This window comes from Mobula birostris, chromosome 19 (assembly GCF_030028105.1).
Source record: "Mobula birostris isolate sMobBir1 chromosome 19, sMobBir1.hap1, whole genome shotgun sequence".
Taxonomy (NCBI): Eukaryota; Metazoa; Chordata; class Chondrichthyes; order Myliobatiformes; family Myliobatidae; genus Mobula; species Mobula birostris.
The window spans coordinates 3,202,688-3,274,776 of record NC_092388.1 but is presented as its reverse complement, the minus strand read 5'-3'; positions in this window follow the sequence as shown (position 1 = coordinate 3,274,776).

The following is a 72,089-nucleotide window of genomic DNA, read 5'->3' as shown; positions in this document are numbered from 1 at the left end:
CTAGGGTAGAAGGAGATGAGTTATACAACTCATTACATGCACATGTAGTTCAGCTTTTTGAGTGATTATGCAGAAAGTTTGAAGTCAATAACTCATCTCCGTCTACCGTAGGCCACAAACTTATCAATCACCCCTGCAGTAGGCACTTTCAGAAGGTCCAAGAACCGTATGCTCCACGATCGCTTCTACCTTAGGCCACGAACTTATCAATTACCCCTCGTAAAAGCAAGAAGGTAATGCTAAGGCTTTAGAAGGGATTGGTCAGACCACATTTGGAGTATTGTGAGCAGTTCAGGCATTGGAGAGGGTCCAGGGGAGATTCATGAGAATGATCCCAGGAATGAAAGGATTCACACATGAGGAGTGTCTGATGGCTCACGACTGACTGATTTTTGTAATCCCAAGGACATTGCCTGGAAGACGAATGTGCATTTGAGGTTCTAATGTTTCGTGGCCCTGTGGACGAGCTGATTCTAAGATGGTGCTACAGACTGAAACGTCGCAGGTGAAAACAGAACATTGGGAACAGCAGATCAGCTATTGGAGGCTCTGTACTCTGCAACTCACCTGCTTTCACTCTCTCTCTCTCTCATTGGCAGGGGCGATTCTCTGGTCAGAGAACTTAGGGAAAAGTGGTGCAACAGTCTTTTAACACCATATGTCAGTGAGTTGTTTTGCTATGTCTTCCCTCTGGCTGTGAAAGGGGACACCCTTTTTTCCCTTTATTAGCGAGAGAGAGAGCCTGTGATACGTCAAATTGTCAGGTGAACGATCTGCTTTTGTTGTACTGCAGGTCATGGTCTTTACTGGGGGGCTTTGCTATTGCTGATGCTTTTTTGTGGAAGTGGTGGGGTGGGGTGGGGCGGGTCCTTGCTTTGTGTGTGGGAGGGGGGAGTGGGGGGGCTTTGAGGTTCTAACATTCTGTCACTCATTCTTTGGGACACTCTTCTGATCTCACGGATGTCTGTGAAGAACAAGAATTTCAGGATGTAATCCATATTGCATACATTTCTCTGGTATTAAACAGAGCTATTGAACTAATGAAACCTGTCAAATATTGAAAGGCCAAGACAGAGTGGATGTGGAAAGGATGTTTCCAATAATGGAGGAGTCTAGGACCAGAGAGCACAGCCTCAGAACACAATGGCATCCCTTTATAACAGAAATAGGGCAGTGAATCTGTGGAATTCATCACCACAGATGGCTGCGGAGGCCAAATCATTGGGTATATTTAAAGCAGAGATTGATAGGTTCCTGATTAGTCATGATGTCAAAGGTTACAGGGAGAAGCAGGAGAATGGGTTTGAAACTGATAATAAATCAGCCATAATGGAATAGTGGACCAGACTTGATGGGCCAAATGGCCTGATCCTGCTCATTTGTCTTAAGGTCTTATGGATAGTAATTGTGAAGTGAACAGGTGACGATTTCTCCGGTAATGTAATGAGGGGTTGCCTATTAAAACATGAATGCTAAGTCTGGCTCTGCAAATCCAGGCCAGAGACCTGAAGCTGGAGGTCTGGTGTCTGGTAGCCGGAAGACTGGAAGACTGAAAGAGGGTTAGCGGCCTGGCTGTGTGTGTGAGTGGGTGGGTGTGAGGGAATGAAGGTGGGAAAGGGGATTGTTTTGCTGTTCTGTTGTGTGTTCTGCTGAACATTGTGGACACGCTAAGTTGGTATCGGAATTTGTGGCAACACTTGCGGGCTGCCCCCAGCACAATCTTGTGTGTGCTGATTGTTAATGCAAAGACGCATTTCACTGTATGTTTACCTGTGATAAATAAATATAAATCAAAATCTGAGTGGATCTTTACCAGGCAGAGTTAGTACTGCTCTCTGAAGCTACATTTCAGCACTTCAGAAGTGATTTAAGAGCCTGTTGAAAAGGCCATTCTTTCCAATAGAAGAACAGAAACAGCCAAACGTTTTGGTGAGGAGCCCTTGAGGGTGTGGTTCACACTTACAAACACGGCCAGTTTGTTCTATTAGTCAAAGCCTCATCAGCTTTCATGCCATGATGGTGTAAGATCCCATGATACCTCGGGGCAGCGTGGTTGCGTAAAGCCACTACAGCCCCAGCGACCTGGGTTCAAATCCTGCTACTGTCTGTAAGGAGTTTGTATGTTCTCCCTGCGATTGCATAGGTTTCCTCCGGGTGTTCCGGTTTCCTCCCACAGTCCAAAGACATGCCGGTTAGTAGGTTAATTGGTCACATCGGTGTAATTGTGCAGCACGGGCTCGTTGGGCCGTTGGGGCCTGTTAAAATGCTGTATCTCAAAACAAATAAAAATAATCTGAAGAAAAGCTGGGGGGGGGGTCTCCATCGAGGTCCATCACTCAGCACTACCAGCATGGGTTAATTGATGATCGCATTGATGTTTCTCAGTGCCTACTGGGTACAAACAGACTGCCACATTTACTCCACTACAACACTGACTCACACCCCAACAAGCCTGTGAAACTGTTACAGTGGTTGTAAACTACGGCATCTTGATGGTGGGGGGGGTGGATATTTCTTCCTGTGGGAAAGTCTAGAATTATTTCATTGAAGATAGCTCTTTGGCCTGTGGAGATGACGCTGGTTCACAAGCAATCCTATGAATCACAGCCTCACCAGCATGCAGGACACCTTCAAGCAGAAATGCCTCAAAAAGGTGGCATCCATCATTAAGGACCCCCCACCCCACCTCCATCACCCAGGACATGACCTCTTTTATTGCTACCATCCGGGAGGGACTACAGGAGCCTAAAGGCACACACTCAACAATTCAGGAACAGCTTCTTCCCCTCCGACATCAGACTTCTGAATAAACAACGAACCCATGAAAACGACCTCACTATCTTTGTTTTCCTTTTTACTGCTTATTTAATTCAATTTTTAAATATATATATATATCTTCCTGTAATTTACAGTTTTATTATTATCTATTGCATTGTACTGCTGCTGCAAAGACAACAAATTTCACAACATAAGCCAGTGGTATTAAAATGATTCTGATTCTGAAATTGACAGCAATTGTAATTGCTGCATTATTTAATTTACTTCTACTTGATCTTAATCTGATTGTGGTCACACTGGGCGATGCAGCGCAGATACAGACACAGGTCCTTTGGATTACTGAGCCCATGCCCATCACATTGGCCAGCTAGCCAGTACCAAGTTCCTGCGTTCGGTACGTATCTCTCGAGGCCCATCCCTGAGGGATGCAAGTACCTATTGGAATAACATTTGTTATCACTGGTGTACACGGTGTTGTTCTGTGGCAGCAGCAATGTGCAAAGGCATAAGGTTGCTATAAATTACAAAATACATAAACAGTTAAAAAGGAAATAGTGGGGGAGCACTTGTGGATTTATAGGCAGTTCAGAAATCAGATGGCCGAGGAAAAGAAGCTGTTTCTAAATCGTTGAGTGTGAGTCTTCAGACTTCTTCCTGTTGGTAGTATTGAGAAAAGGGGATGCCCATTATGATGGATGCCAACTACTTGAGGAACTGCCTTTTGACAATGTCCTCAATGGTGGGGTGGGTGTAGCCTGCGCTGGAGCTGGACATGCCTACAGCCCTCTACAGCCCCTGTGATCCTGTGCACTGGAGCCTTTGTACCTGCTGGTCATGCAACCAGGCAGGATGCTCTTCATGAGACACTTGTAGGAATTTACAAAGTCTTTGCCAAATCTCCACAAACTCCTAATGAAGTAGAGCTGCTGGCAAGTCTTCTTCATGATTGCATCAATATGTTGGGCCCGGAACAGATTCTCCATGATGCTGACCCAGGAACTTAGAGCTTCTCAAATGATATTGATGTTGGGAGTCCAATTTACATTGGAAACAGAAACCTTAACCTGAAAAAGCAGAGTTAATTCATTTACAGGTCTTGCTTTAACTTCTTAATGAGGGATGCATCTTGTTGTATGTGACGCTATGAATTCATTTCTATAAACAGTTGTTAGCATGTTATATTAGAGTTAACAAGTGAAATGGTTATTTACAATGAGAGCAGATGAATGAAGACTGTTTCTAGCAATGCATTTCTTTGATTGATATTCACAGAAACATAATTAATTTTAACATGGCGCTCACTCCTTCAATAATCCTACACGTGTGCGGCAGATGGTTTTAAACCTGGATCCCAACCGCCTACTGTTCTAATTCGGAAAGACGTGCTGCCTTCAGGTGGTGGGTTTGAAACCGTCTCTCAGGAAGACTGGTGTTCATTGTTTACTCTGCGTAGATGTTAACAGTAACAGACTGGGGAGCAGCAGTGCTGGCCATCCCTCGGAGACCTTACATAATAAAGCAGGTCAGCGAGGATCTGAGAGAATTAATTCTGAAGGCAAATTAACTAAAGAGACCTTGAACAGGCAGCTCCAATCCAGTGAATATTAGACCAGTAAAACTTTTAAAAACCGTCTGTGTGATCAAAGTAAATCTAGATACCACTGACCAACACAAATCTGTTTTAAGTTACTACACATTTTCATCTACCCTATCAAAATAAGTGTTGGGCACATGGCCAAGTGGTTAAGGCATTCGTCTAGTGATCTGAAGGTCGCTGGTTCGAGCCTCAGCTGTGGCATGTGTTTGTGTCCTTGAGCAAGGCACTTAATCACACATTGCTGTAGCCTGTGCGAGGACTGGCGCCCCACACAGACTTCCAATCTGTGCCTTGTAAGGCATGAAAATGCCCGACGCAGGCCTCTCATGGTCTGAGTCGACGTTCCCTCCCCCCTCCCCTCCCCTATCAAAATTCACTCTCCCCACCCCCCTTCACTCAGAGGGCAGCGAGAAGGTTGGATGAGCTGCCAGTAGGAGTGGTGGATATGGAGTTAATTTCAACCCTGAAGAAAAATGAGGGTAGGTACATGGATGGGTGGTGTGTGAAGGGTTATGCTCCTGGTGTGGGTCAATGGCACTAGGCCGATTAATAGTTCTGTATAGACCAGATGGGCCAAAGAGCATCTTCCTGTGCTGAAGTTGTTCTACCACTCTATAATTGGGATGTGGAATGTTTGGAGAGGGTGCAGAAGAGCTTTACCAGGATGCTGCCTGGATTAGAGAGCATGTTTTATGAGGGAAAGGTGAGTGAGTTTGGGATTTTTTCTTTCTAATGAAGGAGGATGAGAGGTGACTTGATAAGGTGTACAAGATGATAAGAGACAGAGATAGAGTGGACACCTAGGTCATTTTTTTTTCCAGGGCAGAAATGGCTAATTTGAGGAAGCATAATTTTAAGGTGATTGGATGAAAATGTAGGGGGAATGTCAGAGGTAGGCATGTTACACAGAGAATGTTGGATGCAGGGAACATACCAGTGGTGGTGGTAGAGGCAGATGCTTTAGGGACATTTAAGAGACTCTCAGATAGGCACCTGGATGATAGAACAATGGCGGGCTATGTGGGAAGAAAGTGTTGGATTGATCTTGGAGTAGGTTATAAATCAGCATAACATTATGGGCCAAAGGGTCTGTACAGAGCTGTAATGTTGATGTTCCATGTTAAAATCAAAGCATTTTGAAAGGCTCATCTCATCTTAGAGTCACAGAGAAGTACAGCACAGAAACAGGCCCGACAGCCCATCTAGTCTGTGCAGGCCATATCTAGTCCATGCCAAGCTATCTTGACACGTAGCCTGTCCTCTTATCAATCACTAGAGCTGAAAATATTGAAAAATAGATTAGGAGTAGGTTAAAAGGTTGACACAACATAGTGGGATGAAGGGCCTGTAACATGCTGTAATGTGTTCTACGTTCTATCCTGTATGTTCTTAAAAAGACAGAATTAAGCATTCTTTATCTGAAAACTGATAACACACAGAGAAAAATGAAATGATATAATCTGCTTTTCGTTCTGGTTGCAAGGTGATAAAGTCTGGGAAATGAATATTTTAATGATATTTGACATTTCAGTAGGGTGCACAAAAAGGAAAAGAAGCTATTATCTCTATTAAAGATCGATGACATCAGTACAATGGTGAAAAATAACTTCATCTCAGGACTCAACATCAGGAATCAATTGGGTGGAAATCAGGCAGGATGTACCGTAGCATTAGGACAAGAACTGTTAGGATGGGAAACAGCTTTCTCCCCAGACCATGAGAGTACTGAAGTCCCTGCCACCACCCAGGTCTCACCCCATATGAAGAGCCAGCAGTGTTATCCTGTTAACTTGTTAACTTGTGTTATGAATGCACCTTACACTAAACGTCAATTTTCTGGAATATGTTTGATTATTTGTTAATTTATTTGTGGTAATATTACTTTGTGTGTTGCGTGTGAGTTATATGTTCTGTGTTTGCACCTTGGTCCGGAGGAACGTTGTTTTGTTTGATGGTATACGTGTGTACGGTTGCGTGTGAGTTATATGTACCGTGTTGTGTAGCTTGGTCCGGAGGAACATTGTTTTGTTTGATGGTATACGTGTGTACGGTTGCGTGTGAGTTATATGTACCGTGTTGTGCACCTTGGTCCGGAGCAACATTGTTTTGTTTGGTGGTATACGTATGTACGATTGTGTGTGAGTTATATGTACCGTGATGTGCACCTTGGTCCGGAGGAACGTTGTTTTGTTTGGTGGTGTACGTGTGTACGGTTGAGTGTGAGTTATATGTACCGTGTTGTGCACCTTGGTCCGGAGGAACGTTGTTTTGTTTGATGGTGTACGTGTGGACGGTTGTGTGTGAGTTATATGTACCGTGTTGTGCACCTTGGTCCGGAGGAACGTTGTTTTGTTTGGTGGTGTACGTGTGGACGGTTGTGTGTGAGTTATATGTACCGTGATGTGCACCTTGGTCCGGAGGAACGTTGTTTTGTTTGGTGGTGTACGTGTGTACGGTTGAGTGTGAGTTATATGTACCGTGTTGTGCACCATGGTCCGGAGGAACGTTGTTTTGTTTGATGGTGTACGTGTGTACGGTTGTGTGTGAGTTATATGTACCGTGTTGTGTACCATGGTCCGGAGGAACGTTGTTTTGTTTGATGGTATACGTGTGTACGGTTGTGTGTGAGTTATATGTACCGTGTTGTGCACCTTGGTCCGGAGGAACGTTGTTTTGTTTGGTGGTGTACGTGTGTACGGTTGTGTGTGAGTAAATGTACCGTGTTGTGCACCTTGGACCACAGGAACAATGTTTTGTTTGGTGGTGTACGTGTGGACGTGTGGAGGTGTGGAGGTGTGGACGTGTGGACGTGTGGAGGTGTGGAGGTGTGGACGTGTGGAGGTGTGGAGGTGTGGACGTGTGGAGGTGTGGACGTGTGGACGTGTGGACGTGTGGAGGTGTGGAGGTGTGGACGTGTGGACGTGTGGACGTGTGGAGGTGTGGACGTGTGGACGTGTGGACGTGTGTACGTGTGGACGTGTGGACGTGTGTAGGTGTGGACGTGTGGACGCGTACACGTGTGGAGGCGTGGACGTGTGGACGCGTGGACGCGTGGAGGCGTGGACGCGTGGGCGCGTGGACGTGTGTGCGCGTGGACGCGTGGAGGTGTGGACGCGTGGACGCGTGTACGTGTGGACGTGTGGACGTGTGGGTGCGTGTACGTGTGGACGCGTGGATGTGTGGTCGTGTGGACGCGCGGAGGTGCGGACGTGTGGAGGTGTGGACGTGTGGATGTGTGGACGTGTGGACGTCTGGAGGCGTGGACACGCGGACGTGTGGACGCGTGGACGTGTGGAGGTGTGGGCGTGTGGACATGTGGGCGTGTGGACGTGTGGGTGCGTGTACGTGTGGACGCGTGGACGTGTGGACGCGTGGAGGCGTGGACGCGTGGACGCGTGGTCGTGTGGACGCGCGGAGGTGTGGACGCGTGGACGTGCGGAGGTGTGGACGTGTGGGCGTGTGGACGTGTGGAGGTGTGGAGGTGTGGACGTGTGGACGTGTGGAGGTGTGGAGGCGTGGACGTGTGGACGTCTGGATGCGTGGACGAGTGGAGGTGTGGACGCGTGGGCGGGTGGGCGCGTGGAGGTGTGGGCGTGTGTAGGTGTGGACGTGTGGACGCGTGGACGCGTGGAGGCGTGGACGCGTGGACGTGTGGAGGCGTGGACGTGTGGACGTGTGGACGTGTGGACGTGTGGACGTGTGTACAGTTGTGGACGTGTGGAGGTGTGGACGTGTGGACGTGTGGAGGTGTGGACGTGTGGACGTGTATACGGTTGTGGACGTGTGTACGGTTGTGGACGTGTGGAGGTGTGGACGTGTGGACGTGTGTACGGTTGTGGACGTGTGGAGGTGTGGACGTGTGGACGTGTGTACGGTTGTGGACGCGTGGACGTGTGGACGTGCGGACGCGTGGATGTGTGGACGCTCGGACGCGCGGACGCGCCTGCGTGTGGTCGCGCGGATGTGTGGACGCGTGTACGTGTGGACGTGTGGAGGTGTGGGCGTGTGGACGTGTGGGCGTGTGGACGTGTGGGCGCGTGTAAGTGTGGACGCGTGGACGTGTGGACGCATGGACGCGTGTAAGTGTGGACGCGTGGACGCGTGGACGCATGGACGCGTGGTCGCGTGGACGCGCGGAGTTGTGGGGGTGCGGACGCGTGGACGTGCGGATGCGCGGACGCGTGGACGTGTGGGCGTGTGTACGGTTGTGGACGTGTGTACGGTTGTGGACGTGTGGAGGTGTGGACGTGTGGACGTGTGTACGGTTGTGGACGTGTGGACGAGTGGACGTGTGGACGCGTGGACGCGTGGACGCGTGGTCGCGTGGACGCGTGGAGGTGTGGACGCGTGGACGCGTGGACGTGTAGACGCGTGGAGGTGTGGACGCGTGGACGTGTGGTCGTGTGGACGCGTGGAGGTGTGGAGGTGCGGACGCGTGGACGTGTGGACGTGTGGACGTGTGGAGGTGTGGACGTGTGGACGTGTGGGTGTGTGGACGTGTGGACGTGTGGACGTGTGGAGGTGTGGACATGCGGACGCGTGGAGGTGCGGACGCGTGGACGTGTGGACGTGTGGACGTGTGGGCGTGTGGACGTGTGGAGGTGTGGACGTGTGGAGGTGTGGACGTGTGGACGTGTGGAGGTGTGGACGTGTGGAGGTGTGGACGTGTGGACGTGTGGAGGTGTGGACGTGTGGAGGTGTGGACTTGTGGACTTGTGGACATGTGGAGGTGTGGACGTGTGGAGGTGTGGAGGTGTGGACGTGTGTACGGTTGTGGACGTGTGGAGGTGTGGACGCGTGGACGCGTGGACGTGTGGACGCGTGGACGCGTGGTCGCGTGGACGCGTGGACGCGTGGTCGCGTGGACGCGTGGACGCGTGGACGCGTGGAGGTGTGGACGCGTGGACGTGTGGTCGTGTGTACGTGTGGAGGTGTGGAGGTGCGGACGCGTGGACGTGCGGACGTGTGGAGGTGTGGACGTGTGGAGGTGTGGACGTGTGGACGTGTGGAGGTGTGGACGTGTGGACATGTGGACGTGTGGACGTGCGGCGGTGTGCACGTGCGGAGGTGTGGACGTGTGGAGGTGTGGAGGTGTGGAGGTGTGGAGGTGTGGACGTGTGGACGTGTGGACGTGTGGAGGTGTGGAGGTGTGGACGTGTGGAGGTGTGGAGGTGTGGTCGTGTGGAGGTGTGGACGTGTGGACGTGTGGAGGTGTGGTCGTGTGGAGGTGTGGACGTGTGGACGTGTGGAGGTGTGGACGTGTGGACGTGTGGAGGTGTGGACGTGTGGACGTGTGGACGTGTGGAGGTGTGGACGTGTGGACGTGTGGAGGTGTGGACGTGTGGAGGTGTGGATGTGTGGACGTGTGGAGGTGTGGACAGGTGCTGGAATAACAATAAAGTTGAACTTGACCGGAAATAGCAAGGAAGAGAGGTCATTTCTGGGAGTAATTCTAATTTTAATTTCTCACTTTTTAAAACACTTTTTCTCAGCACCGTCGTACCTCCTTCTTTTGCAGACCTCCATAAAACCTATTTGGTTTCTGTCGGATAATGGAGGTTCAAATTTCTACTTATTGCTATCATCAGATATTGTTGTGAGGAATGGAAAAGACATTCATCATCATTATGTGATCTGTCGTATGAAAGAAGTGGCAGATAGAATATAGTGCAGGAAGAGTATAGTCATGCACTTTAGTGGAAGGAATAAAGCCATAGTTTATTTTATAACCAGCGAGAAAATTCAAGTATCAGAGGTAAAAAGGGTCTTGGGAATCTTTGTGAGGATGCCCTGAAGGTTAAGCTGCAGGCTGGGTTGGTGTTGATCACTGTCATTATGCGCTGTGTTGTATGACGTGGGCGATCACGGCCTTTCCATAACCATGATTGCTCTTGGCAAATTTTTCTACAGAAGTGGTTTGCCATTGTCTTCTTCTGGGCAGTGTCTTTACAAAACGGGTGACCCCAGCTATTACCAATGCTCTTCAGAGATTGTCTGCCTGGTGTCAATGGTCGCATAACCAGGACTTGTAATATGCACCAGCTGCTCATATGGCTATCCACCACCTGTTCCCATGGGTTCACATGACCTGGATTGGGGGGCTAAGCGGGTGCTACACCTTGCCCAAGGGTGACCTGCAGGCTAGCGGAGGGAAGGAGTGCCTCACACCTCCTTTGGTAGAGATGTATCTCCACCCTGCCACCAGAAATATTGAATCTACCTAATCAGAAGGGATTCTGCAGATGCTGGAATCTGAAAGGGCTCACCCCAAATGCCAACTCTTTATTCCTCTTCATCGGTGCTGCCTGGCCTGCTGAGCTCCTCCAGCAATTTGTGTGTTTGTTGCTTTAAATCGACTGCAGTGGAGAAGGGCTTATAATGGAGTGCCTTAGCTTCAGAGAGAGGGGTGGAGTAGCAATGAGGGGAGTCTGGTGAGACTTTCAGCCAATGAACTGCGGAACAGCGCCTCTCACAGCTTGAAACCTATTTTGTTTTCACTACATGTTGCCTTGATATTAATGTTTTGTTGACCCATAATTCTTTGCTTTAACGGAGATGAAAAGGGAAGCAGATTGACCTTATTCTCCATTTAAAATCACACAGCCCTGGCAAATGAACTTTTTAAAATGGTGCAGAGTGCATGGGGAGACTTTCTTACGCTCAGCATGGATTCTCAGAGAACTCCCCTCTCCTTGTTAAGACCACTATCAAAGTAAACAAAAGTCTTCACAGAATAATACAAAGTCTCTCTGCTGAGACGAAAGAAACTATTGTGAAGTGTGCGATGTATTTTCACCATTATTTTCAGCCTCCTGTATTGTCCCTACTGGTGAAATCACTTAAAAGTGACTGCTTTCATTCAGATCATTTGGATCAGAGACATTGCAAATCCAACTGAAGAAAAAAAATGAATGAGTACTATATTTCTCCAGTCACCAATGCTTACTTTGTTTTGATTTCTCAAGTCTGAATTCAGATCACTATCCCCTTTCTTCCTTTGCACTCTGTCCTTTCTAACCTTGTCAAATATGTTAATTCCTCACTCCATTCCCATACCAACATATTGTTCTATGGCCTCCTCTTTTGCCATGGTGAGGTTGGAGGAGCAACACCTTATATTCTGTCTGGATAGCATTCAACCTGATGGCATGGAACATGAACTTCCTCCTTCCTCCTTCCCTTTTTCCCATGATCCACTCCCCTCTCCTATCAGATTCTTTCTTCTTCAGCCCTTTACTTTTTCCACCTATCACCTCCCAGCTTCTTACTTCATTCCCCTTCTGCCAACCACGCTGGCTTCACCTCTCGCATTCAGCTTGACCTCTTTTCCCTCCCCCATGTTCTTATTCTAGCATTTTCCCCCTTCCTTACCAGTTCTGATGAAGGGGCTCGGTCCAAAACTTCGACTGTTTATTCATCTCCATAGATGCTGCCTGACCTGCTGAGTTCCTCCAGCATTTTGTGTGTGTTGCACTATTTTACGACTTTTGCAATAATACACAAGTTATTAAGAATACATAAAATGGAAACAGTCTGGGGTTTTTTTCTCTTAATTACTCAGGGAAACATTGATGGAGAGATGGTAACTTCAACCTTGGCTAGAATGAACTCCAGTCTGAGTGAGGATCTGGATCCTCTGCAGTTTGTCTACTGCCACAACAGGTCTTCAGTGGAGGCAAACTCACTGGCTCTTCATTCAACCTTGATCCATCTGGACAGCGGCAACACTTACATCAGGTTGCTCTTTGTTGACTACAGCTCAGTATTCAAACAATCATATCCTCAGTACTAATCAACAAGCTCCAAAACCTGGGCCTCTGTACCTCCTTCTGCAACTGGATCCTTGACTTCCTCATCGGGAGACCAAATCAGAAATAACACCAATTCCACCCTGACGATCAGCACAGGTGCATCTCAAAGGTGTGTGCTGTCTCTACACCCAGGACTGTGTGGCTAGACACAACTCAAATCACCTATAAATTCACAGATGATATAACTATTGTTGGCAGAATCTCAGATAAGGATGAGTAAGTGTACAGGAGTGAGATAGTTCGGCTGATTGAATCGTGTTACAACAACAACCTTGCACTCAACTACTTTTAATCTACTCTAAGATCAATCTAGCCCTTCCTTCCCAGATAACCCTGTATTTTTCTTTCATCCACATGCCGGTCAAAGAATTTCTTAAGACGTCCCTAATGCATCTGCCTCTACACCACCTCTTGAAGTGATTTCCATCGGCCCACCACTCTCTGTATCAAAAGATTATCTCTGACATCCCCCCCTAAACTTTCTTCCAATCACCTCAAAGCTATGTCCTCTCATGTTAGCCATTTCCACCCTGGGAGCTCAATCCCCTAATGAAGGCAAACACACCATACACCTTCTTAACCATCCTATCAACTTGCACGGTAACTTTGACAAATCTGTGGACGCGGACCCCAAGCTCCCTTTGTTCCTCCACACTGCTATGAATTCTGCCATTCATCCTGTTACCTGCCTTCGTTTGACTTTCCAAAGTGAATCATTTCAGACCCTTTAGGGTTGAACTCCATCTCAAGTTCAAGTTTATTGTCATTTAACTGTACATTGAGATAACGTTCCTCTGGACCGAGCTGCCGAGCACACTACACATAACTCACACACAGCAAATAAAGTAATGTTACCACAAATAAAAAGGTGCATTTATGACACATCTCAATTGAGCTCTGCTTCCTGTAACATGCGACCGCCTTCTCCACTATCCACAGCAGCACCAAAGTTTGTATCATCTGCTTCATTCTATTCCAAATAGTTTATCCTCCACCATTATTAATTGTTGTCTATTTGAAGTTTTCCTTGGCTTGTTCATTTTCTGTCCACAAAAGCTTTGGCATTTTCACAGCCCAAGGTGTATTTGCAAGTGAAAAGCCAACGTTCCCACAGAGCCTGCTCTTTAGCACTGTATTAAGTGCTGTGTACATAGTGGAGAAGCATTATTTGAATGCACTGCACTCACAAAGCAACTTGTCTTCCAAGTGTATTTCCTGTGACTTCTTTCAACAGCTTTGAAACATCTCAGATTGGAGTTATTTGATCTGACCGTAAGTGCAACATAGTGCTTGGAATTGTCTTACATGGCATGTGTTTTTGACTGAAATCTCAGAGGATTAACTGTTGTTTTAAACTGAAAACCATCTGCAATTTATCTGCACTGCTTTCTCCTCTCATTTCCCAAAGGAGCTCCTCTGTGCTAATATGAACAATTCAAAACTGGTTATTTGCACTCATAAGCTTTGTCACATTTTAACGTCACTGAGAAGGGGTATGGTATTTAAAAGATGATTAGAGAACTGATTTCAAAATATATAAAGGTATTTTTAAAGCAGTCTCATATATCTTTGTCATCTTTGTTATTGTAATATTTGATAAATATTTAAAAATTGACTATTATTTTAACACTTGGCAGATATTTCTGGATGATATTACACATTAAGTATTGGAATCAGAATCCGGTTATTTATCAGTAGTATAGGTTGTGAAATTTGTTGTTTTGGAGTGGCAGTACATTGCAATACACAAAAAACTATAAGTTGCAATAAAAAATATAAATTATAAATAAAGTAGTGCATCAAGTGAGCAACTTAGTGCGGTAGTACTTGTGGGTTCATGGGCCATCTGGAAATCTGATGGAGGAGATAAGGAGCTGTTTCTAAAACACTGCAAGTGTGTCTTCAGGCACAAACACCTCCTGCCTGATGGTAGGGATGACAAGGGAACATATCCTGCATGTACAGGATGTACTCGAGGTGGCCCGCCAATAACAAACACTAAACTGTCTTGAATACGTTTTTTGATTTTGTGCTTTATATTCTATGTTTTCATTCATTTTTCTGTTGCCGCTTGTGCGATTTGTTTTAGTTTTTTTTGCTGTTTTTGTTGTTTTTTCTTTGGATGGCTTCCACGGTCCTTCTTTGTTTCGTGGTTGTCTGAGGGGAAGATGAATTTCAGGGTTTTAATATGCATACATAGTTTGATAATAAAGGTACTTTAAATCCTTTGAATCTTTTAATGATCAATGCTCCAATTATCTCCCAGAGTCCAAAGACATTCCAGTGTAAGGCTCAGCCATATTGGCTGGTATGTATCCAGGGGAAACCCCGTCCGCCGCCCACCTGGTCTCCCGGTTATGTCGGTTGCTGTACAACTGCCACCTGATTCAGCTTCAAACATCAATCATCAGCCAGCACACACTGTACACTTTACCAATTACACTTTATAGATATTACTAAATCTATGAGATTAATAGAAGTTCAATACAAAAAAAGGAATGGAAAAGAAGCCAGACTTATCAAAGTTCAGTTTCTTCGTGCACACGTTGGAGCTCGGGGACCTCTTCGGGACCACTCTGACCCCATCGGCTCGCAGCTCGGGATCACCCGGAGTGATCAACCTGAGCTTTCCCACACGCCCGTTGTCCTCACGGTCTCTCCTCCGACTCCCCGCCAAAAGCCCCTGCTTCCCAGCCATATGAGACAGCATATCACCCCAAGAAACACCCATTGGCTCATTTACTCTATTATCTGTTATAACCCAAGCAAAGTGCTAGCTAGAGATTTCTCAGCATTTAACATAACATAGAAGCCATGTTAATTCACATACGCAATAACATAAAAGATTAACATAACAAAGAAGCCATTTTAATTTTAACAACAAAGAAGAAACCCCTTACACCAGTTAGTAGGTTAATTGGTCATTGAAAATTGTCCTGTGATTAGGCCACGGTTGAATTGGTAGGTTGCTGAGTGATACGGCTCATTGGGCCAGAAGGATACATACATTGTATGTATTTATCAATCAATCAATCAATCAATAAATAAATAAACAAACAAATAAAATTTTGACCCCACAGTAACTACATAACTAACTTTCTTTACTATCTATAACTGCCTTACTCACATCTCCCACATTTCTATCTGAGTCACAACATAGAGCGAAATTAACTTGCAAGCTTTCCGAATCCCATTGGAATCAGCCTACAACATCTGCTGGTCATTACCTTGAGAAGCCACAACCTTGACACCTCGAGCTGCAGCTTTCTGACCAGTTAATCACAAACCTTGCCAGAATTCATGAAGACTGTGTCAAACCATATGACCGTAAAACATGAGAACAGAAAACCTGGTTCTGATATGGGTCTCTGTTGTGGACTGAGAGTGGGAAGGGGGCAGGGAGAGGGGAATGATGGTTGGGAAAAGGGGAAGGGAGAGGGGAGGGAGCAAGAAGCACCAGAGAGACATTCTGTAATGATCAATAAACCAATTGTTCGGAATAGAATGACCTTGCCTGGTGTCTCAGGGCCGGGTGTGTCTGCACCCGCCCTCCCCTGCCCCAGCCCCTCCCACAGCGTTCCACCCTCACCTTTCCCAACGTCCTTCTCTCCCACCAGATTTACAAACTCGCTCTCTGCTCCATGTTGACAAAATCACGGGCACGCTAGCTACATACAATACATGTGCCAAAGACTTTTGCAGAGTGCAGTACTGCATTGAGATTGATTTTTTGCTGGCATTCTCAGTGTAGTGTATGATGGCACATACATTTGAGAGTCTCAAATGAATCGTGGTGTAGTATATGGTGAGAAATATGTACTTTAATAACAAATGTATTTTGAACTTAGATAGTTCGATCCTCTGCTTTGCTCATAATGACTTGAAATAAATTCCTTTCGGTCAGATGATGCTGACTTCAAATACCAAGCCCTTTAGTATTTCCTTTCTGTCTTCTTGTTTCAAGGTTCTCACACCCTGTAGTGTAATAGCTCTTTTCCTTTTCTTCAATCAGCTAATCTGTTGTCTCTCCCCTTGGCTGTAATTGCTTCCTTCAGAAATATTCCACGACCTCCCCTTGAATGGAGAGCATTTCTTCTGACAATACGTTGAACAAGTTGGGATTTTTCTCTTTGGAGTGAAGGAGGATGGGAGTTGACATGCTAGTGGTAAGAGGCATAGATCGAGTGGACTGCCAGAGACATCTTCCAAGGGCAGAAATAGTTAATACGAGGGGCATAATTTTAATATGATAATTTTGGTGCTGATCTCCAGTGTTTGTTCAGTGGGAGACAAGTTGGACCGCATTCGGCTGTGCTGCACTGGGTGATATGAGGAACTGCTGCAGACCATTTTTACGGAAACCTGGCTCCAGGACAACATCCATGCACCATCAATCTACAGGCCAAGACACCTGGGGACTTGGGTTATAATATCAATTATTTATATATTATTATTTTTTTTGTAACTGCCTGTTTTTCTCAGCAATCGTAGTTATATGTGCTTTGTCCAGTGTGTGATTGTTGGTTTTGTGTTTTGCCCCAGAAGAAGGCTGTTATGTTTAACTGTGTTCATGTGTATGGTTGAATGACAATTAAACTTAAACTTTAACTTAAAAGTATAGTGGGCCTTTCAGAGGTACGGTCTTTACACGGAGAGTGGTGAGTGCGTGGAACGCCCTGCCAGAGGTGGTGGTGGAAGCAGATACATCTGAAGCATTTAAGAAACTCTAGATAGTCACATGGATGACTGAAAAATGGTGAGTTTTGTGGAAGGGAAGGGTTAGATTGACCTCAGAGTAGGTTAAAAGGTCAGCACAGCATCATAGACCAAAGGGCCTGTACTGAGCTGTAATGTGCTAGGTCCTGTGTTCATTGTTCATTGAGGTGAGGTATCATATTGGAAGATGATAAACTCTAATGGAGTGAAGCACTTCATTTTCACTCGATGAACTGTTTTGAAAGACACTGGGGAATAATTCTGGTGCATTTTTCATCTGCTTGTATCATCTGTAATTTAATCAGCTAAAGATGTATTCTGGTTGTGATGTGAGGCATTGGAGAGATCAGTTAATAAACCCAAGAAGATTTTCCAAAATAATATCACACAATCTTCAACGACCACGTTAAATGCCTTTGTGCTATTTTTCAATTTGGGTGCCACAGTATTCTGAGCTGATTTTTTTTCATTGTAATTACATCTGGCCAGTTATTAAAAACATTTAAATTGTTGAAATTAACTGTTAATTACTAGATAATAATTGTCAACATATGTGGTTTTAAATTAGTAATTACTGCTTTATTAATTTGATAACAGATGTAACTGTTAATGTAAATACTTATCAAATTTGAATCAAATAAGCACACAATTAATTTCAAGCTTAGGCTTTTGATCATTTTTCTTATTAAAGCCAACTAATAATTATGTTTATTATTTAGGAGTATTTGATAGATATAATCCAGATTTTCAATGTGTAACTCAGATCGCTTTCAGTGTATTTTATTTAGCTAGTGCAGTATTTATACAGAATACCTGAAGGATTTGTGAGAAAATATAATATTATACATATATATATATATATATAATATAATAGCCCCTACATATCAGCAGCTCTCAATTTGACATCAGTTCCAAAGTGGATCTCAACCTAACGTCGTTTCTCAATCTTGCACTTCTGACATCGTGTCCTGCAACGTGAGGCCCCACCACCATCCCCTGTGGGACTGGAAAGGATATTTCACTAGTCATAGCAACGAACACGAAACAACGAACACAGGTCAGGAAACATCTATGGAGAGGAATCAGAGCCACATTCAGGTTTAATATCACTGGCAGTTGTTGTTTTGCTGCAGCAGTACATTGCCATACGTAATAAAAACTATAAATTACAGTAAGAAATATGTATATGTATAATATATAAATAAATAGTGTGGGCATGTGGCCAAGTGGTTAAGGTATTGGACTAGCGACCTGAAGGTTGTGAGTTCGAGCCCCAGCCGAGGGAACGTGTTGTGTCCTTGAGCAAGGCACTTAATCACACATTGCTCTGCGACCACACTGGTGCCAAGCTGTATGGGTCCTAATGCCCTTCCCTTGGACAACATCGGTGGCGTGGAGAGGGGAGACTTGCAGCATGGGCAACTGCTGGTCTTCCATACAACTTTGCCCAGGCCTGCGCCTTGGAGAGTGAAAACTTTCCAGGCGCAGATCCATGGTCTCGCAAGACTAACGGATGCCTTAAATAAATAGTGCTAAACGAGAGCAAACAAAAAGAGTGTGTGGTGTTTGTGGGCTCACTTCCATTCATAAATCTGATTGCAGAGAGGAAGAAGCTGTTTCTGAAACATTGGGTGTGGTTCCTCAGGCTCCTGTTCCTCCTCCTTGGCAGTAGAAATGAGAAGAGGGCATGATGTCCTGGGTGCTGGGGGTCCTTCATGATGGGTCCTCTTTTGAGGCATCACCTTTTGAAGATGTCCTCGATGCTGGGCGGCCTGGTGCCCATGATGGAGTTGGCTGAGCTTGCAACTCTCTGCAGATTTTTATGAACCTGTGCAGTGGCCTCTCCACACCAGATAGTGATACAACCAGTTAAAATGTTTTCTATGGTACATCTGTATAAATTTTCCAGAGTGTTTGGTGACATAGCAGAACTGCTCAAACTCCTAATGAAATATAGCCACAGTGGTGCCTTCTTTGTAATTGCATAAATATGTTGGGCCCAGGACAGATCCTCAGAGATGTAGACACCAGGAACTTGAAACTGCTCACTCTTTCCACTGCTGATCCCTTGTCGAGGACTGGTGTGTTCCCTCAACTTCCCTTCCTAAAGTGTCACAATCAATTTCCTTGTTTTACTAACTGTAGACATTTATTTTTGGGCCAAGATCCTTCATCAGTACTCAGTACAAAACATCAACTGTTTATTCCCCTCTATTTAGCCGGCTGGGGCAATGTGTTAAGAAACATGCTTCTGGTTTGCTGGAGGACAGATTGCTGGAATTTAGTGACACTGTGCGGGTCACTAGTGTTCAGCTTCATGATGGCCAGCCCCTGAACTTCCACGACTGACGTGTAACAAACACTCTAGCAAATGTCTACAGATGCATCGTGGAGAGCATTCTAACTGGTATGGAGGGGCCACCGCACAGCACTGGAAAAAGCTGCAGAGAGTTATAAACTCAGTCGGCCCCATCATGGGCACCAGCCTCTCCAGCACTGAGAACATCTTCAAAAGGTGATGCCTGAGGAAGGCAGCTTCCATCATGAAGGACTTTCACCACCGGGGACTTGCCCTCTTTGCAATAGTACCATCAGCGAGGAGGAACAGGAGCCTGAAAACACACACTCAGTGATTTCGGAACAGCTTCTTCCTCTCCGCCATCGGATTTCTGGATGGTCATGAACCTGTGAACACTGCCTCACAATGTTCTTCCCTTTTTGCACTATTTATTTTTTATATTTCTTATTGTAACCTATCATAATTGTACTTATTGCACTGTGCTTATTGTAACCTATCATAGTTGTACTTATTGCACTGTGCTTATTGAAACCTATCATAAATGTTCTTATTGCACTGTGCTTACTGTAGCAATATAATTGTTTATGTATTGCCACAGAACAACAGCTGCCATGACGGGCCATTGTGTTGGTTCTCCGTTCTGTCTGGCAATGACAAGGTACCTGTGTGGGAGAGTTTTTAAAGTGGAAAAGCAGTTGCACTGGGTCATTTCCACCTTTTCGACCTCGGAAATCCGGGTTCAGTGGTACGAACAAGCATCGCAACTAGTTGCAGTGGATGAGCAAGATTTCTCCTGTGCCTTGTCTTGCCCTTCCCTCTCCATGGAGAATTGCAGAGCAGCATTCCTGGCCTTTCGGTCTCACTGTAGATCTCATCCACCAATCCACCAGAGCTGTCTTCGCCTGCTAGGACAGATATGTCCCTTTCTCACCGGGGTATGAGACTCCCTGGGCACTCTATACACCCCAATGTAAAACATAGAACAAAGTACAGGCCCTCTAGCCCACAATGTTGAGCTGACGGTGTAACCTACCTTAAAATCAATCCAACCCTTTCCTCCAACATAACCCTCCATTTTCCTGTCATCGATGTGCCACCTTTGTGTTCTTAAGTGTCCCTAATGCATCTGCCTTTACACCACTCCTGGCAGTGTATTTCATGCACCCACCACTGTGTGTGTGTGTGTGTGTGTGTGTCTGAAAAACCTACCTCTGACATCCCCCTATACTTTCATTCAATCACAACATAATCTCCTCGTATTAGCCATTTCCCCACTAGGAAAAAGTCTCTGGCTGCCCACTCAATCTATGCCCCTTATCATCTTGTACACCTCTATCAAGTCATCTCTCACCCCTCACCCTCCTTTGCTCCAAAGAGAAAAGCCCTGACTTGCTGTACCTATCGTAATACAACTTGCTCTCTAATCCAGGCTGCATCCTGGTAAATCTCCTCTGCATCTTCACTGAATCTACTACATTCTTCCTATAACCAGAACTGAACAAATGTGGTATTGCTATAAATCTCTCTCATGTTGTATCTCCTTCTCCAGTGCAGTATTAGAGAGTGGTGGACCTCGGTCTCCCAAAAGGGTTGTTCTTTGTGAATGTCTCCCAAGCTGCAGGAAGTTACAGAATGCCTGGCTAACAGCTGCCTCATTCAGACTGCACCTCCTTAAATGGTGCATTAGGCACTAAATAATGCAGGCAGGTTTTAAGTGCTTCCAGGCACCGAAAACCTCGACATCCCATTGAGATGATAAGGTAATGAATAGCACAGTTAGCACAGGCAGCTGCAGTAATTATTTAACTGAACAAAGATAGCGTGTTGCCTGTATAGGATGTAACGGCTGAGCTCACTTTTGACAATGTCATTTTGCAGCCGCCCCCCCCCCCCACACACACTGAATTAATTTTATTGATTTTATTTTGAGATACAGCACAGAATAGCCCCTCCGTCACAAGGAGCCACAATGTCCAGCACCCGCCTATCTACAATAGAATAAAATACAACTTTATTGTCATTATTCAAGACGTCGAGATTGCAGAGATTTAACCACAGCCTGATCACAGGACAATTTACTATGACCAATTGACCTACTAACCAGTACGTCTTTGGACTGTGGGAGGAAACCGGAGCACCTGGAGAAACCCACACAGCCACAGGAAGGATATGCAGGCTCCTTTCAGGCAGTGCTGGAACAGCACAGGTAGCAGCTTGCTCTCCATAGTGTACTGCCCTGGCCTGCGTATCACGTGGACAGCTGGGTCACAACGTCTGTGCTTGAACCGACCAGCGGAGGTCATCAGATAGTGAGGGGCAGGTGGTTTGGCAGGCTGCCAGAGAACCCAGGAAGAAGGGAGGAAAGGAGTGAAACAAGGAATGACGTGAACTCGGACAAGAGCAGCAGGGCAGGCTTGAGCTTACTGTCAATGAAGTGGTGTGAGCCACCTGCGACAGTATGTGAAGAATCAGTGGTAACCGTCACGTACCCCATGGCAGGAATAAAGAACCAGCAGAGATGGAAAACACTTTGGAGTCCAGTATTGCTATTAACTAATAATATTTATTAGTAACTACGCAATACAGTAATATAAATGTGAATAAATCAAACAGGTTAGCAATGATTTTATATATATAAGTAGGTATATCAGTAAGTGTGGAAATTTATGTGAAAAACCAAGCTTCTTTAAGTCTAGGGGTAAAAAGATACAGTCTTGCAATGATGAGTAAAATTCAGTTCAGTTCGTGGTATTGAGTTGAGTAGTGATGGAGAGAGAAAGGGAGAGATTTGAGTCTTCAGGTGAGCTGACGCCGTCGATCTTCTTGTTGCCCTCCGAAATCCTTTAAAAAGTCACCGACTGTGACCACAACAAAGGGGACCAGTTTTCTGTGGTGGAGCTATCACCCAGGCAAGGGTGGACACATGGACAACTCCCTGCCAGTCAACCCCTTTCCTTTTCACTGCAAGAGCCACTGATCAATCTGCCTGATCGATCCTCCAAAAACCCACTTTTTCTGCAGGCACAACAAAAACTCATTCAGTGTCCAAAACATGTGTCTGAGGTCTATATCATCTGACCTCTTATTTATCTCACCGTACTGGATACCAGCTGTCATTCAAACAACTCCTCCTTCCTCTCTCTGTGTAAGAAATGCAAGCAGGCAAATGTCCTTGAGAAGTATCAACAAGCTGCCGAAAAATCATAACATTGATTCTCCATTAAATAACGCCCTCAGTCACCACAGCAACTTATGAGCTGCTCAGCGCTGTCTCCAACTCAGCAGAGATCCAAAAGTTAGCCAGTTCTTTCTCGTGCCTTAAAGTGACAGTCCAACAGTTAGTCTTCGTCTCTCTCTCTCTTTCAAAACAACATGTCGGTGTTAAATATCTCTCTCTTTTCAAAAGCACAGTGCATAGGGTAATTCAGGACCCCGTCACAGTAACAAAGATGGTTTCAGTCATGCAAGGACAGAGGGAAAGAGAATCAGGTCATTATGTGAAGGCAGGACCAACGTGCCTGACTTGGAATAGGAAACGTGTGTGCATGTGTGTGTGTGTGTGTGTGTGTGTGTGTGTGTGTGCGCGTGTGTGTGTACACGTGCGCATGCACGGGGCAAGGATGCTGTTGCTGTCTTATCTGGGTTTGTTGCTGTTGCTTCTGTTGTTCAGCCGAGCACTGTGGGCGCTGGAGCGTGTGGCAACACTTGCGGGCTGCCCCCAGCACACCCTCGTGTGTGTTGGTTGTTGATGCAAATGACATCTTTCTCTGTATGTTACTATGAACATGCAATAAATAAATCAAAGTAGAGGTGTTAGATATGAAGCTGATCGTTAATGAATGTTGCCTTTAGAGAGGGTGCAAAGGAGATTTACCAGGATACTGTCTGGATTAGAGAGCACATCTTCTGAGGATATTTTGAGTGAGCTAAGGCTTTACTCTTTGGAGTGGAGGAGGATAAGGTGACTTGATAGAGGTGTACTAGAAGTTAAGAGGCATCGATCGAGTGAATGGTCAGCACCCTTTTTCCAGTGTGTCTTGGTTGACACACAATGACACAATTCATTCTATGTTTCAATGTACATGTGATAATGAATTTGAATCTGAATCTAAATCTGGGGTCCAAATCCAAATCTAATTGTGAGCAGGCAGTCTTATTGATGCAGACGTGTGATCCATCCTCATCTGGCCTTGATGCTTTTCAGTGAAGTATCTGAATCATCGTCATTCAAACGATAGGAAGAAGAACGGTCTATGGCAGTGTTAGATATTTCTATATTAACTTCAGCAGTAAACTGAAGGCTAATACACTACCTGCATTAATTTCTGTTCAGCATCAATTATCAGTAATATTGAAAATGAAGTAACTGACTGACAAGCTGGAGTGGTGAGTTAATTATGATTCTGAAAGGATTTAGCAACCAGATCTTTAATGCAAAACAAATTTGTGAGAGGCCTGTTGGATTTAGATTTTAGAATGACAACAGCCAGCTCTATCCACAATACTTTTGTTATTATCAAATGCGCTACCTCTGCAGCCAGGCGTAATATTCTGTGTCCATTATCTGTGGAAAAGTGGCATTAAATCAAATGTAACCAGTCATCAGAATGTTTGTCGTCCATGTGAAATAACGCTTGACTAATGTTTATTTTGTTCTGTTCTGCCTGGTTTTACCGCTAAAGATAAACGAGAGAACATTAATTCCATAAGAACAGAAAAGAAATCTTTTTTGTAAATGATATAGGAGAGACAATGGGAATGTTATAAGGATCAGATTTACTCTATAATAGAAGCAACATCCTAGTTCAGATTCATTTCTTTGTCACATGTACACTAAAACATACAGTGAAATGTGTTAACAACCAGCACATCCTAAGGATTGTCTTAGGGTTTAGGCCTGAAAGTTAAACCTGTGATTGACAAGCCCTGAGGTTGATAACCAGACATCGGTGAAGTTGAGAGGGCAAAGCCAAAGGTTGAAGACCAGAGCTTGATGACTCAGGAGGTAGAGAACCCCATGGTCACCAGGATAGGAGCTCTGTGTGATTCTAGAGGTAGGGAACCTCACTGTCACCAGCATCGAAGGACCGTGCAAGTCCAGGGGCAGAGGACTTAAGGTCACCCGGACAAAGATCAGCATAAGTCTGGGAGTAAGGCCTGAAGGTCAGACACGTGATCGGCATGCACCGGGATTGATACTCAGAGGCTGGCAAAGTTGGACACCCGATGAATATGAGACCAGGCCCAAGGACAGGAATGTGTGGCGACATTTGCAGGCTGCCCCAGCACATCCTCAGGGTGTGTTGGTTGTTGACGTAAGTTCACCATAGGTTTCAATGTGCATGTAAATTCATCCGCAATCTGAATCTTTGCTGGGAGCAACACACAAGTTCACTAATCAGTGGTGTACCACATACTTCGGTAATCACACTGACCTAACCCTAATTTGTACGTCTTTGTAATGTGAGTACACAGAGAAAACACGTGGTCCTGAGGGAAATGTACAAACTCCATACAGGCAGTCACAGGAACTGAACTCTGATCAGTGATCACTGGCACTATAAACGGATTGTGCTAACTGTTCAAATCAATACTGCCCCGTCGCCCTATCATGTCTCTTTAGGATCTTGCACTGGTTGCTTTATCCCCCTTCTCTGTCCTTATTCCTAAAAAACCAAAGACATTGAACATCCGTGAACTTCTCTTCTTGGATTCTTACTGACCTTGGCAAAGGGGAGAATCCGAGACTGCAGGTACTGACCCCTTTCACTGACCTTGGTAATTTGGAGACTCTGAGTCTGCAGGTACAGCAGATTCGAATGAAAATTTTAAAAGTCTGCAGGACAAGAACCAGAGTTGCAAGCACAAGAAGTGTGTCTGGTGTAAACTGACTTCAAACTAAACTCAGAGATTTGGCAAAGGGTAAGGTGCCTAAGGCATTGGCTACATGATGCCATGAGTTACTGTGGAGTGCCATGCCTTGCAGATTCTGCCTTTTGTCAGCCTAGAAAATCACCCAGTGTAGGACACAGAACTTCATCACAAAATCACCCAGTCTAGAACATAAAACTTCACCACAAAATCATCCAGTCTAGAACGTAAAACTTCACCACAAAATCACCCAACATAGAACATCACCATAAAATCACCCAGCCTAGAACATAGAACTCTGCATAAAACATAGAACTCTTCATAGAAGATAGATCACTGTAAAGAATGTAGGACACTGCATAGAACATAGAACATCACCACAAAATCACCCAGCCTAGAACATAAAACGTCGCCACAAAATGACCCAACGTAGAACATCACCATAAAATCACCCAGACTAGAACATAGGACACTGCAGCACAGTACAGGATCTTCAGCACACAATGTCGTGCTGACCTTTAACTTACCCCTAATCTATTTTTTCAGCAATGATGATCGATAAGAGGACAAACTATGTGTAAATATGAACTGCACCTTTCTAAAATATTTTGATTGTAACAAGGAACATTGACCATTACAACACAGTTAAGCCCCTTTAGCCCATGATGTCGTGCTGACCTTTTAACCTACTCCGAGATCAACCTAGAGCTTCCCTCCCACATAGCCCTCCATTTTCTATCACTCATGTGCCTATCTAAGAGTTTATTAAATGTTCCTAATGTATCTGCCTCTAACACCATCCCTGGCAGGGTATTCCCCACACCCACACTCTCTATGTAAAAACAATTACCTCTGACATCGCCCCTATACTTTCCTCCCGTCACCTTAAAGTGATGTCATAAAATGCAATTATCATTTCCGCTCAAGGAAAATCTCTCTGGCTTACCAATCTATCTATGCCTCGCATCATCTTGTACACTTCTATCAAGTCTCATCCTCCTTTACTCCAGAGAAAAAAAATCTATCTTTCAAGTAAAAACTAAAACCAAGAAGCTGAAACCCCTCAGAGGTTCTACAGAGAAAATGGAGGAATTAATATTGAAGATTCAGTCCTTTGGCTCTGATGTTTCAGCTCAGTGCTGCTGCCATTTACTGAATGTTTCCACAATTCTCTGATTTTCACTAAGATTACAGGAATCACAGAACACAGGACGGTCAATACTAACTTGGCACATTCCCAAAAAATGAAACAACAATTTCCTTCCTTCCATCAATCAGTGATTTTGTGGAATGGGCAACTCGTTGTGTGTGTGCCTATCTATTAAGGTTCAGTGCAGCTAAGGAAAATTCCTAAATGACTCGATCATCACAGGTGATAATCAACACATAAAAGCAGGAATGTCGTCTATTTTCATTTTCCTATTTTAATTTCATATTTATATTTTACTCAGCCCTCCTAATCTAAACAGGCTCTGAGAACATACTTACGAAACGCGTTCAGACATGCTCCTGGATGTCAAGATCTCTGAAGAGCTAACCTACCCAAAACATTGGTGCAATCATGAAGAAGGCGCGCTAGCGGCTATACTTCACTAGGGGTAGAGTAGATTTAGTATGTCACCAAAGACTCTCACAAATTTCTACAGACGTACCATGGAGAACATTCTGACTAGGTGTATCACCACCTAGTATGGAGGGGCCACTGCACAGGGTCTTAAAAAGCTGCAGAAGTTTGCAAGCTCAGCCAGCGCCATCATCAACACGAAGAAGGCACAACAATGTCTACAATTCAGTTGGAGCTTGAGGAGATTTGGTACGTCACCAAGGACTCCCGCTAATTTCTACAGGTCTTCCATCTTCCTGGCTGGATCAGTGTCTGGTATGCAGCGGTCAATACACAGCATCAGTGTCTGGTATGGAGGGGTCAATGCACAGGATCAGTATCTGGTATGGAGGGGTCAATGCACAGGATCAGTGTCTGGAATGGAGGGGTCAATGCACAGGATCAGTATCTGGAATGGAGGGGTCAATTCACAGGATCAGTGTCTGGAATGGAGGGGTCAATGCACAGGATCAATGTCTGGTATGGAAGGGTCAATAAACAGGATCAGTGTCTGGTATGGAAGGGTCAATACACAGGATCAGTGTCTGGAATGGAGGGGTTAATACACAGGATCAGTGTCTGGTAGGGAGGGGTCAATGCACAAGATCAGTGTCTCGTATGGAGGGGTCAGTGCACAGGATCAGTGTCTGGAATGGAGGGGTCAATGTACAGGATCAGTGTCTGGTATGGAGGGGTCAATGCACAGGATCAGTGTCTGGAATGGAGGGGTCAATGCACAGGATCAGTGTCTGGAATGGAGGGGTCAATGCACAGGATCAGTGTCTGGAATGGAGGGGTCAATGCACAAGATCAGTGTCTGGAATGGAAGGGTCAATGCACAGGATCAGTGTCCGTAATGGTGGGTCAATGCACTGGATCAGTGTCTGGTATGGAGGGGTCAATGCACAGGATCAGTGTCTGGAATGGAAGGGTCAATGCACAGGATCAGTGTCTGGAATGAAGGGGTCAATGCACATGATCAGTGTCTGGTAGGGAAGGGTCAATGCACAGGATCAGTGTCTGGTAGGGAGGGGTCAATGCACAGGATCAGTGTCCGTAATGGTGGGTCAATGCACAGGATCAGTGTCTGGTATGGAGGGGTCAATGCACATGATCAGTGTCTGGTAGGGAAGGGTCAATGCACAGGATCAGTGTCTGGTATGGAGGGGTTAATGCACAGGATCAGTGTCTGGTAGGGAAGGGTCAATACACAGGTCTGGTATGTAAAAGTCAATGTTCCATCTATCTCGTTGTATCAGTTTCTGGTATGGAGGGGTCAATAAACAGGATCAGTGTCTGGAATGCAGGGGTCAATGCACAGGATCAATGTCTGGTATAGAGGGGTCAATGCACAGGATCAGTGTCTGGTATGGAGGGGTCAATGCACAGGATCAGTGTCTGGTATGGAAGGGTCAATAAACAGGATCAGTGTCTGGTATGGAAGGGTCAATACACAGGATCAGTGTCTGGAATGGAGGGGTTAATACACAGGATCAGTGTCTGGTAGGGAGGGGTCAATCCAACAAGATCAGTGTCTCGTATGGAGGGGTCAGTGCACAGGATCAGTGTCTGGAATGGAGGGGTCAATGTACAGGATCAGTGTCTGGTATGGAGGGGTCAATGCACAGGATCAGTGTCTGGAATGGAAGGGCCAATGCACAGGATCAGTGTCTGGTATGGAGGGGTCAATGCACAGGATCAGTGTCTGGTATGGAGGGGTCAATGCACAGGTCTGGTATGGAAGGGTCAATGTTCCATTTATCTGGTTGTATCAGTGTCTGGTATGGAGGGGTCAATACACAGGATCAGTGTCTGGAATTGAAGGGTCAATGCACAGGATCAGTGTCTGGTATGGAGGAGTAAATACACAGGATCAGTGTCTGGAATGGAGGGGTCAATGCACAAGATCAGTGTCTCGTATGGAGGGGTCAGTGCACAGGATCAGTGTCTGGAATGGAGGGGTCAATGTACAGGATCAGTGTCTGGTATGGAGGGGTCAATGCACAGGATCAGTGTCTCGTATGGAGGGGTCAGTGCACAGGATCAGTGTCTGGAATATAGGGGTCAATGTACAGGATCAGTGTCTGGTATGGAGGGGTCAATGCACAGGATCAGTGTCTGGAATGGAAGGGCCAATGCACAGGATCAGTGTCTGGTATGGAGGGGTCAATGCACAGGATCAGTGCCTGGTATGGAGCGGTCAATACACAGGATCAGTGTCTGGAATGGAGGGGTCAATGCACAAGATCAGTGTCTGGAATGGAGGGGTCAATGCACAAGATCAGTGTCTGGAATGGAGGGGTCAATGCACAGGATCAGTGTCTGGAATGGAGGGGTCAATGCACAGGATCAGTGTCTGGAATGGAAGGGTCAATGCACAGGATCAGTGTCCGTAATGGTGGGTCAATGCACTGGATCAGTGTCTGGTATGGAGGGGTCAATGCACATGATCAGTGTCTGGTAGGGAAGGGTCAATGCACAGGATCAGTGTCTGGTATGGAGGGGTTAATGCACAGGATCAGTGTCTGGTAGGGAAGGGTCAATGCACAGGATCAGTGTCTGGTATGGAGGGGTCAATACACAGGTCTGGTATGTAAAAGTCAATGTTCCATCTATCTCGTTGTATCAGTGTCTGGTATGGAGGGGTCAATAAACAGGATCAGTGTCTGGAATGCAGGGGTCAATGCACAGGATCAATGTCTGGTATGGAGGGGTCAATGCACAGGATCAGTGTCTGGTATGGAGGGGTCAATGCACAGGATCAGTGTCTGGTATGGAAGGGTCAATAAACAGGATCAGTGTCTGGTATGGAAGGGTCAATACACAGGATCAGTGTCTGGAATGGAGGGGTTAATACACAGGATCAGTGTCTGGTAGGGAGGGGTCAATCCAACAAGATCAGTGTCTCGTATGGAGGGGTCAGTGCACAGGATCAGTGTCTGGAATGGAGGGGTCAATGTACAGGATCAGTGTCTGGTATGGAGGGGTCAATGCACAGGATCAGTGTCTGGAATGGAAGGGCCAATGCACAGGTTCAGTGTCTGGTATGGAGGGGTCAATGCACAGGATCAGTGTCTGGTATGGAGGGGTCAATGCACAGGATCAGTGTCTGGAATGGAGGGGTCAATGTACAGGATCAGTGTCTGGTATGGAGGGGTCAATGCACAGGATCAGTGTCTGGAATGGAAGGGCCAATGCACAGGATCAGTGTCTGGTATGGAGGGGTCAATGCACAGGATCAGTGTCTGGTATGGAGGGGTCAATGCACAGGTCTGGTATGGAAGGGTCAATGTTCCATTTATCTGGTTGTATCAGTGTCTGGTATGGAGGGGTCAATACACAGGATCAGTGTCTGGAATTGAAGGGTCAATGCACAGGATCAGTGTCTGGTATGGAGGGGGTCAATGCACAGGATCAGTGTCTGGTATGGAGGGGTCAATGCACAGGATCAGTGTCTTGTAGGGAGGGGTCAATGCACAGGATCAGTGTCTGGTATGGAGAGGTCAATGCACAGGATCAGTGTCTGAAATGGAGGGGTCAATGCACAGGATCAGAGTCTGGAATGGAAGGGTCAATGCACAGGATCAGTGTCTGGTATGGAGGGGTCAATGCACAGGAACAGTGTCTGGTATGGAGGGGTCAATGTACAGGAATAGTGTCTGGAATGGAGGGGTCAATGCACAGGATCAGTGTCTGGAAAGGAGGGGTCAATGCACTGGATCAGTGTCTGGAATTGAGGGGTCAATGCACAGGATCAGTGTCTGGAATGGAAGGGTCAATGCACAGGATCAGTGTCTGGTATGGAGGGGTCAATGCACAGGATCAGTGTCTGGTATGGAGGGGTCAATGCACAGGATCAGTGTCTGGAATGGAGGGGTCAATGCACAAGATCAGTGTCTGGTATGGAGGGGTCAATGCACAGGTCTGGTATGGAAGGGTCAATGTTCCATTTATCTGGTTGTATCAGTGTCTGGTATGGAGGGGTCAATACACAGGATCAGTGTCTGGAATTGAAGGGTCAATGCACAGGATCAGTGTCTGGTATGGAGGAGTAAATACACAGGATCAGTGTCTGGAATGGAGGGGTCAATGCACAAGATCAGTGTCTCGTATGGAGGGGTCAGTGCACAGGATCAGTGTCTGGAATGGAGGGGTCAATGCACAGGATCAGTGTCTCGTATTGTGGGGTCAATGCACAGACTCAGTGTCTGGAATGGAGGGGTCAATGCACAGGATCAGAGTCTGGAATGGAAGGGTCAATGCACAGGATCAGTGTCTGGAATGGAGGGGTCAATGCACAGGATCAGTGTCTGGCAAGGAGGGGTCAATACACAGGTCTGGTATGCAAGGGTCAATGTTCCATCTATCTGGTTGTATCAGTGTCTGGTATGGAGGGGTCAATACACAGGATCAGTGTCTGGACTGGAGGGGTCAATGCACAGGATCAGTGTCTGGTACGGAGGGGTCAATGCACAGGATAAGTGTCTGGAATGGAGGGGTCAATGCACAGGATCAGTGTCTGGAATGGAGCGGTCAATGCACAGGATCAGTGTCTGGTAAGGAGGGGTCAATACACAGGTCTGGTATGCAAGGGTCAATGTTCCATCTATCTGGTTGTATCAGTGTCTGGTATGGAGGGGTCAATACACAGGATCAGTGTCTGGAATTGAGGGGTCAATGCACAGGATCAGTGTCTGGTATGGATGAGTAAATACACAGGATCAGTGCCTGGAATGGAGGGGTCAATGCACAGGATCAGTGTCTGGAATGGAGGGGTCAATGCACAGGATAAGTGTCTGGAATGGAGGGGTCAATGCACAGGATCAGTGTCTGGAATGGAGCGGTCAATGCACAGGATCAGTGTCTGGCAAGGAGGGGTCAATACACAGGTCTGGTATGCAAGGGTCAATGTTCCATCTATCTGGTTGTATCAGTGTCTGGTATGGAGGGGTCAATACACAGGATCAGTGTCTGGACTGGAGGGGTCAATGCACAGGATCAGTGTCTGGTACGGAGGGGTCAATGCACAGGATCAGTGTCTGGTATGGAGGGGTCAATGCACAGGATCAGTGTCTGGAATGCAGGGGTCAATGCACAGGATCAGTGTCTGGTATGGAGGGATCAATGCACAGCATCAATGTCTGGTATGGAGGGGCCTATGCACAGGATGAGTGTCTGGAATGGAGGCGTCAATGCACAGGATCAGTGTCTGGTATGGAGGGGGTCAATGCACAGGATCAGTGTCTGGTATGGAGGGGTCAATGCACAGGATCAGTGTCTGGTATGGAGGGGTCAATGCACAGGATCAGTGTCTCGTATGGAGGGGTCAATGCACAGGTTCAGTGTCTTGTAGGGAGGGGTCAATGCACAGGAACAGTGTCTGAAATGGAGGGGTCAATGCACAGGATCAGAGTCTGGAATGGAAGGGTCAATGCACAGGATCAGTGTCTGGTATGGAGGGGTCAATGCACAGGAACAGTGTCTGGTATGGAGGGGTCAATGTACAGGAATAGTGTCTGGAATGGAGGGGTCAATGCACAGGATCAGTGTCTGGAAAGGAGGGGTCAATGCACTGGATCAGTGTCTGGAATTGAGGGGTCAATGCACAGGATCAGTATCTGGAATGGAAGGGTCAATGCACAGGATCAGTGTCTGCTAAAGAGGGGTCAATGCAGAGGATCAGTGTCTGGTTTTGAGGGGTCAATGCACAGGATCAGTGCCTGGAATGGAGGGTCAATGCACAGGATCAGAATCTGGTATGGATGGGTCAGTGCACAGGAGCAGTGTCTGGTCGGGAGGGGTCAATGCACAGGATCAGTGTCTGGTATGGAGGGGTCAATGCACAAAATCAGTGTCTGGTATGGAGGGGTCAATGCACAGGATCAGTGTCTGGTATTGAGGGGTCAATGCAGAAGATCAGTGTCTGGAATGGAGGGGTCAATGCTCAGGATCAGTATCTGGTAGGGAAGGGTCAATGCACAGGATCAGTGTCTGGTAGGGAAGGGTCAATGCACAGGATCAGTGTCTGGTATGGAGGGGTCAATACACAGGTCTGGTATGTAAAAGTCAATGTTCCATCTATCTCGTTGTATCAGTGTCTGGTATGGAGGGGTCAATAAACAGGATCAGTGTCTGGAATGCAGGGGTCAATGCACAGGATCAATGTCTGGTATGGAGGGGTCAATGCACAGGATCAGTGTCTGGTATGGAGGGGTCAATGCACAGGATCAGTGTCTGGTATGGAAGGGTCAATAAACAGGATCAGTGTCTGGTATGGAAGGGTCAATACACAGGATCAGTGTCTGGAATGGAGGGGTTAATACACAGGATCAGTGTCTGGTAGGGAGGGGTCAATCCACAAGATCAGTGTCTGGTATGGAGGGGTCAATGCACAGGTCTGGTATGGAAGGGTCAATGTTCCATTTATCTGGTTGTATCAGTGTCTGGTATGGAGGGGTCAATACACAGGATCAGTGTCTGGAATTGAAGGGTCAATGCACAGGATCAGTGTCTGGTATGGAGGAGTAAATACACAGGATCAGTGTCTGGAATGGAGGGGTCAATGCACAAGATCAGTGTCTCGTATGGAGGGGTCAGTGCACAGGATCAGTGTCTGGAATGGAGGGGTCAATGCACAGGATCAGTGTCTCGTATTGTGGGGTCAATGCACAGACTCAGTGTCTGGAATAGAGGGGTCAATGCACAGGATCAGAGTCTGGAATGGAAGGGTCAATGCACAGGATCAGTGTCTGGAATGGAGGGGTCAATGCACAGGATCAGTGTCTGGAATGGAGCGGTCAATGCACAGGATCAGTGTCTGGCAAGGAGGGGTCAATACACAGGTCTGGTATGCAAGGGTCAATGTTCCATCTATCTGGTTGTATCAGTGTCTGGTATGGAGGGGTCAATACACAGGATCAGTGTCTGGAATTGAGGGGTCAATGCACAGGATCAGTGTCTGGTATGGATGAGTAAATACACAGGATCAGTGCCTGGAATGGAGGGGTCAATGCACAGGATCAGTGTCTGGAATGGAGGGGTCAATGCACAGGATAAGTGTCTGGAATGGAGGGGTCAATGCACAGGATCAGTGTCTGGAATGGAGCGGTCAATGCACAGGATCAGTGTCTGGCAAGGAGGGGTCAATACACAGGTCTGGTATGCAAGGGTCAATGTTCCATCTATCTGGTTGTATCAGTGTCTGGTATGGAGGGGTCAATACACAGGATCAGTGTCTGGACTGGAGGGGTCAATGCACAGGATCAGTGTCTGGTACGGAGGGGTCAATGCACAGGATCAGTGTCTGGTATGGAGGGGTCAATGCACAGGATCAGTGTCTGGAATGCAGGGGTCAATGCACAGGATCAGTGTCTGGTATGGAGGGATCAATGCACAGCATCAATGTCTGGTATGGAGGGGCCAATGCACAGGATGAGTGTCTGGAATGGAGGCGTCAATGCACAGGATCAGTGTCTGGTATGGACGGGGTCAATGCACAGGATCAGTGTCTGGTATGGAGGGGTCAATGCACAGGATCAGTGTCTGGTATGGAGGGGTCAATGCACAGGATCAGTGTCTCGTATGGAGGGGTCAATGCACAGGATCAGTGTCTCGTATGGAGGGGTCAATGCACAGGATCAGTGTCTGGTATGGAGGCGTCAATGCACAGGATCAGTGTCTGGAATGGAGGGGTCAATGCACAGGATCAGTGTCTGGTATGGAGGGGTCATTGCACAGGATCAGTGTCTGCTATGGAGGCGTCAATGCACAGGATTAGTGTCTGGTAGGGAGCGGTCAATGCACAGGATCACTTTCTGGAATGGAGGGGTCAATGCACAGCATCAGTGTCTGGAATGGAAGGGTCAATGCACAGGATCAGTGTCTGGTATGCAGGGGTCAATGCACAATATCAGTGTCTGGTATGGAGGGGTCAATGCACAGGATCAGTATCTGGAATGGAGGGGTCAATGCACAGCATCAGTGTCTGGAATGGAAGGGTCAATGCACAGGATCAGTGTCTGGTATGCAGGGGTCAATGCACAATATCAGTGTCTGGTATGGAGGGGTCAATGCACAGGATCAGTCTCTGGTATGCAGGGGTCAATGCACAGGATCAGTGTCTGGAATGGAGAGGTCAATGCACAGGATCAGTGTCTGGAATGGAGGGGTCAATGCACAGGATCAGTGTCCGGCATGGAGGGGTCAATGCACAGGATCAGTGTCTGGATTGGAGGGGTCAATGCACAGGATCAGTGCCTGGTAGGGAGGGGTCAATGCATATGATCAGTGTTTGGTATGGAGGGGTCAGTGCACAGGATCAGTGTCTGGTAGGGAGGGGTCAATGCACAGGATCAGTGCCTTGAATGGAGGGGTCAATACACAGGAACAGTGCCTGGACTGGAGGGTTCAATACACAGGATCAGTGTCTGGAATGGAGGGGTCAATGTACAGGATCAATGTCTGGTAGGGAAGGGTCAATGCACAGGTTCAGTGTCTGGTAGGGAGGGGTCAATGCAAAGGATCAGTGTCAGGTATGGAGGGGTCAATGCACAGGATCAGTGCCTGGTAGGGAGGGGTCAATGCACAGGATCAGTGTCTGGTCAGGAGGGGTCAATGCACAGGATCAGTGCCTGGTATGCAGGGGTCAATGCACAGGATCAGTGTCTGGTGTGGAGGGGTCAATGCACAGGATCAGTGACTGGAATGGCGGGTTCAATGCACAGGATCAGTGTCTGGAATAGTGGGGTCAATGCACAGGATCAGTGTCTGGAATGGAGGGGTCAATGCACATGATCAGTGTCTGGTATGGAGGGGTCAATGCACAGGATCAGTATCTGGAATGGAGGGGGTCAATGCACAGGATCAGTGTCTGGTATGGAGGGGTCAATGCACAGGATCAGTGTCTGGAATGGAGGGGTCAATGCACAGGATCAGTGTCTGGTATGGAGGGGGTCAATGCACAGGATCAGTGTCTGGTATGGAGGGGTCAATGCACAGGATCAGTGTCTGGTATGGAGGGGTCAAAGCACAGGATCAGTGTCTGGTATGGAAGGGTCAATGCACAGGGTCAGCGTCTGGAATGCAGGGGTCAATGCACAGGATCAGTGTCTGGTATGGAGGGGTCAATGCACAGGATCAGCGTCTGGAATGTGGGGGTCAAAGCACAGGATCAGTGTCTGGTATGCAGGGGTCAATGCACAGGTCTGGTATGGAGGGGTCAATGCACAGGATCAGTGTCTGGTATGCAGGGGTCAATACACAGGATCAGTGTCTGGAATGGAGGGGTCAATGCACAGGATCAGTGTCTCGTATGGAGGGGTCAATGCACAGCTTCAGTGTCTTGTAGGGAGGGGTCAATGCACAGGATCAGTGTCTGGTATGGAGAGGTCAATGCACAGGATCAGGGTCTGAAATGGAGGGGTCAATGCACAGGATCAGTGTCTGGAATGGAGGGGTCAATGCACAGCATCAATGTCTGGTATGGAGGGGTCAATGCACAGGATCGGTGTCTGGAATGGAGGTGTCAATGCACAGAATCAGTGTCTGGAATGGAGGGGTCAGTGCACAGGATCAGTGTCTGGTATGGAGGGGCCAATACACAGGATCAGTGTCTGGAATTGAAGGGTCAATGCACAGGATCGGTGTCTGGTATGGAGGAGTAAATACACAGGATCAGTGTCTGGAATGGAGGGGTCAATGCACAGGATCAGTCTCTGGTATGGAAGGGTCAATACATGGGATCAGTGTCTGGAAAGGAGGGGTCAATGCACAGGATCAGTGTCTGGTATGGAGGAGTAAATACACAGGATCAGTGTCTGGAATGGAGGGGTCAATGCACAAGATCAGTGTCTCGTATGGAGGGGTCAGTGCACAGGATCAGTGTCTGGAATGGAGGGGTCAATGCACAGGATCAGTGTCTCGTATTGTGGGGTCAATGCACAGACTCAGTGTCTGGAATGGAGGGGTCAATGCACAGGATCAGAGTCTGGAATGGAAGGGTCAATGCACAGGATCTGTGTCTGGTATGGAGGGGTCAATGCACAGGTCTGGTATGGAAGGGTCAATGTTCCATTTATCTGGTTGTATCAGTGTCTGGTATGGAGGGGTCAATACACAGGATCAGTGTCTGGAATGGAGGGGTCAATACACAGGATCAGTGTCTGGAATTGAGGGGTCAATGCACAGGATCAGTGTCTGGTATGGATGAGTAAATACACAGGATCAGTGCCTGGAATGAGGGGTCAATGCACAGGATCAGTGTCTGGAATGGAGGGGTCAATGCACAGGATAAGTGTCTGGAATGGAGGGGTCAATGCACAGGATCAGTGTCTGGAATGGAGCGGTCAATGCACAGGATGAGTATCTGGCAAGGAGGGGTCAATACACAGGTCTGGTATGCAAGGGTCAATGTTCCATCTATCTGGTTGTATCAGTGTCTGGTATGGAGGGGTCAATACACAGGATCAGTGTCTGGACTGGAGGGGTCAATGCACAGGATCAGTGTCTGGTACGGAGGGGTCAATGCACAGGATCAGTGTCTGGTATGGAGGGGTCAATGCACAGGATCAGTGTCTGGAATGCAGGGGTCAATGCACAGGATCAGTGTCTGGTATGGAGGGATCAATGCACAGCATCAATGTCTGGTATGGAGGGGCCAATGCACAGGATGAGTGTCTGGAATGGAGGCGTCAATGCACAGGATCAGTGTCTGGTATGGAGGGGGTCAATGCACAGGATCAGTGTCTGGTATGGAGGGGTCAATGCACAGGATCAGTGTCTAGTATGGAAGGGTCAATGCACAGGATCAGCGTCTGGAATGCAGGGGTCAATGCACAGGTTCAGTGTCTTGTAGCGAGGAGTCAATGCACAGCATCAATGTCTGGTATGGAGTGGCCAATGCACAGGATGAGTGTCTGGAATGCAGGGGTCAATGCACAGCATCAGTGTCTGGTATGGAGGGGTCAATGCACAGGTCTGGTATGGAGGGGTCAATGCACAGGATCAGTGTCTGGTATGCAGGGGTCAAACCACAGGATCAGTGTCTGGAATGGAGGGGTCAATGCACAGGATCAGTGTCTCGTATGGAGGGGTCAATGCACAGGTTCAGTGTCTTGTAGGGAGGGGTCAATGCACAGGATCAGTGTCTGGTATGGAGAGGTCAATGCACAGGATCAGTGTCTGGAATGGAAGGGTCAATGCACAGAATCAGTGTCTAGCATGGAGGGGTCAATGCACAGTATCAGTGTCTGGAATGGAGGGGTCAATGCACAGGATAAGTGTCTGGAATGGAGGGGTCAAAGCACAGTATCAGTGTCTGGAATGGAGGGGTCAATGCACAGGATAAGTGTCTGGAATGGTGGGTCAATGCACAGGATAAGTGTCTGGAATGGAGCGGTCAATGCACAGGATCAGTGTCTGGCATGGAGGGGTCAATACACAGGTCTGGTATGCTAGGGTCAATGTTCCATCTATCTGGTTGTATCAGTGTCTGGTATGGAGGGGTCAATACACAGGATCAGTGTCTGGACTGGAGGGGTCAATGCGCAGGATCAGTGTCTGGTATGGAGGGGTCAATGCACAGGATCAGTGTCTGGAATGGAGGGGTCAAAGCACAGGATCAGTGTCTCCTAGCAGAGGTCAATGCACAGGATCAGTGTCTGGAATGCAGGGGTCAATGCACAGGATCACTGTCTGGTATGGAGGGATCAATGCACAGGATGAGTGTCTGGAATGGAGGCGTCAATGCACAGGATCAGTGTCTGGTATGGACGGGGTCAATGCACAGGATCAGTGTCTGGTATGGAGGGGTCAATGCACAGGATCAGTGTCTGGTATGGAGGGGTCAATGCACAGGATCAGTGTCTGGTATGGAAGGGTCAATGCACAGGGTCAGCGTCTGGAATGCAGGGGTCAATGCACAGGATCAGTTTCTGGTATGGAGGGGTCAATGTACAGGATCAGCGTCTGGAATGTGGGGGTCAAAGCACAGGATCAGTGTCTGGCATGGAGGGGTCAATGCACAGGTCTGGTATGGAGGGGTCAATGCACAGGATCAGTGTCTGGTATGCAGGGGTCAATACACAGGATCAGTGTCTGGAATGGAGGGGTCAATGCACAGGATCAGTGTCTCGTATGGAGGGGTCAATGCACAGGTTCAGTGTCTTGTAGGGAGGGGTCAATGCACAGGATCAGTGTCTGGTATGGAGAGGTCAATGCACAGGATCAGGGTCTGAAATGGAGGGGTCAATGCACAGGATCAGTGTCTGGAATGGAGGGGTCAATGCACAGCATCAATGTCTGGTATGGAGGGGTCAATGCACAGGATCGGTGTCTGGAATGGAGGTGTCAATGCACAGAATCAGTGTCTGGAATGGAGGGGTCAGTGCACAGGATCAATGTCTGGTATGGAGGGGTCAATGCACAGGATCAGTGTCTGGAATGGAGGTGTCAACGCACAGGCTCAGTATCTGGAATGAAGGGGTCAATGCACAGGATCAGTGTCTGGTATTGAGGGGTCAATGCACAGGAACAGTGTCTGGTATGGAGGGGTCAATGTACAGGAATAGTGTCTGGAATGGAGGGGTCAATGCACAGGATCAGTGTCTGGAAAGGAGGGGTCAATGCACTGGATCAGTGTCTGGAATTGAGGGGTCAATGCACAGGATCAGTGTCTGGAATGGAAGGGTCAATGCACAGGATCAGTGTCTGCTAGGGAGGGGTCAATGCAGAGGATCAGTGTCTGGTTTTGAGGGGTCAATGCACAGGATCAGTGCCTGGAATGGAGGGTCAATGCACAGGATCAGAATCTGGTATGGATGGGTCAGTGCACAGGAGCAGTGTCTGGTCGGGAGGGGTCAATGCACAGGATCAGTGTCTGGTATGGAGGGGTCAATGCACAAAATCAGTGTCTGGTATGGAGGGGTCAATGCACAGGATCAGTGTCTGGTATTGAGGGGTCAATGCACAAGATCAGTGTCTGGAATGGAGGGGTCAATGCACAGGATCAGTGTCTGGTATGGAGGGGTCAATGCACAGGATCAGTGTCTGGAATGGAGGGGTCAATGCACAGGATCAGTGTCTGGTATGGAGGGGTCAATGCACAGGATCAGTGTCTGGAATGGAGGGGTCAATGCACAGGATCAGTGTCTGGAATGGAGGGGTCAATGCACAGCATCAATGTCTGGTATGGAGGGGTCAATGCACAGGATCGGTGTCTGGAATGGAGGTGTCAATGCACAGAATCAGTGTCTGGAATGGAGGGGTCAGTGCACAGGATCAGTGTCTGGTATGGAGGGGCCAATACACAGGATCAGTGTCTGGAATTGAAGGGTCAATGCACAGGATCGGTGTCTGGTATGGAGGAGTAAATACACAGGATCAGTGTCTGGAATGGAGGGGTCAATGCACAGGATCAGTCTCTGGTACGGAAGGGTCAATACACGGGATCAGTGTCTGGAAAGGAGGGGTCAATGCACAGGATCAGTGTCTGGTATGGAGGAGTAAATACACAGGATCAGTGTCTGGAATGGAGGGGTCAATGCACAAGATCAGTGTCTCGTATGGAGGGGTCAGTGCACAAGATCAGTGTCTGGAATGGAGGGGTCAATGCACAGGATCAGTGTCTCGTATTGTGGGGTCAATGCACAGACTCAGTGTCTGGAATGGAGGGGTCAATGCACAGGATCAGAGTCTGGAATGGAAGGGTCAATGCACAGGATCTGTGTCTGGTATGGAGGGGTCAATGCACAGGTCTGGTATGGAAGGGTCAATGTTCCATTTATCTGGTTGTATCAGTGTCTGGTATGGAGGGGTCAATACACAGGATCAGTGTCTGGAATTGAGGGGTCAATGCACAGGATCAGTGTCTGGTATGGATGAGTAAATACACAGGATCAGTGCCTGGAATGAGGGGTCAATGCACAGGATCAGTGTCTGGAATGGAGGGGTCAATGCACAGGATAAGTGTCTGGAATGGAGGGGTCAATGCACAGGATCAGTGGCTGGAATGGAGCGGTCAATGCACAGGATCAGTATCTGGCAAGGAGGGGTCAATACACAGGTCTGGTATGCAAGGGTCAATGTTCCATCTATCTGGTTGTATCAGTGTCTGGTATGGAGGGGTCAATACACAGGATCAGTGTCTGGACTGGAGGGGTCAATGCACAGGATCAGTGTCTGGTACGGAGGGGTCAATGCACAGGATCAGTGTCTGGTATGGAGGGGTCAATGCACAGGATCAGTGTCTGGAATGCAGGGGTCAATGCACAGGATCAGTGTCTGGTATGGAGGGATCAATGCACAGCATCAATGTCTGGTATGGAGGGGCCAATGCACAGGATGAGTGTCTGGAATGGAGGCGTCAATGCACAGGATCAGTGTCTGGTATGGAGGGGGTCAATGCACAGGATCAGTGTCTGGTATGGAGGGGTCAATGCACAGGATCAGTGTCTAGTATGGAAGGGTCAATGCACAGGATCAGCGTCTGGAATGCAGGGGTCAATGCACAGGTTCAGTGTCTTGTAGCGAGGAGTCAATGCACAGCATCAATGTCTGGTATGGAGGGGCCAATGCACAGGATGAGTGTCTGGAATGCAGGGGTCAATGCACAGCATCAGTGTCTGGTATGGAGGGGTCAATGCACAGGTCTGGTATGGAGGGGTCAATGCACAGGATCAGTGTCTGGTATGCAGGGGTCAAACCACAGGATCAGTGTCTGGAATGGAGGGGTCAATGCACAGGATCAGTGTCTCGTATGGAGGGGTCAATGCACAGGTTCAGTGTCTTGTAGGGAGGGGTCAATGCACAGGATCAGTGTCTGGTATGGAGAGGTCAATGCACAGGTTCAGTGTCTTGTAGGGAGGGGTCAATGCACAGGATCAGTGTCTGGTATGGAGAGGTCAATGCACAGGATCAGTGTCTGGTATGGAGGGGTCAATGCACAGGATCAGTGTCTGGAATGGAAGGGTCAATGCACAGAATCAGTGTCTAGCATGGAGGGGTCAATGCGCAGTATCAGTGTCTGGAATGGAGGGGTCAATGCACAGGATAAGTGTCTGGAATGGAGGGGTCAAAGCACAGTATCAGTGTCTGGAATGGAGGGGTCAATGCACAGGATAAGTGTCTGGAATGGTGGGTCAATGCACAGGATAAGTGTCTGGAATGGAGCGGTCAATGCACAGGATCAGTGTCTGGCATGGAGGGGTCAATACACAGGTCTGGTATGCAAGGGTCAATGTTCCATCTATCTGGTTGTATCAGTGTCTGGTATGGAGGGGTCAATACACAGGATCAGTGTCTGGACTGGAGGGGTCAATGCGCAGGATCAGTGTCTGGTATGGAGGGGTCAATGCACAGGATCAGTGTCTGGAATGGAGGGGTCAAAGCACAGGATCAGTGTCTCCTAGCAGAGGTCAATGCACAGGATCAGTGTCTGGAATGCAGGGGTCAATGCACAGGATCACTGTCTGGTATGGAGGGATCAATGCACAGGATGAGTGTCTGGAATGGAGGCGTCAATGCACAGGATCAGTGTCTGGTATGGACGGGGTCAATGCACAGGATCAGTGTCTGGTATGGAGGGGTCAATGCACAGGATCAGTGTCTGGTATGGAGGGGTCAATGCACAGGATCAGTGTCTGGTATGGAAGGGTCAATGCACAGGGTCAGCGTCTGGAATGCAGGGGTCAATGCACAGGCTCAGTGTCTGGTATGGAGGGGTCAATGGACAGGATCAGCGTCTGGAATGTGGGGGTCAAAGCACAGGATCAGTGTCTGGCATGGAGGGGTCAATGCACAGGTCTGGTATGGAGGGGTCAATGCACAGGATCAGTGTCTGGTATGCAGGGGTCAATACACAGGATCAGTGTCTGGAATGGAGGGGTCAATGCACAGGATCAGTGTCTCGTATGGAGGGGTCAATGCACAGGTTCAGTGTCTTGTAGGGAGGGGTCAATGCACAGGATCAGTGTCTGGTATGGAGAGGTCAATGCACAGGATCAGGGTCTGAAATGGAGGGGTCAATGCACAGGATCAGTGTCTGGAATGGAGGGGTCAATGCACAGCATCAATGTCTGGTATGGAGGGGTCAATGCACAGGATCGGTGTCTGGAATGGAGGTGTCAATGCACAGAATCAGTGTCTGGAATGGAGGGGTCAGTGCACAGGATCAGTGTCTGGTATGGAGGGGTCAATGCACAGGATCAGTGTCTGGAATGGAGGTGTCAACGCACAGGCTCAGTATCTGGAATGAAGGGGTCAATGCACAGGATCAGTGTCTGGTATTGAGGGGTCAATGCACAGGAACAGTGTCTGGTATGGAGGGGTCAATGTACAGGAATAGTGTCTGGAATGGAGGGGTCAATGCACAGGATCAGTGTCTGGAAAGGAGAGGTCAATGCACTGGATCAGTGTCTGGAATTGAGGGGTCAATGCACAGGATCAGTGTCTGGAATGGAAGGGTCAATGCACAGGATCAGTGTCTGCTAGGGAGGGGTCAATGCAGAGGATCAGTGTCTGGTTTTGAGGGGTCAATGCACAGGATCAGTGCCTGGAATGGAGGGTCAATGCACAGGATCAGAATCTGGTATGGATGGGTCAGTGCACAGGAGCAGTGTCTGGTCGGGAGGGGTCAATGCACAGGATCAGTGTCTGGTATGGAGGGGTCAATGCACAAAATCAGTGTCTGGTATGGAGGGGTCAATGCACAGGATCTGTGTCTGGTATTGAGGGGACAATGCACAAGATCAGTGTCTGGAATGGAGGGGTCAATGCACAGGATCAGTGTCTGGTATGGAGGGGTCAATGCACAGGATCAGTGTCTGGAATGGAGGGGTCAATGCACAGGACCAGTGTCTGGTATGGAGGGGTCATTGCACAGGATCAGTGTCTGCTATGGAGGCGTCAATGCACAGGATTAGTGTCTGGCAGGGAGCGGTCAATGCACAGGATCACTTTCTGGAATGGAGGGGTCAATGCACAGCATCAGTGTCTGGAATGGAAGGGTCAATGCACAGGATCAGTGTCTGGTAAGCAGGGGTCAATGCACAATATCAGTGTCTGGTATGGAGGGGTCAATGCACAGGTTCAGTGTCTGGTATGGAGGGGTCAATGCACAGGATCAGTATCTGGAATGGAAGGGTCAATGCACAGTATCAGTGTCTGGTATGCAGGGGTCAATGCACAGGATCAGTGTCTGGAATGGAGAGGTCAATGCACAGGATCAGTGTCTGGAATGGAGGGATCAATGCACAGGATCAGTGTCCGGTATGGAGGGGTCAATGCACAGGATCAGTGTCTGGATTGGAGGGGTCAATGCACAGGATCAGTGCCTTGAATGGAGGGGTCAATACACAGGATCAGTGCCTGGACTGGAGGGGTCAATGCACAGGATCAGTGTCTGGTATGGAGGGGTCAATACACAGGATCAGTGTCTGCAATGGAGGGGTCAATGTACAGGATCAGTGTCTGGTAGGGAAGGGTCAATGCACAGGTTCAGTGTCTGGTAGGGAGGGGTCAATGCAAAGGATCAGTGTCAGGTATGGAGGGGTCAATGCACAGGATCAGTGCCTGGTAGGGAGGGGTCAATGCACAGGATCAGTGTCTGGTCAGGAGGGGGTCAATGCACAGGGTCAGTGTCTGGTATGCAGGGGTCAATGCACAGGATCAGTGTCTGGTATGCAGGGGTCAATGCACAATATCAGTGTCTGGTATGGAGGGGTCAATGCACAGGTTCAGTGTCTGGTATGGAGGGGTCAATGCACAGGATCAGTATCTGGAATGGAAGGGTCAATGCACAGTATCAGTGTCTGGTATGCAGGGGGTCAATGCACAGGATCAGTGTCTGGAATGGAGAGGTCAATGCACAGGATCAGTGTCTGGAATGGAGGGATCAATGCACAGGATCAGTGTCCGGTATGGAGGGGTCAATGCACAGGATCAGTGTCTGGATTGGAGGGGTGAATGCACAGGATCAGTGCCTTGAATGGAGGGATCAATACACAGGATCAGTGCCTGGACTGGAGGGGTCAATGTACAGGATCAGTGTCTGGTAGGGAAGGGTCAATGCACAGGTTCAGTGTCTGGTAGGGAGGGGTCAATGCAAAGGATCAGTGTCAGGTATGGAGGGGTCAATGCACAGGATCAGTGCCTGGTAGGGAGGGGTCAATGCACAGGATCAGTGTCTGGTCAGGAGGGGTCAATGCACAGGATCAGTGTCTGGTATGCAGGGGTCAATGCACAGGATCAGTGTCTGGTGAGGAGGGGTCAATGCACAGGATCAGTGACTGGAATGGCGGGTCCAATGCACAGGATCAGTGTCTGGAATAGTGGGGTCAATGCACAGGATCAGTGTCTGGAATGGAGGGGTCAATGCACATGATCAGTGTCTGGTATGGAGGGGTCAATGCACAGGATCAGTATCTGGAATGGCGGGGTCAATGCACAGGATCAGTGTCTGGAATGGAGGGGTCAATGCACAGGATCAGTGTCTGGAATGGAGGGGTCAATGCACAGGATCAGTGTCTGGTATGGAGGGGTCAATGCACAGGATCAGTATCTGGAATGGAAGGGTCAATGCACAGTATCAGTGTCTGGTATGCAGGGGTCAATGCACAGGATCAGTGTCTGGAATGGAGAGGTCAATGCACAGGATCAGTGTCTGGAATGGAGGGATCAATGCACAGGATCAGTGTCCGGTATGGAGGGGTCAATGCACAGGATCAGTGTCTGGATTGGAGGGGTCAATGCACAGGTTCAGTGCCTTGAATGGAGGGGTCAATACACAGGATCAGTGCATGGACTGGAGGGGTCAATGCACAGGATCAGTGTCTGGTATGGAGGGTTCAATACACAGGATCAGTGTCTGGAATGGAGGGGTCAATGTACAGGATCAGTGTCTGGTAGGGAAGGGTCAATGCACAGGTTCAGTGTCTGGTAGGGAGGGGTCAATGCAAAGGATCAGTGTCAGGTATGGAGGGGTCAATGCACAGGATCAGTGCCTGGTAGGGAGGGATCAATGCACAGGATCAGTGTCTGGTCAGGAGGGGTCAATGCACAGGATCAGTGTCTGGTATGCAGGGGTCAATGCACAGGATCAGTGTCTGGTATGCAGGGGTCAATGCACAATATCAGTGTCTGGTATGGAGGGGTCAATGCACAGGTTCAGTGTCTGGTATGGAGGGGTCAATGCACAGGATCAGTATCTGGAATGGAAGGGTCAATGCACAGTATCAGTGTCTGGTATGCAGGGGTCAATGCACAGGATCAGTGTCTGGAATGGAGTGGTCAATGCACAGGATCAGTGTCTGGAATGGAGGGATCAATGCACAGGATCAGTGTCCGGTATGGAGGGGTCAATGCACAGGATCAGTGTCTGGATTGGAGGGGTGAATGCACAGGATCAGTGCCTTGAATGGAGGGATCAATACACAGGATCAGTGCCTGGAATGGAGGGGTCAATGCACAGGATCAGTGTCTGGTATGGAGGGGTCATTGCACAGGATCAGTGTCTGCTATGGAGGCGTCAATGCACAGGATTAGTGTCTGGCAGGGAGCGGTCAATACACAGGATCACTTTCTGGAATGGAGGGGTCAATGCACAGGATCAGTGTCTGGTATGGAGGGGTCAATGCACAGGATCAGTGTCTGCAATGGAGGGGTCAATGTACAGGATCAGTGTCTGGTAGGGAAGGGTCAATGCACAGGTTCAGTGTCTGGTAGGGAGGGGTCAATGCAAAGGATCAGTGTCAGGTATGGAGGGGTCAATGCACAGGATCAGTGCCTGGTAGGGAGGGGTCAATGCACAGGATCAGTGTCTGGTCAGGAGGGGGTCAATGCACAGGATCAGTGTCTGGTATGCAGGGGTCAATGCACAGGATCAGTGTCTGGTATGCAGGGGTCAATGCACAATATCAGTGTCTGGTATGGAGGGGTCAATGCACAGGTTCAGTGTCTGGTATGGAGGGGTCAATGCACAGGATCAGTATCTGGAATGGAAGGGTCAATGCACAGTATCAGTGTCTGGTATGCAGGGGTCAATGCACAGGATCAGTGTCTGGAATGGAGAGGTCAATGCACAGGATCAGTGTCTGGAATGGAGGGATCAATGCACAGGATCAGTGCCTTGAATGGAGGGATCAATACACAGGATCAGTGCCTGGACTGCAGGGGTCAATGTACAGGATCAGTGTCTGGTAGGGAAGGGTCAATGCACAGGTTCAGTGTCTGGTAGGGAGGGGTCAATGCAAAGGATCAGTGTCAGGTATGGAGGGGTCAATGCACAGGATCAGTGCCTGGTAGGGAGGGGTCAATGCACAGGATCAGTGTCTGGTCAGGAGGGGTCAATGCACAGGATCAGTGTCTGGTATGCAGGGGTCAATGCACAGGATCAGTGTCTGGTGAGGAGGGGTCAATGCACAGGATCAGTGACTGGAATGGCGGGTCCAATGCACAGGATCAATGTCTGGAATAGTGGGGTCAATGCACAGGATCAGTGTCTGGAATGGAGGGGTCAATGCACATGATCAGTGTCTGGTATGGAGGGGTCAATGCACAGGATCAGTATCTGGAATGGCGGGGTCAATGCACAGGATCAGTGTCTGGAATGGAGGGGTCAATGCACAGGATCAGTGTCTGGAATGGAGGGGTCAATGCACAGGATCAGTGTCTGGTATGGAGTGGTCAATGCACAGGATCAGTATCTGGAATGGAAGGGTCAATGCACAGTATCAGTGTCTGGTATGCAGGGGTCAATGCACAGGATCAGTGTCTGGAATGGAGAGGTCAATGCACAGGATCAGTGTCTGGAATGGAGGGATCAATGCACAGGATCAGTGTCCGGTATGGAGGGGTCAATGCACAGGATCAGTGTCTGGATTGGAGGGGTCAATGCACAGGTTCAGTGCCTTGAATGGAGGGGTCAATACACAGGATCAGTGCCTGGACTGGAGGGGTCAATGCACAGGATCAGTGTCTGGTATGGAGGGTTCAATACACAGGATCAGTGTCTGGAATGGAGGGGTCAATGTACAGGATCAGTGTCTGGTAGGGAAGGGTCAATGCACAGGTTCAGTGTCTGGTAGGGAGGGGTCAATGCAAAGGATCAGTGTCAGGTATGGAGGGGTCAATGCACAGGATCAGTGCCTGGTAGGGAGGGGTCAATGCACAGGATCAGTGTCTGGTCAGGAGGGGTCAATGCACAGGATCAGTGTCTGGTATGCAGGGGTCAATGCACAGGATCAGTGTCTGGTATGCAGGGGTCAATGCACAATATCAGTGTCTGGTATGGAGGGGTCAATGCACAGGTTCAGTGTCTGGTATGGAGGGGTCAATGCACAGGATCAGTATCTGGAATGGAAGGGTCAATGCACAGTATCAGTGTCTGGTATGCAGGGGTCAATGCACAGGATCAGTGTCTGGAATGGAGTGGTCAATGCACAGGATCAGTGTCTGGAATGGAGGGATCAATGCACAGGATCAGTGTCCGGTATGGAGGGGTCAATGCACAGGATCAGTGTCTGGATTGGAGGGGGTGAATGCACAGGATCAGTGCCTTGAATGGAGGGATCAATACACAGGATCAGTGCCTGGACTGGAGGGGTCAATGTACAGGATCAGTGTCTGGTAGGGAAGGGTCAATGCACAGGTTCAGTGTCTGGTAGGGAGGGGTCAATGCAAAGGATCAGTGTCAGGTATGGAGGGGTCAATGCACAGGATCAGTGCCTGGTAGGGAGGGGTCAATGCACAGGATCAGTGTCTGGTCAGGAGGGGTCAATGCACAGGATCAGTGTCTGGTATGCAGGGGTCAATGCACAGGATCAGTGTCTGGTGTGGAGGGGTCAATGCACAGGATCAGTGACTGGAATGGCGGGTCCAATGCACAGGATCAGTGTCTGGAATAGTGGGGTCAATGCACAGGATCAGTGTCTGGAATGGAGGGGTCAATGCACATGATCAGTGTCTGGTATGGAGGGGTCAATGCACAGGATCAGTATCTGGAATGGCGGGGTCAATGCACAGGATCAGTGTCTGGAATGGATGGGTCAATGCACAGGATCAGTGTCTGGAATGGAGGGGTCAATGCACAGGATCAGTGTCTGGTATGGAGGGGTCAATGCACAGGTTCAGTGTCTGGTATGGAGGGGTCAATGCACAGGATCAGTATCTGGAATGGAAGGGTCAATGCACAGTATCAGTGTCTGGTATGCAGGGGTCAATGCACAGGATCAGTGTCTGGAATGGAGGGGGGTCAATACACAGGATCAGTGCCTGGACTGGAGGGGTCAATGCACAGGATCAGTGTCTGGTATGGAGGGTTCAATACACAGGATCAGTGTCTGGAATGGAGGGGTCAATGTACAGGATCAGTGTCTGGTAGGGAAGGGTCAATGCACAGGTTCAGTGTCTGGTAGGGAGGGGGTCAATGCAAAGGATCAGTGTCAGGTATGGAGGGGTCAATGCACAGGATCAGTGCCTGGTAGGGAGGGGTCAATGCACAGGATCAGTGTCTGGTCAGGAGGGGTCAATGCACAGGATTAGTGTCTGGTATGCAGGGGTCAATGCACAGGATCAGTGTCTGGTATGCAGGGGTCAATGCACAATATCAGTGTCTGGTATGGAGGGGTCAATGCACAGGTTCAGTGTCTGGTATGGAGGGGTCAATGCACAGGATCAGTATCTGGAATGGAAGGGTCAATGCACAGGATCAGTGTCTGGAATGGAGGGATCAATGCACAGGATCAGTGTCCGGTATGGAGGGGTCAATGCACAGGATCAGTGTCTGGATTGGAGGGGTGAATGCACAGGATCAGTGCCTTGAATGGAGGGGTCAATACACAGGATCAGTGCCTGGACTGGAGGGGTCAATGCACAGGATCAGTGTCTGGTATGGAGGGTTCAATACACAGGATCAGTGTCTGGAATGGAGGGGTCAATGTACAGGATCAGTGTCTGGTAGGGAAGGGTCAATGCACAGGTTCAGTGTCTGGTAGGGAGGGGTCAATGCAAAGGATCAGTGTCAGGTATGGAGGGGTCAATGCACAGGATCAGTGCCTGGTAGGGAGGGGTCAATGCACAGGATCAGTGTCTGGTCAGGAGGGGTCAATGCACAGGATCAGTGTCTGGTATGCAGGGGTCAATGCACAGGATCAGTGTCTGGTGTGGAGGGGTCAATGCACAGGATCAGTGACTGGAATGGCGGGTCCAATGCACAGGATCAGTGTCTGGAATAGTGGGGTCAATGCACAGGATCAGTGTCTGGAATGGAGGGGTCAATGCACAGGATCAGTGTCTGGAATGGAGGGGTCAATGCACAGGATCAGTGTCTGGAATGGAGGCGTCAATGTACAGGATCAGTGTCTGGTATGGAGGGGTCAATGCACAGGATCAGTATCTGGAATGGCGGGGTCAATGCACAGGATCAGTGTCTGGAATGGAGGGGTCAATGCACAGGATCAGTGTCTGGAATGGAGGGGTCAATGCACAGGATCAGTGTCTGGTATGGAGGGGTCAATGCACAGGTTCAGTGTCTGGTATGGAGGGGTCAATGCACAAGATCAGTGTCTGGAATGGAAGGGTCAATGCACATGATCAGTGTCTGGTAGGGAAGGGTCAATGCACAGGTTCAGTGTCTCATAGGGAGGGGTCAATGCACAGGATCAGTGTCTGGATGGGAGGGGTCAATGCACAGGATCAGTGTCAGGTATGGAGGGGTCAATGCAGAGGATCAGTGTCTGGTAGGGAGGGGTCAATGCACAGGATCAGTGTCTGGTATGCAGGGGTCAATACACAGGATCAGTGTCTGGTATGGAGGGGTCAATGCACAGGATCAGTGTCTGGTATGGAGGGGTCAATGCACAGGATCAGTGTCTGGATTGGTGGGGTCAATGCACAGGATCAGTGTCTGGTATGGAGGGGTCAATGCACAGGATCAGTGTCTGGTATGGAGGGGTCAATGCAAAGGATCAGTGTCTGGAATGGAGGGGTCAATGCACAGGATCAGTGTCCGAAATGGTGGGTCAATGCACTGGATCAGTGTCTGGTATGGAGGGGTCAAAGCACAGGATCAGTGACTGGAATGAAGGGGCCAATGCACAGGATCAGTGTCTGGTATGGAGGGGTCAATGCACAGGATCAGTGTCTGGTATGGAGGGGTCAATGCACAGGTCTGGCATGGAGGGGTCAATGCACAGGATCAGTGTCTGGTATGGAGGGGTCAATGCACAGGATCAGTGTCTGGTATGGAGGGGTCAATACACAGGATCAGTGTCTGGAATTGAGGGGTCAATGCATAGGATCAGTGTCTGGTATGGAAGGGTCAATGCACAAGATCAGTGTGTGGTATGAAGGGGTCAATGCACAGGATCAGTGTCTGGAATGGAGGGGTCAATGCACAGGATCAGTGTCCGGTATGGAGGGGTCAATGCACAGGATCAGTGTCTGGAATGGAGGGGTCAATGCACAGGATCAGTGTCTGGTAGGGAGGGGTCAATGCATATGATCAGTGTTTCGTATGGAGGGGTCAGTGCACAGGATCAGTGTCTGGTAGGAAGGGGTCAATGCACAGGATCAGTGCCTTGAATGGAGGGGTCAATACACAGGATCAGTGCCTGGACTGGAGGGGTCAATGCACAGGATCAGTGTCTGGAATGGAGGGGTCAATGCACAGGATCAGTGTCTGGAATGGAGGGGTCAATGCACAGGATCAGTGTCTGGAATGGAGGGGTCAATGCACAGGATCAGTGTCTGGTATGGAGGGGTCAATGCACAGGATCAGTGTCTGGAATGGAGGGGTCAATGCACAGGATCAGTGTCCGGAATGGTGGGTCAATGCACTGTATCAGTGTCTGGTATGGAGGGGTCAAAGCACAGGATCAGTAACTGGAATGGAGGGGTCAATGCAGAGGATTAGTTTCTGAAATGGAGGGGTCAATGCACAGGATCAGTGTCTGGTATGGAGGCGTCAATGCACAGGATCAGTTTCTGGAATGGAGGGGTCAATGCACAGGATCAGTGTCTGGTATGGAGGGGTCAGTGCACAAGATCAGTGTCTGGAATGGAAGGGTCAATGCACAGGATCAGTGTCTGCTAGGGAGGGGTTAATGCAGAGGATCTGTGCCTGATTGGAGGGGTCAGTGCCCAGGAACGATGTCTGGTAGGGAGGGGTCAATGCACAGGATCAGTGTCTGGTATGGAGGGGTCAATGCACAGGATCAATGTCTGGAATGGAGGGGTCAATGCACATGATCAGTGTCTGGTAGGGAAGGGTCAATGCACAGGTTCAGTGTCTCATAAGGAGGGGTCAATGCACAGGATCAGTGTCAGGTATGGAGGGGTCAATGCACAGGATCAGTGTCTGGTAGGGAGGGGTCAATGCACAGGATCAGTATCTGGTATGCAGGGGTCAATGCACAGGATCAGTGTCTGGTATGGAGGGGTCAATGCACAGGATCAGTGTCTGGTATGGAGGGGTCAATGCACAGGATCAGTGTCTGGAATGGTGGGGTCAATGCACAGGATCAGTGTCTGGAATGGAGGGGTCAATGCACAGGATCAGTGTCTGGAATGGAGGGGTCAATGCACAGGATCAGTGTCCGGAATGGTGGGTCAATGCACTGGATCAGTGTCTGGTATGGAGGGGTCAAAGCACAGGATCAGTGACTGGAATGAAGGGGTCAATGCACAGGATCAGTGTCTGGTATGGAGGGGTCAATGCAGAGGATTAGTGTCTGGAATGGAGGGGTTAATGCACAGGATCAGTGTCTGGTATGGAGGGGTCAATGCACAGGATCAGTGTCTGGAATGCAGGGGTCAATGCACAGGATCAGTGTCTGGTATGGAGGGATCAATGCACAGCATCAATGTCTGGTATGGAGGGGCCAATGCACAGCATGAGTGTCTGGAATGGAGGCGTCAATGCACAGGATCAGTGTTTGGTATGGAGGGGTCAATGCACAGGTCTGGCATGGAGGGGTCAATGCACAGGATCAGCGTCTGGAATGGAAGGGTCAATGCACAGGATCAGTGTCTGGTATGTAGGGGTCAATGCACAATATCAGTGTCTGGTATGGAGGGGTCAATGCACAGGTTCAGTGTCTGGTATGGAGGGGTCAATGCACAGGATCAGTATCTGCAATGGAAGGGTCAATGCACAGTATCAGTGTCTGGTATGCAGGGGTCAATGCACAGGATCAGTGTCTGGAATGGAGAGGTCAATGCACAGGATCAGTGTCTGGAATGGAGGGATCCATGCACAGGATCAGTGTCCGGTATGGAGGGGTCAATGCACAGGATCAGTGTCTGGATTGGAGGGGTCAATGCACAGGATCAGTGCCTTGAATGGAGGGGTCAATACACAGGATCAGTGTCTGGAATGGAGGGGTCAATGCACAGGATCAGTGTCTGGTATGGAGGGTTCAATACACAGGATCAGTGTCTGGAATGGAGGGGTCAATGTACAGGATCAGTGTCTGGTAGGGAAGGGTCAATGCACAGGTTCAGTGTCTGGTAGGGAGGGGTCAATGCAAAGGATCAGTGCCTGGTAGGGAGGGGTCAATGCACAGGATCAGTGTCTGGTCAGGAGGGGTCAATGCACAGGATCAGTGTCTGGTATGCAGGGGTCAATGCACAGGATCAGTGTCTGGTATGCAGGGGTCAATGCACAATATCAGTGTCTGGTATGGAGGGGTCAATGCACAGGTTCAGTGTCTGGTATGGAGGGGTCAATGCACAGGATCAGTATCTGGAATGGAAGGGTCAATGCACAGTATCAGTGTCTGGTATGCAGGGGTCAATGCACAGGATCAGTGTCTGGAATGGAGAGGTCAATGCACAGGATCAGTGTCTGGAATGGAGGGATCAATGCACAGGATCAGTGTCCGGTTTGGAGGGGTCAATGCACAGGATCAGTGTCTGGATTGGAGGGGTGAATGCACAGGATCAGTGCCTTGAATGGAGGGGTCAATACACAGGATCAGTGCCTGGACTGGAGGAGTAAATACACAGGATCAGTGTCTGGAATGGAGGGGTCAATGCACAAGATCAGTGTCTCGTATGGAGGGGTCAGTGCACAGGATCAGTGTCTGGTATGGAGGGTTCAATACACAGGATCAGTGTCTGGAATGGAGGGGTCAATGTACAGGATCAGTGTCTGGTAGGGAAGGGTCAATGCACAGGTTCAGTGTCTGGTAGGGAGGGGTCAATGCAAAGGATCAGTGTCAGGTATGGAGGGGTCAATGCACAGGATCAGTGCCTGGTAGGGAGGGGTCAATGCACAGGATCAGTGTCTGGTCAGGAGGGGTCAATGCACAGGATCAGTGTCTGGTATGCAGGGGTCAATGCACAGGATCAGTGTCTGGTGTGGAGGGGTCAATGCACAGGATCAGTGACTGGAATGGCGGGTTCAATGCACAGGATCAGTGTCTGGAATAGTGGGGTCAATGCACAGGATCAGTGTCTGGAATGGAGGGGTCAATGCACAGGATCAGTGTCTGGTATGGAGGGGTCAATGCACAGGTTCAGTGTCTGGTATGGAGGGGTCAATGCACAAGATCAGTGTCTGGAATGGAAGGGTCAATGCACATGATCAGTGTCTGGTAGGGAAGGGTCAATGCACAGGTTCAGTGTCTCATAGGGAGGGGTCAATGCACAGGATCAGTGTCTGGATGGGAGGGGTCAATGCACAATATCAGTGTCAGGTATGGAGGGGTCAATGCAAAGGATCAGTGTCTGGTAGGGAGGGGTCAATGCACAGGATCAGTGTCTGGTATGCAGGGGTCAATACACAGGATCAGTGTCTGGTATGGAGGGGTCAATGCACAGGATCAGTGTCTGGTATGGAGGGGTCAATGCACAGGATCAGTATCTGGAATGGAAGGGTCAATGCACAGTATCAGTGTCTGGTATGCAGGGGTCAATGCACAGGATCAGTGTCTGGAATGGAGGGGTCAATACACAGGATCAGTGCCTGGACTGGAGGGGTCAATGCACAGGATCAGTGTCTGGTATGGAGGGTTCAATACACAGGATCAGTGTCTGGAATGGAGGGGTCAATGTACAGGATCAGTGTCTGGTAGGGAAGGGTCAATGCACAGGTTCAGTGTCTGGTAGGGAGGGGTCAATGCAAAGGATCAGTGTCAGGTATGGAGGGGTCAATGCACAGGATCAGTGCCTGGTAGGGAGGGGTCAATGCACAGGATCAGTGTCTGGTCAGGAGGGGTCAATGCACAGGATTAGTGTCTGGTATGCAGGGGTCAATGCACAGGATCAGTGTCTGGTATGCAGGGGTCAATGCACAATATCAGTGTCTGGTATGGAGGGGTCAATGCACAGGTTCAGTGTCTGGTATGGAGGGGTCAATGCACAGGATCAGTATCTGGAATGGAAGGGTCAATGCACAGGATCAGTGTCTGGAATGGAGGGATCAATGCACAGGATCAGTGTCCGGTATGGAGGGGTCAATGCACAGGATCAGTGTCTGGATTGGAGGGGTGAATGCACAGGATCAGTGCCTTGAATGGAGGGGTCAATACACAGGATCAGTGCCTGGACTGGAGGGGTCAATGCACAGGATCAGTGTCTGGTATGGAGGGTTCAATACACAGGATCAGTGTCTGGAATGGAGGGGTCAATGTACAGGATCAGTGTCTGGTAGGGAAGGGTCAATGCACAGGTTCAGTGTCTGGTAGGGAGGGGTCAATGCAAAGGATCAGTGTCAGGTATGGAGGGGTCAATGCACAGGATCAGTGCCTGGTAGGGAGGGGTCAATGCACAGGATCAGTGTCTGGTCAGGAGGGGTCAATGCACAGGATCAGTGTCTGGTATGCAGGGGTCAATGCACAGGATCAGTGTCTGGTGTGGAGGGGTCAATGCACAGGATCAGTGACTGGAATGGCGGGTCCAATGCACAGGATCAGTGTCTGGAATAGTGGGGTCAATGCACAGGATCAGTGTCTGGAATGGAGGGGTCAATGCACAGGATCAGTGTCTGGAATGGAGGGGTCAATGCACAGGATCAGTGTCTGGAATGGAGGCGTCAATGTACAGGATCAGTGTCTGGTATGGAGGGGTCAATGCACAGGATCAGTATCTGGAATGGCGGGGTCAATGCACAGGATCAGTGTCTGGAATGGAGGGGTCAATGCACAGGATCAGTGTCTGGAATGGAGGGGTCAATGCACAGGATCAGTGTCTGGTATGGAGGGGTCAATGCACAGGTTCAGTGTCTGGTATGGAGGGGTCAATGCACAAGATCAGTGTCTGGAATGGAAGGGTCAATGCACATGATCAGTGTCTGGTAGGGAAGGGTCAATGCACAGGTTCAGTGTCTCATAGGGAGGGGTCAATGCACAGGATCAGTGTCTGGATGGGAGGGGTCAATGCACAGGATCAGTGTCAGGTATGGAGGGGTCAATGCAAAGGATCAGTGTCTGGTAGGGAGGGGTCAATGCACAGGATCAGTGTCTGGTATGCAGGGGTCAATACACAGGATCAGTGTCTGGTATGGAGGGGTCAATGCACAGGATCAGTGTCTGGTATGGAGGGGTCAATGCACAGGATAAGTGTCTGGATTGGTGGGGTCAATGCACAGGATCAGTGTCTGGTATGGAGGGGTCAATGCACAGGATCAGTGTCTGGTATGGAGGGGTCAATGCAAAGGATCAGTGTCTGGAATGGAGGGGTCAATGCACAGGATCAGTGTCCGAAATGGTGGGTCAATGCACTGGATCAGTGTCTGGTATGGAGGGGTCAAAGCACAGGATCAGTGACTGGAATGAAGGGGCCAATGCACAGGATCAGTGTCTGGTATGGAGGGGTCAATGCACAGGATCAGTGTCTGGTATGGAGGGGTCAATGCACAGGTCTGGCATGGAGGGGTCAATGCACAGGATCAGTGTCTGGTATGGAGGGGTCAATGCACAGGATCAGTGTCTGGTATGGAGGGGTCAATACACAGGATCAGTGTCTGGAATTGAGGGGTCAATGCATAGGATCAGTGTCTGGTATGGAAGGGTCAATGCACAAGATCAGTGTGTGGTATGAAGGGGTCAATGCACAGGATCAGTGTCTGGAATGGAGGGGTCAATGCACAGGATCAGTGTCCGGTATGGAGGGGTCAATGCACAGGATCAGTGTCTGGAATGGAGGGGTCAATGCACAGGATCAGTGTCTGGTAGGGAGGGGTCAATGCATATGATCAGTGTTTCGTATGGAGGGGTCAGTGCACAGGATCAGTGTCTGGTAGGAAGGGGTCAATGCACAGGATCAGTGCCTTGAATGGAGGGGTCAATACACAGGATCAGTGCCTGGACTGGAGGGGTCAATGCACAGGATCAGTGTCTGGAATGGAGGGGTCAATGCACAGGATCAGTGTCTGGAATGGAGGGGTCAATGCACAGGATCAGTGTCTGGAATGGAGGGGTCAATGCACAGGATCAGTGTCTGGTATGGAGGGGTCAATGCACAGGATCAGTGTCTGGAATGGAGGGGTCAATGCACAGGATCAGTGTCCGGAATGGTGGGTCAATGCACTGTATCAGTGTCTGGTATGGAGGGGTCAAAGCACAGGATCAGTAACTGGAATGGAGGGGTCAATGCAGAGGATTAGTTTCTGAAATGGAGGGGTCAATGCACAGGATCAGTGTCTGGTATGGAGGCGTCAATGCACAGGATCAGTTTCTGGAATGGAGGGGTCAATGCACAGGATCAGTGTCTGGTATGGAGGGGTCAGTGCACAAGATCAGTGTCTGGAATGGAAGGGTCAATGCACAGGATCAGTGTCTGCTAGGGAGGGGTTAATGCAGAGGATCTGTGCCTGATTGGAGGGGTCAGTGCCCAGGAACGATGTCTGGTAGGGAGGGGTCAATGCACAGGATCAGTGTCTGGTATGGAGGGGTCAATGCACAGGATCAATGTCTGGAATGGAGGGGTCAATGCACATGATCAGTGTCTGGTAGGGAAGGGTCAATGCACAGGTTCAGTGTCTCATAAGGAGGGGTCAATGCACAGGATCAGTGTCAGGTATGGAGGGGTCAATGCAAAGGATCAGTGTCTGGTAGGGAGGGGTCAATGCACAGGATCAGTATCTGGTATGCAGGGGTCAATGCACAGGATCAGTGTCTGGTATGGAGGGGTCAATGCACAGGATCAGTGTCTGGTATGGAGGGGTCAATGCACAGGATCAGTGTCTGGAATGGTGGGGTCAATGCACAGGATCAGTGTCTGGAATGGAGGGGTCAATGCACAGGATCAGTGTCTGGAATGGAGGGGTCAATGCACAGGATCAGTGTCCGGAATGGTGGGTCAATGCACTGGATCAGTGTCTGGTATGGAGGGGTCAAAGCACAGGATCAGTGACTGGAATGAAGGGGTCAATGCACAGGATCAGTGTCTGGTATGGAGGGGTCAATGCAGAGGATTAGTGTCTGGAATGGAGGGGTTAATGCACAGGATCAGTGTCTGGTATGGAGGGGTCAATGCACAGGATCAGTGTCTGGAATGCAGGGGTCAATGCACAGGATCAGTGTCTGGTATGGAGGGATCAATGCACAGCATCAATGTCTGGTATGGAGGGGCCAATGCACAGCATGAGTGTCTGGAATGGAGGCGTCAATGCACAGGATCAGTGTTTGGTATGGAGGGGTCAATGCACAGGTCTGGCATGGAGGGGTCAATGCACAGGATCAGCGTCTGGAATGGAAGGGTCAATGCACAGGATCAGTGTCTGGTATGTAGGGGTCAATGCACAATATCAGTGTCTGGTATGGAGGGGTCAATGCACAGGTTCAGTGTCTGGTATGGAGGGGTCAATGCACAGGATCAGTATCTGCAATGGAAGGGTCAATGCACAGTATCAGTGTCTGGTATGCAGGGGTCAATGCACAGGATCAGTGTCTGGAATGGAGAGGTCAATGCACAGGATCAGTGTCTGGAATGGAGGGATCCATGCACAGGATCAGTGTCCGGTATGGAGGGGTCAATGCACAGGATCAGTGTCTGGATTGGAGGGGTCAATGCACAGGATCAGTGCCTTGAATGGAGGGGTCAATACACAGGATCAGTGTCTGGAATGGAGGGGTCAATGCACAGGATCAGTGTCTGGTATGGAGGGTTCAATACACAGGATCAGTGTCTGGAATGGAGGGGTCAATGTACAGGATCAGTGTCTGGTAGGGAAGGGTCAATGCACAGGTTCAGTGTCTGGTAGGGAGGGGTCAATGCAAAGGATCAGTGCCTGGTAGGGAGGGGTCAATGCACAGGATCAGTGTCTGGTCAGGAGGGGTCAATGCACAGGATCAGTGTCTGGTATGCAGGGGTCAATGCACAGGATCAGTGTCTGGTATGCAGGGGTCAATGCACAATATCAGTGTCTGGTATGGAGGGGTCAATGCACAGGTTCAGTGTCTGGTATGGAGGGGTCAATGCACAGGATCAGTATCTGGAATGGAAGGGTCAATGCACAGTATCAGTGTCTGGTATGCAGGGGTCAATGCACAGGATCAGTGTCTGGAATGGAGAGGTCAATGCACAGGATCAGTGTCTGGAATGGAGGGATCAATGCACAGGATCAGTGTCCGGTTTGGAGGGGTCAATGCACAGGATCAGTGTCTGGATTGGAGGGGTGAATGCACAGGATCAGTGCCTTGAATGGAGGGGTCAATACACAGGATCAGTGCCTGGACTGGAGGAGTAAATACACAGGATCAGTGTCTGGAATGGAGGGGTCAATGCACAAGATCAGTGTCTCGTATGGAGGGGTCAGTGCACAGGATCAGTGTCTGGTATGGAGGGTTCAATACACAGGATCAGTGTCTGGTATGGAGGGGTCAGTGCACAGGATCAGTGTCTGGTATGGAGGGTTCAATGCACAGGATCAGTGTCTGGTATGGAGGGGTCAGTGCACAGGATCAGTGTCTGGTATGGAGGGGTCAATGTACAGGATCAGTGTCTGGTAGGGAAGGGTCAATGCACAGGTTCAGTGTCTGGTAGGGAGGGGTCAATGCAAAGGATCAGTGTCAGGTATGGAGGGGTCAATGCACAGGATCAGTGCCTGGTAGGGAGGGGTCAATGCACAGGATCAGTGTCTGGTCAGGAGGGGTCAATGCACAGGATCAGTGTCTGGTATGCAGGGGTCAATGCACAGGATCAGTGTCTGGTGTGGAGGGGTCAATGCACAGGATCAGTGACTGGAATGGCGGGTTCAATGCACAGGATCAGTGTCTGGAATAGTGGGGTCAATGCACAGGATCAGTGTCTGGAATGGAGGGGTCAATGCACAGGATCAGTGTCTGGTATGGAGGGGTCAATGCACAGGTTCAGTGTCTGGTATGGAGGGGTCAATGCACAAGATCAGTGTCTGGAATGGAAGGGTCAATGCACATGATCAGTGTCTGGTAGGGAAGGGTCAATGCACAGGTTCAGTGTCTCATAGGGAGGGGTCAATGCACAGGATCAGTGTCTGGATGGGAGGGGTCAATGCACAATATCAGTGTCAGGTATGGAGGGGTCAATGCAAAGGATCAGTGTCTGGTAGGGAGGGGTCAATGCACAGGATCAGTGTCTGGTATGCAGGGGTCAATACACAGGATCAGTGTCTGGTATGGAGGGGTCAATGCACAGGATCAGTGTCTGGTATGGAGGGGTCAATTCACAGGATCAGTGTCTGGAATGGTGGGGTCAATGCACAGGATCAGTGTCTGGAATGGAGGGGTCAATGCAAAGGATCAGTGTCTGGAATGGAGGGGTCAATGCACAGGATCAGTGTCCGGAATGGTGGGTCAATGCACTGGATCAGTGTCTGGTATGGAGGGGTCAAAGCACAGGATCAGTGTCCGGTATGGAGGGGTCAATGCACAGGATCAGTGTCTGGATTGGAGGGGTGAATGCACAGGATCAGTGCCTTGAATGGAGGGGTCAATACACAGGATCAGTGCCTGGACTGGAGGGGTCAATGCACAGGATCAGTGTCTGGTATGGAGGGTTCAATACACAGGATCAGTGTCTGGAATGGAGGGGTCAATGTACAGGATCAGTGTCTGGTAGGGAAGGGTCAATGCACAGGTTCAGTCTCTGGTAGGGAGGGGTCAATGCAAAGGATCAGTGTCAGGTATGGAGGGGTCAATGCACAGGATCAGTGCCTGGTAGGGAGGGGTCAATGCACAGGATCAGTGTCTGGTAGGGAGGGGTCAATGCACAGGATCAGTGTCTGGTCAGGAGGGGTCAATGCACAGGATCAGTGTCTGGTATGCAGGGGTCAATGCACAGGATCAGTGTCTGGTGTGGAGGGGTCAATGCACAGGATCAGTGACTGGAATGGCGGGTTCAATGCACAGGATCAGTGTCTGGAATAGTGGGGTCAATGCACAGGATCAGTGTCTGGAATGGAGGGGTCAATGCACAGGATCAGTGTCTGGTATGGAGGGGTCAATGCACAAGATCAGTGTCTGGAATGGAAGGGTCAATGCACATGATCAGTGTCTGGTAGGGAAGGGTCAATGCACAGGTTCAGTGTCTCATAGGGAGGGGTCAATGCACAGGATCAGTGTCTGGATGGGAGGGGTCAATGCACAGGATCAGTGTCTGGTATGGAGGGGTCAATGCAAAGGATCAGTGTCTGGTAGGGAGGGGTCAATGCACAGGATCAGTGTCTGGTATGCAGGGGTCAATACACAGGATCAGTGTCTGGTATGGAGGGGTCAATGCACAGGATCAGTGTCTGGTATGGAGGGGTCAATGCACAGGATCAGTGTCTGGAATGGTGGGGTCAATGCACAGGATCAGTGTCTGGAATGGAGGGGTCAATGCAAAGGATCAGTGTCTGGAATGGAGGGGTCAATGCACAGGATCAGTGTCCGGAATGGTGGGTCAATGCACTGGATCAGTGTCTGGTATGGAGGGGTCAAAGCACAGGATCAGTGACTGGAATGAAGGGGCCAATGCACAGGATCAGTGTCTGGATTGGAGGGGAGAATGCACAGGATCAGTGCCTTGAATGGAGGGGTCAATACACAGGATCAGTGCCTGGACTGGAGGGGTCAATGCACAGGATCAGTGTCTGGTAGGGAAGGGTCAATGCACAGGTTCAGTGTCTGGTAGGGAGGGGTCAATGCAAAGGATCAGTGTCAGGTATGGAGGGGTCAATGCACAGGATCAGTGCCTGGTAGGGAGGGGTCAATGCACAGGATCAGTGTCTGGTCAGGAGGGGTTAATGCACAGGATCAGTGTCTGGTATGCAGGGGTCAATGCACAGGATCAGTGTCTGGTGTGGAGGGGTCAATGCACAGGATCAGTGACTGGAATGGCAGGTTCAATGCACAGGATCAGTGTCTGGAATAGTGGGGTCAATGCACAGGATCAGTGTCTGGAATGGAGGGGTCAATGCACAGGATCAGTGTCTGGTATGGAGGAGTCAATGCACAGGTTCAGTGTCTGGTATGGAGGGGTCAATGCACAAGATCAGTGTCTGGAATGGAAGGGTCAATGCACATGATCAGTGTCTGGTAGGGAAGGGTCAATGCACAGGTTCAGTGTCTCATAGGGAGGGGTCAATGCACAGGATCAGTGTCTGGATGGGAGGGGTCAATGCACAGGATCAGTGTCAGGTATGGAGGGGTCAATGCAAAGGATCAGTGTCTGTTAGGGAGGGGTCAATGCACAGGATCAGTGTCTGGTATGCAGGGGTCAATACACAGGATCAGTGTCTGGTATGGAGGGGTCAATGCACAGGATCAGTGTCTGGTATGGAGGGGTCAATGCACAGGATCAGTGTCTGGAATGGTGGGGTCAATGCACAGGATCAGTGTCTGGAATGGAGGGGTCAATGCAAAGGATCAGTGTCTGGAATGGAAGGGTCAATGCACAGGATCAGTGTCCGTAATGGTGGGTCAATGCACTGGATCAGTGTCTGGTATGGAGGGGTCAAAGCACAGGATCAGTGACTGGAATGAAGGGGTCAATGCACAGGATCAGTGTCTGGTATGGAGGGGTCAATGCAGAGGATTAGTGTCTGGAATGGAGGGGTGAATGCACAGGATCAGTGTCTGGTATGGAGGGGTCAATGCACAGGATCAGTGTCTGGAATGGAGGGGTCAATGCACAGGATCAGTGTCTGGTATGGAGGGGTCGACGCACAGGATCAGTGTCTGGAATGGAAGGGTCGACGCACAGGATCAGTGTCTGGAATGGAAGGGTCAATGCTCAGGATCATTGTCTGCTAGGGAGGGGTCAATGCAGAGGATCTGTGTCTTGTACGGAGGGGTCAGTGCACAGAATCGGTGTCTGGTAGGGAGGGGTCAATCCACAGGATCGGTGCCTGGAATGGAGGGGTCAATGCACAGGATCAGTATCCGGAATAGAGGGGTCACTGCACAGGATCAGTGTCTGGAATGGACGGGTCAATTCACAGGATCAGTGTCTGGAATGGAGGGGTCAATGCTCAGGATCAGTGTCTGGTATGGAAGGATCAATGCAGAGGATTAGTGTCTGGAATGGAGGGGTCAATGCACAGGATCAGTGTCTGGTATGGAGGGGTCAATGCACAGGATCAGTGTCTGGTATGGAGGGGTCAATGCACAGGATCACTTTCTGGAATGGAGGTGTCAACGCACAGGCTCAGTGTCTGGAATGGAGGGGTCAATGCACAGGATCAGTGTCTGGTAGTGAGGGGACAATGTACAGGATCAGTGTCTGGTATTGAGGGGTCAATGCACAGGATCAGTGTCTGGTATGGAGGGGTCAATGCACAGTATCAGTGTCTGGTATGGAGGGGTCAATGCACAGGATCAGTGTCTGGTATGGAGGGGTCAATGCACGGGATCAGTGTCTGGTCTGGGAGGGTCAATGCACAGGATCTGTGTCTGGAATGGAGGGGTCAATGCACAGGATGTGTGTCTGGTATGGAGGGGTCAATGGACAGGATTAGTGTCTGGAATGGAAGGGTCAATGCACAGGATGAATGTCTGGAATGGAGGGCTCAATGCACAGGATCAGTGTCTGGTACGGAGGGGTCAATGCACAGGATCAGTGTCTGGTATGGAGGGGTCAATGCACAGGATCAGTGTCTGGTATGGAGGGGTCAATGCACAGGATCAGTGTCTGGAATGGAGGGTTCAATGCACAGGATCAGTGTCTGGAATGGAGGGGTCAATGCAAAGGATCAGTGTCTGGAATGGAAGGGTCAATGCACAGGATCAGTGTCCGTAATGGTGGGTCAATGCACTGGATCAGTGTCTGCTATGGAGGGGTCAAAGCACAGGATCAGTGACTGGAATGAAGGGGTCAATGCACAGGATCAGTGTCTGGTATGGAGGGGTCAATGCAGAGGATTAGTGTCTGGAATGGAGGGGTGAATGCACAGGATCAGTGTCTGGTATGGAGGGGTCAATGCACAGGATCAGTGTCTGGAATGGAGGGGTCAATGCACAGGATCAGTGTCTGGTATGGAGGGGTCGACGCACAGGATCAGTGTCTGGAATGGAAGGGTCGACGCACAGGATCAGTGTCTGGAATGGAAGGGTCAATGCTCAGGATCATTGTCTGCTAGGGAGGGGTCAATGCAGAGGATCTGTGTCTTGTACGGAGGGGTCAGTGCACAGAATCGGTGTCTGGTAGGGAGGGGTCAATCCACAGGATCGGTGCCTGGAATGGAGGGGTCAATGCACAGGATCAGTATCCGGAATAGAGGGGTCACTGCACAGGATCAGTGTCTGGAATGGAGGGGTCAATGCTCAGGATCAGTGTCTGGTATGGAAGGATCAATGCAGAGGATTAGTGTCTGGAATGGAGGGGTCAATGCACAGGATCAGTGTCTGGTATGGAGGGGTCAATGCACAGGATCAGTGTCTGGTATGGAGGGGTCAATGCACAGGATCACTTTCTGGAATGGAGGTGTCAACGCACAGGCTCAGTGTCTGGAATGGAGGGGTCAATGCACAGGATCAGTGTCTGGTAGTGAGGGGTCAATGTACAGGATCAGTGTCTGGTATTGAGGGGTCAATGCACAGGATCAGTGTCTGGTATGGAGGGGTCAATGCACAGTATCAGTGTCTGGTATGGAGGGGTCAATGCACAGGATCAGTGTCTGGTATGGAGGGGTCAATGCACGGGATCAGTGTCTGGTCTGGGAGGGTCAATGCACAAGATCAGTGTCTGGTAGGGAAGGGTCAATGCACAGGTTCAGTGTCTCATAGGGAGGGGTCAATGCACAGGATCAGTGTCTGGATGGGAGGGGTCAATGCACAGGATCAGTGTCAGGTATGGAGGGGTCAATGCAAAGGATCAGTGTCTGTTAGGGAGGGGTCAATGCACAGGATCAGTGTCTGGTATGCAGGGGTCAATACACAGGATCAGTGTCTGGTATGGAGGGGTCAATGCACAGGATCAGTGTCTGGTATGGAGGGGTCAATGCACAGGATCAGTGTCTGGAATGGTGGGGTCAATGCACAGGATCAGTGTCTGGAATGGAGGGGTCAATGCAAAGGATCAGTGTCTGGAATGGAAGGGTCAATGCACAGGATCAGTGTCCGTAATGGTGGGTCAATGCACTGGATCAGTGTCTGGTATGGAGGGGTCAAAGCACAGGATCAGTGACTGGAATGAAGGGGTCAATGCACAGGATCAGTGTCTGGTATGGAGGGGTCAATGCAGAGGATTAGTGTCTGGAATGGAGGGGTGAATGCACAGGATCAGTGTCTGGTATGGAGGGGTCAATGCACAGGATCAGTGTCTGGAATGGAGGGGTCAATGCACAGGATCAGTGTCTGGTATGGAGGGGTCGACGCACAGGATCAGTGTCTGGAATGGAAGGGTCGACGCACAGGATCAGTGTCTGGAATGGAAGGGTCAATGCTCAGGATCATTGTCTGCTAGGGAGGGGTCAATGCAGAGGATCTGTGTCTTGTACGGAGGGGTCAGTGCACAGAATCGGTGTCTGGTAGGGAGGGGTCAATCCACAGGATCGGTGCCTGGAATGGAGGGGTCAATGCACAGGATCAGTATCCGGAATAGAGGGGTCACTGCACAGGATCAGTGTCTGGAATGGACGGGTCAATTCACAGGATCAGTGTCTGGAATGGAGGGGTCAATGCTCAGGATCAGTGTCTGGTATGGAAGGATCAATGCAGAGGATTAGTGTCTGGAATGGAGGGGTCAATGCACAGGATCAGTGTCTGGTATGGAGGGGTCAATGCACAGGATCAGTGTCTGGTATGGAGGGGTCAATGCACAGGATCACTTTCTGGAATGGAGGTGTCAACGCACAGGCTCAGTGTCTGGAATGGAGGGGTCAATGCACAGGATCAGTGTCTGGTAGTGAGGGGACAATGTACAGGATCAGTGTCTGGTATTGAGGGGTCAATGCACAGGATCAGTGTCTGGTATGGAGGGGTCAATGCACAGTATCAGTGTCTGGTATGGAGGGGTCAATGCACAGGATCAGTGTCTGGTATGGAGGGGTCAATGCACGGGATCAGTGTCTGGTCTGGGAGGGTCAATGCACAGGATCTGTGTCTGGAATGGAGGGGTCAATGCACAGGATGTGTGTCTGGTATGGAGGGGTCAATGGACAGGATTAGTGTCTGGAATGGAAGGGTCAATGCACAGGATGAATGTCTGGAATGGAGGGCTCAATGCACAGGATCAGTGTCTGGTACGGAGGGGTCAATGCACAGGATCAGTGTCTGGTATGGAGGGGTCAATGCACAGGATCAGTGTCTGGTATGGAGGGGTCAATGCACAGGATCAGTGTCTGGAATGGAGGGTTCAATGCACAGGATCAGTGTCTGGAATGGAGGGGTCAATGCAAAGGATCAGTGTCTGGAATGGAAGGGTCAATGCACAGGATCAGTGTCCGTAATGGTGGGTCAATGCACTGGATCAGTGTCTGCTATGGAGGGGTCAAAGCACAGGATCAGTGACTGGAATGAAGGGGTCAATGCACAGGATCAGTGTCTGGTATGGAGGGGTCAATGCAGAGGATTAGTGTCTGGAATGGAGGGGTGAATGCACAGGATCAGTGTCTGGTATGGAGGGGTCAATGCACAGGATCAGTGTCTGGAATGGAGGGGTCAATGCACAGGATCAGTGTCTGGTATGGAGGGGTCGACGCACAGGATCAGTGTCTGGAATGGAAGGGTCGACGCACAGGATCAGTGTCTGGAATGGAAGGGTCAATGCTCAGGATCATTGTCTGCTAGGGAGGGGTCAATGCAGAGGATCTGTGTCTTGTACGGAGGGGTCAGTGCACAGAATCGGTGTCTGGTAGGGAGGGGTCAATCCACAGGATCGGTGCCTGGAATGGAGGGGTCAATGCACAGGATCAGTATCCGGAATAGAGGGGTCACTGCACAGGATCAGTGTCTGGAATGGAGGGGTCAATGCTCAGGATCAGTGTCTGGTATGGAAGGATCAATGCAGAGGATTAGTGTCTGGAATGGAGGGGTCAATGCACAGGATCAGTGTCTGGTATGGAGGGGTCAATGCACAGGATCAGTGTCTGGTATGGAGGGGTCAATGCACAGGATCACTTTCTGGAATGGAGGTGTCAACGCACAGGCTCAGTGTCTGGAATGGAGGGGTCAATGCACAGGATCAGTGTCTGGTAGTGAGGGGTCAATGTACAGGATCAGTGTCTGGTATTGAGGGGTCAATGCACAGGATCAGTGTCTGGTATGGAGGGGTCAATGCACAGTATCAGTGTCTGGTATGGAGGGGTCAATGCACAGGATCAGTGTCTGGTATGGAGGGGTCAATGCACGGGATCAGTGTCTGGTCTGGGAGGGTCAATGCACAGGATCTGTGTCTGGAATGGAGGGGTCAATGCACAGGATGTGTGTCTGGTATGGAGGGGTCAATGGACAGGAATAGTGTCTGGAATGGAAGGGTCAATGCACAGGATGAATGTCTGGAATGGAGGGCTCAATGCACAGGATCAGTGTCTGGTACGGAGGGGTCAATGCACAGGATCAGTGTCTGGTATGGAGGGGTCAATGCACAGGATCAGTGTCTGGTATGGAGGGGTCAATGCACAGGATCAGTGTCTGGAATGGAGGGGTCAATGCACAGGATCAGTGTCTGGAATGGAGGGGTCAATGCAAAGGATCAGTGTCTGGAATGGAAGGGTCAATGCACAGGAGCAGTGTCTGGAATGGAGGGGTCAATGCACAGGATCAGTGTCTGGAATGGAGGGGTCAATGCACAGGATCAGTGTCTGGAATGGAAGGGTCAATGCACAGGATCAGTGTCCGTAATGGTGGGTCAATGCACTGGATCAGTGTCTGGTATGGAGGGGTCAAAGCACAGGATCAGTGACTGGAATGAAGGGGTCAATGCACAGGATCAGTGTCTGGTATGGAGGGGTCAATGCAGAGGATTAGTGTCTGGAATGGAGGGGTGAATGCACAGGATCAGTGTCTGGTATGGAGGGGTCAATGCACAGGATCAGTGTCTGGAATGGAGGGGTCAATGCACAGGATCAGTGTCTGGTATGGAGGGGTCGACGCACAGGATCAGTGTCTGGAATGGAAGGGTCGACGCACAGGATCAGTGTCTGGAATGGAGGGGTCAATGCACAGGATCAGTGTCTGGAATGGAGGGGTCAATGCAAAGGATCAGTGTCTGGAATGGAAGGGTCAATGCACAGGATCAGTGTCCGTAATGGTGGGTCAATGCACTGGATCAGTGTCTGGTATGGAGGGGTCAAAGCACAGGATCAGTGACTGGAATTAAGGGGTCAATGCACAGGATCAGTGTCTGGTATGGAGGGGTCAATGCAGAGGATTAGTGTCTGGAATGGAGGGGTGAATGCACAGGATCAGTGTCAGGTATGGAGGGGTCAATGCACAGGATCAGTGTCTGGAATGGAGGGGTCAATGCACAGGATCAGTGTCTGGTATGGAGGGGTCGACGCACAGGATCAGTGTCTGGAATGGAAGGGTCGACGCACAGGATCAGTGTCTGGAATGGAAGGGTCAATGCTCAGGATCATTGTCTGCTAGGGAGGGGTCAATGCAGAGGATCTGTGTCTTGTACGGAGGGGTCAGTGCACAGAATCGGTGTCTGGTAGGGAGGGGTCAATCCACAGGATCGGTGCCTGGAATGGAGGGGTCAATGCACAGGATCAGTATCCGGAATAGAGGGGTCACTGCACAGGATCAGTGTCTGGAATGGACGGGTCAGTTCACAGGATCAGTGTCTGGAATGGAGGGGTCAATGCTCAGGATCAGTGTCTGGTATGGAAGGATCAATGCAGAGGATTAGTGTCTGGAATGGAGGGGTCAATGCACAGGATCAGTGTCTGGTATGGAGGGGTCAATGCACAGGATCAGTGTCTGGTATGGAGGGGTCAATGCACAGGGTCACTTTCTGGAATGGAGGTGTCAACGCACAGGCTCAGTGTCTGGAATGGAGGGGTCAATGCACAGGATCAGTGTCTGGTAGTGAGGGGTCAATGCACAGGATCAGTGTCTGGTATTGAGGGGTCAATGCACAGGATCAGTGTCTGGTATGGAGGGGTCAATGCACAGTATCAGTGTCTGGTATGGAGGGGTCAATGCACAGGATCAGTGTCTGGTATGGAGGGGTCAATGCACGGGATCAGTGTCTGGTCTGGGAGGGTCAATGCACAGGATCTGTGTCTGGAATGGAGGGGTCAAGGCACAGGATGTGTGTCTGGTATGGAGGGGTCAATGGACAGGATTAGTGTCTGGAATGGAAGGGTCAATGCACAGGATGAATGTCTGGAATGGAGGGCTCAATGCACAGGATCAGTGTCTGGTACGGAGGGGTCAATGCACAGGATCAGTGTCTGGTATGGAGGGGTGAATGCACAGGATCAGTGTCTGGTATGGAGGGGTCAATGCACAGGATCAGTGTCTGGAATGGAGGGGTCAATGCACAGGATCAGTGTCTGGAATGGAGGGGTCAATGCACAGGATCAGTGTCTGGAATGGAATGGTCAATGCACAGGATCAGTGTCCGTAATGGTGGGTCAATGCACTGGATCAGTGTCTGGTATGGAGGGGTCAAAGCACAGGATCAGTGACTGGAATGAAGGGGTCAATGCACAGGATCAGTGTCTGGTATGGAGGGGTCAATGCAGAGGATTAGTGTCTGGAATGGAGGGGTTAATGCACAGGATCAGTGTCTGGTATGGAGGGGTCAATGCACAGGATCAGTGTCTGGAATGGAGGGGTCAATGCACAGGATCAGTGTCTGGTATGGAGGGGTCGACGCACAGTATCAGTGTCTGGAATGGAAGGGTCGACGCACAGGATCAGTGTCTGGAATGGAAGGGTCAATACACAGGATCATTGTCTGCTAGGGAGGGGTCAATGCAGAGGATCTGTGTCTTGTACGGAGGGGTCAGTGCACAGAATCGGTGTCTGGTAGGGAGGGGTCAATCCACAGGATCGGTGCCTGGAATGGAGGGGTCAATGCACAGGATCAGTATCCGGAATAGAGGGGTCACTGCACAGGATCAGTGTCTGGAATGGACGGGTCAATTCACAGGATCAGTGTCTGGAATGGAGGGGTCAATGCACAGGATCAGTGTCTGGTATGGAGGGGTCAATGCACAGGATCAGTGTCTGGTATGGAGGGGTCAATGCACACGATCACTTTCTGGAATGGAGGTGTCAACGCACAGGCTCAGTGTCTGGAATGGAGGGGTCAATGCACAGGATCAGTGTCTGGTAGTGAGGGGTCAATGTACAGGATCAGTAACTGGAATGGAGGGGTCAATGCAGAGGATTAGTTTCTGAAATGGAGGGGTCAATGCACAGGATCAGTGTCTGCTATGGAGGCGTCAATACACAGGATCAGTGTCTGGAATGGAGGGGTCAATGCACAGGATCAGTGTCTGGAATGGAGGGGTCAATGCTCAGGATCAGTGTCTGGTATGGAAGGATCAATGCAGAGGATTAGTGTCTGGAATGGAGGGGTCAATGCACAGGATCAGTGTCTGGTATGGAGGGGTCAATGCACAGGATCAGTGTCTGGTATGGAGGGGTCAATGCACAGGATCACTTTCTGGAATGGAGGTGTCAACGCACAGGCTCAGTGTCTGGAATGGAGGGGTCAATGCACAGGATCAGTGTCTGGTAGTGAGGGGTCAATGTACAGGATCAGTGTCTGGTATTGAGGGGTCAATGCACAGGATCAGTGTCTGGTATGGAGGGGTCAATGCACAGTATCAGTGTCTGGTATGGAGGGGTCAATGCACAGGATCAGTGTCTGGTATGGAGGGGTCAATGCACGGGATCAGTGTCTGGTCTGGGAGGGTCAATGCACAGGATCAGTGTCTGGTAGGGAGGGGTCAATGCATATGATCAGTGTTTGGTATGGAGGGGTCAGTGCACAGGATCAATGTCTGGTAGGAAGGGGTCAATGCACAGGATCAGTGCCTTGAATGGAGGGGTCAATACACAGGATCAGTGCCTGGACTGGAGGGGTCAATGCACAGGATCAGTGCCTGGACTGGAGGGGTCAATGCACAGGATCAGTGTCTGGAATGGAGGGGTCAATGCACAGGATCAGTGTCTGGAATGGAGGGGTCAATGCACAGGATCAGTGTCCGTAATGGTGGGTCAATGCACAGGATCAGTGTCTGGTATGGAGGGGTCAATGCACAGGATCCGTGTCTGGAATGGAGGGTCAATGCACAGGATCAGAATCTGGTATGGATGGGTCAGTGCACAGGAGCAGTGTCTGGAATGGAGGGGTCAATGCACAGGATCAGTGTCTGGAATGGAGGGGTCAATGCACAGTATCAGTGTCTGGTAGGGAGAGGTCAATCCACAGGATCAGTGTCTGGTATTGAGGGGTCAATGCACGGGATCAGTGTCTGGTCTGGGAGGGTCAATGCACAGGATCGGTGTCTGGAATGGAGGGGTCAGTGCGCAGGATCAGTGTCTGGTATGGAGGGGTCAATGCACATGATCAGTGTCTGGAATGGAGGGGTCAATGCACAGGATCAGTGTCTGGTAGGGAGGGGTCAATGCACAGGATCAGTGTCTGGTATTGAGGGGTCAATGCACAGGATGAGTGTCTGGTATGGAGGGGTCAATGCACCGTATCAGTGTCTGGAATGGAGGGGTCAATGCACAGGATCAGTGTCTGCTAGGGAGGGGTCAATGCAGAGGATCAGCGTCTGGTTTTGAGGGGTCAATGCACAGGATCAGTGCCTGGAATGGAGGGTCAATGCACAGGATCAGAATCTGGTATGGATGGGTCAGTGCACAGGAGCAGTGTCTGGAATGGAGGGGTCAATGCACAGGATCAGTGTCTGGAATGGAGGGGTCAATGCACAGGATCAGTGTCTGGTAGGGAGAGGTCAATCCACAGGATCAGTGTCTGGTATGGAGGGGTCAATGCACGGGATCAGTGTCTGGTCTGGGAGGGTCAATGCACAGGATCGGTGTCTGGAATGGA